The following is a 72,089-nucleotide window of genomic DNA, read 5'->3' on the forward strand; positions in this document are numbered from 1 at the left end:
GCGCATCAAGAGCCTGTCTAGGGAGGCATTTAAGTGGCAGCAGATTCTGCTTTAGGAAAGAATGAATCTGCCTACGGTTTTCACCATGGCAGAGTTTTGTTTTGACGAGGGAAACATAAAGCTGTGTCCGACTAACGTGAGCACTGGAGACAAATGTAAAGTGCAGTATGTGAACAGAAACCAATCTGCTGTTCATTTCAAGTGAATAATAGGCTAGTGCTCCCATTCAACAGTAACTAGCCAACATGTGTTTTCTCTTCATTATTCAGCCCCTCGGGATCAGCCTGTTATGCTGCCAAACTTTTGGCTTTTCTTGCCCAGAGTCTCCATCTTCTGAACCAAGGAGAGCTAAAATATTACCTCACCAAAATCTCTTGAAGACAGAAGAATGAAATAGTTAGCCGACAGAAAAAGACTTCAGTATATTGGATAGTTCATTCTGACTTTAAAAAGGTCATCTAAAATATGGGATATACTTGATTTTTGTTTCCTTTAAGCCAGCCTAGGTGATTATCTCATACCTTCAGAGATGGCTATCGAATCTACCCTGAAGAGATTGGATAGTCTAGACATGACATCCACCCAGAAAAGATGGATGGCTTAGTTATCATGAAGTCAATGCTGCCATAATGCAAGAGGGATAGACTAGAGGAGCTATTGAAATTCCCCAATTAAACCCAAATGATTCTGTGAAATGGAGCTTTTCCAATTTCTTATTAGCAATATTAATTCAGTGACAATATGTGTGGATATTATTTCTCTATGTCATGTTAAATGTGATTGGTCATGGCCAACCATCTGGACATCACATAAAATACATTTAATAGATGATTGCCTGAAGATCTTTGTTGCTTACGACATACACACACCTGAAGAAGAGCTCTGTGTGGCTCGAAAACTTGTCTCTCTCACCAACAGAAGTTGGTCCAATAAAAGATATGACCCCACCCACCTTCTCTCTCTAATACTCACAAAACAGTATTTAAATAACTGCTAACCTTATTCCTAACTAGGAAGTAGAAGGATAGTCTCATGGTTAAGGCACAGGACCAGGAGTTCAGGGAACTGGATTCTATTTTTGCCTTGGTCACAGCCTTCCTGTATGTCCTTGGGTCTAGTCTACCCTGTGTGCTTCCATTTTCCTCATCTGTAAAATAGGCACAACACTTCCTTATATCACAGGCGTGTTGCAAGAATTAGCATGTTAGTGCCTGCAAAGCACTTTGCACTTCTATAGCTAGTGCCCTACCAAATTCACAGTCCATTTTGGTCAATTTCACGGTCATAGGATTTTTATTAAAATTCTAAATGTCATGATTTCAGTTATTTAAATCTGAAATTTTGCAGCATTGTCAGCGTAGGGGTCCCGACCCAAAACATAGTTTTTGGGGGGGTCACAAGGTTATTGTAGGGAGGTTGCAGTATCGCCATACTTCTGCACTGCTGCTGGCGGGCTGCTGCCTTCAGAGCTGGGCTCTGTCTGGCAGAGCCAGCAGCAGCAGCGGAGAAGTAAGGACGGCCTGGTATGGTATCACCACCCGTACTTCTGCACTGCTGCTGGCGGGCTGCTGCCTTCAGAGCCAGCAGCAGCAGCGGAGAAGTAAGGACGGCCTGGTACGGTATCGCCACCCGTACTTCTGCACTGCTGCTGGCGGGCTGCTGCCTTCAGAGCTGGGCGCCCGGCCAACAGCCGCTGCTCTCCAGTGTGGAAGTATAACATTGTATAAGGGGACATGCTGGATACATTGTATATGAGAGGGCATGCCAAAACATGTTACAAAGTATCTGAGGGAGCACACGTAGGGACAGTTAGCTTTTGAATGGAGAAGCAATTAAGATAGAGCCAGCACGTCTAAAAAGCACGCATCAGAATGGAAGGTGTGAAGGGCAATTAGTTAACTGGAAGCTGTTAAAGGAGATTGTTAAGGGTGGCAGGTAATTGAAGATATGTGACTGGTCTCAGGGATCTCGAAGGGTGGTGACTAAAATCTTTTTCTTCTTTTGTCTGTAACTTCTTTGTAACTTGTTCTCCAAAAAACTGTATAAATTAAAAAACACAAGCCCCACTCAGGGGGCTCACTTCTAAATGTATTAGCAGAGCAGCTTTGCTAATAAAACAGAGTGGTCTGATAAATTGTGAGTCTGAGTCAAACTTTAACACCAGCCACCCAGCTCTGAGGCAGCGCAAAAGCGAGGGTGGCAATACTGTGACCAGGGACGGATTAACCCTTTCTGGGCCCTGGTGCCAAAGATATTGGTGGGCCCCTGTGTAGTCATTGCGGGCTCCGAGTGTGGGCCTGGTGTGGCAGGGCCATTGGAGCCATAGTATCCTTGGTGCTGAATCTGAGACGTTTTTCATTTTGATCACACACCTCTGCGTGACTATAGGCATTGCCATACGCAGCTCCCTCAGCCCCCAGTTCTTCTCATGGAGCTGTACAACCATGTGGGTTTACCAGTGTCCACAGTGAGTAGAACTTTCATCGTGATCATGGAAACTCCCCACAGATTTCTTTCTTTCCTCATTCAGCCCTTCTATAGCCACATCTCCAGTACCACCCTGTGTCACCTGTCACTGTACGTGGTCCTAGTCTCAGCTCAGAGTTCCAAAGCCAGAAGATACCTGATCAGTTCTGACAAATCCCTCCCTCAGCACCCATCCTGCCATTTGAGCAAGCCACTTGCAAACACCATTTCCCCAAAGTGAGGACTTAGCCCTTGGGAATCTGAAGACACCAGCCTTTCTCCCTCTGCTCCCAACTACATGCTAGTCTACTACCTGATCACCACCACCTCTCCCCATGTTTGTTTCCTTTCTACTTTGGACATGCTCCCCAACAGGCTGGGGCTACTCTCCCATTGCATGCCTGACCTGCTTCCTCTTTCCCTGCTTCCCTTGACATTCCTTTCCTACTGGTGACTTCTGTTCCTTCAGGTTAATTCAAGTTTCTTTATCTGCTCTAGCTTAATGGCCCCCAGTAGTCACAGAGCCACCTGCAGCTTCTTTGGCTATAGCCATGGAGCCAATTGCCAGAGGCCAGCCTTAGGTAGCTGCAGCTACTAGTCAAGGGAGGGGTAGCAATTCCAAGGCTGAGCATGCTTGAACCTTGCAATGGCGAAACTAGGGACTCTAAATCCTCAGTGCTGGCTGTAGGCAGCCGCAGACTCTGCAGTTAAGTGCTTCCCTCCTCTAGGCCATGGCTTTCAGTACCTGAAATGCCCATCACCTGCAGCAGAGGCCACCAATTCCCCCTCAGCTTGCACATAGTCAAGCAGAAAGTGCAGCCTGAATGATTTTGGAGGCTGGAGTTCCAGGGGGTTCCCATCCTTGAGCAGCAGCTCTGCAACAAGCTCACATGGCACCCCGCCGCTGTGGGACCAGGACCCTGTGAAGACAGTGGAGTTACCCTGTGTATAACCAGTTCTGTCCAAAGCCTGTTGAAGCAAGTGGGAGTCTTTTCATTATCTTTAATGGGCTGTGTATAGAAGCCAAGGACCCCATTCTCGACTCCAGGAGCAAAGTGCATTTTATGGTGCACTGGTTTACTATTGTAACAGGAAGGTCTCACATGACCCAGTGAATAAGCAACACCTCCTATATCACCTCACTTTTTCTGAGAGGCTTCCCACCCAATTACAGTCAAGCAAGTTACAAATCACACCAATGGATGCCTATGTTCTTCCTTTCCTCAATGTAACACCACTGAAGAACGAGAGATAGCTACTCCCAATCAAGTCTGATCTTCACTGTCGCAAGCAGCATCTGTTCAGTGTGCCACAAGAAAAAGATATGCATATCACATAAAGATGTCTAATCACCATATGTAGCAAGAGGATTTTTCCCACACACATCTTCAAACTCATTATGTTCTTGGTGTGCCTTGTAAAATATTTACTAGAACTAGAAATACTAGTGAACAGTCATACTTACAACATAATAGCATCGCAGAGACCTGATGAGATAATACACATGACTGGAATATTGATATAGAAGGCTGGCTCAGGAAGGATAGGCAGGGAAAAAAGGGTGGAAGTGTTGCCTTGTATATCAAAGATGTACACAATTGCACTAAAAAGAAAAGGAGTACTTGTGGCACCTTAGAGACTAACAGTTGCACTAAGGTAGAGATAGAAGTGAGAGGCAGACCCGTTGAAAATCTCTGGGTAGAATAAACAGGATAAAAAACAAGGGTGATGTCATGGTAGAGGTCTACTGTAGACCAGTGGTTCTCAACCGTTCCAGACTACTTTCAGGAGGCTGATTTGTCTTGCATATCCCAAGTTTCACCTCACTCAAAAACTACTTGCTTACAAAATCAGATGTAAAAAAAAATATCACAGCACACTATTACTGAAAAATTGCTGACTCTCATTTTCACCATATTTATAAATCAATTGAAAAATAGATATTGTACTTACATTTCAGTGGATAGTATATAGAGCAGTATAAACAAGTCATTGTCTGTATGAAATTTTAGTGTATGTGAAGCTGTGATTGTCTTTAATATGCCCCCAGGTGGAGTGGTACGGGATATTGCACCCATCCTTGATGCCATGTGGAATTTTTTGGGGGGAGGGGGTGTGGAGTTAGGGAGGTCCCGATATGGAGTTCTTTATGAAGGTGAATGAAGGCACATCCACATCTAGGTCCATGTAAGCTGCCTTGCATCGACCTAACTGTGTAGTGTAGATCAGGCCTAAGGGAAAAAGGAGTTCAGGAGAGTTTGCAGTTTTTAAAGACCCATTTTTAAGGGCACAAGAGCGAACTATCCCAAATGTGTAGGAAAGATAGGAAGTATGGTAAGAGACCAGCCTGGCTTAACCAGGAGATCTTCAATGACCTGAAATTCTAAAAAGAATCATGCAAGAAGTGAAAACTAGGTCAATTATGAATGAAGAATATTTAAAAAATCTACACAAACATGTAGGGGCAAAACTAGAAAGGCCAAGGCACAAAATGAGATTAAATTAGTTAGGGAAATAAAGGGTAACATTTTACAAATACATTGGAAGTAAGAGGAAGACCAAGGACAGAGGAGAGTCAATGAGGAGACAAAGAAAATAACAGAAAATACAGCAAGGGCAGAAATAGTCAATGCCTTTTTTTGTTTCAATTTTTACCAAAAACGTTAGCAGTGTTGTCATAAATATAAAGGGAAGGGTAACCACCTTTCTGTATACAGTGCTATAAAATCCTTCCCGACCAGAGGCAACATCCTGTTACCTGCAAAGGGTTAAGAAGCTCGGCTAACCTGGCTGGCACCTGACCCAAAGGACCAATAAGGGGATAAGATACTTTCAAATCTTGGGAGAAGGAAGGCTTTTGTTTTGTGCTCTTTGTTTACCTTGTGGTTCTCTCTTGGGACTGAGAGAGGCCAGACAGAAATCCATCTTCTCCAACCCATCCTAATCCAAGTCTCCAATATTGCAACCAGTATCGGTAAGCCAGGCAAGGCGGATTAGTTTCTCTTTTGTTTTATGTGAATTTTCCCTGTGTTAAGAGGGAGGTTTATTTCTGTTTTCTGTAACTTTAAGGTTTTACCCAGAGGGGGGATCCTCTGTGTTTTGAATCTGAATACCCTGTGAAGTATTTTCCATCCTGATTTTACAGAGATGATTTTTACCTCTCTTCTTTTAAGAACCTGACTGATTTTTCCATTGTTCCAAGATCCAGGGGTTTGGGTCTTTGATGATTTTGTAACCGATTGGTTAGGATATTATTCTCAAGCCTCCCCAGGAAAGGGGGTGTGTAGGGCTTGGGGGGATATTTGGGGGGGAAAGACGTCTCCAAGTGGTCTCTTTCCCTGTTCTTTGTTTACAACGCTTGGTGGTGGCAGCATACTGTTCAAGGACAAGGCAAAGTTTGTACCTTGGGGAAGTTTTTAACCTAAGCTGGTAAGAATAAGCTTAGGGGGTCTTTCATGCGGGTCCCCACATCTGTACCCTAGAGTTCAGAGTGGGGAAGGAACCCTCACAAGTGTTCAGTTGACTAATAGCAAACATCTGTGTAAATGGGGTAAGAACAAGTGAAGAATTGCTTTGACAAGTTAGATGTCTTCAAGGGCCTGATGAAATACATCCTAGAATTCATAAGGAACTGACTGAAGAGATCTCTGAGCCATTAGTGCTTATCTTTGAGAACCCATAGAGGACAGGAGAGAACCCAGAAGACTGGAAGAAGGCAAATATAGTGCCTATCTATAAAAAGGGGAATAAGGAAAACCCTGTGAATTAAGTCAGCTTAACTTTGGTGCTGGGAAAGATAATGGAGCAAACAATCAAACAAATTAATTTGCAAACACCTAGATGATAAGAAGATAAGTAATAGGCAAGGATTTGTCAAGAACAAATTATGTCAAACCAACCTAATAATTTTTTTTTTTTTTGGACAGGGTAACAAGCCTTGAGGCATGGAGGAAAAGAGGCAGATGTGATGTCTCTTTAGTTTAGTTTAGTAAGGCTTTTGATATTGTCTCACATGACCTTCTCTTTTTCTGCTTCCACAGGTATAAAAGGGGTGTGGTGCTCCATCCACCTCCAACCATTCAGTTCCTCCCTCCTTGACTTTAAGCACTTTTGGTAAGTATGACTCCGAGGTAGTGGAGAAGCTTGGTGAGTCCATCTCAGAGAACCTCAGTTACTGGCAAGTAACATTAATTTTGCCTTCAAACGTCCTCTCCATATTCCCACTCATGGCATAGATTAATAAGCAGTAGACTCACCCTGTATGGTCAGACTACAGAACTGCAGAATTGCTTTGCCAAATCTCGCATCAGATCTAGATTCTAAATCTAAATAGCCTTTAGTAATGCGTGAACAGAACTCCTTGTTGCAGCTCTACGTTTTTCTGCTAGTGTTTAGAAAAAGCCACGGAAGCTGCGTTCAGCCTGGTAGAATGTGTTCTAACTCTCTGGGGAAGGGACCACCCTTCCAATTCATAAGCTCTTTGAATACACAATTGTACAGAAATAGCTTTTCCCTGGTTCTTTCTTTCATAAGCAATAAACAATTGTTGGGATACTCTAAATTGTTTAGTCCTGTCTAAACATCCATGTTACGTAGCTTTGCCCTCACAAGCTGGGGAAAAAATTATAAAATTTTAAACTAGTTTATATGAGGTCTTGTAAAAACTTTGGGTGTGTGTGAGGAACTACCCCGTCTTTATGAAAAAGAGTAAAAAGCAGATCAGTCATTAGAAATGTAGTTAACTTACATATCTTGCAGAGATAATGGCTATTAAAACACTTCTAATAGACAGAGGAAATAAATTACAGGCTCAAAGGGAGGTCTTATCAATTGTGAGAGCACTACGTTTAAATCCCAAGATGTCATAGTGTATCTTATTGGACGGAATAAATGATTTTGGCCCTTAACGAACCCTCTAACTGCATCACTAGTGAACAATGATTCTCCTCCCCTCCCCCCAGGTACGTGACACGCTGATGTGACAGAGATGAACCTTTACTGAAGATAGTGAAAGATCTACTTTTTCAGGTACATCACTAATTGGTGCTGCGCATATATCATATTGTATACATGGAAATTCACAATAAAAATCTTTTCCACGTCTGGCTAGAACTGTCCCATGGACTCTTTCCTGGAATTCAATACATTCTGCACCTCCAAGGCACAACTGTTTTCTAACATCCCCAGACATGCTGCTAGATGGAGAGACTGATGAGCCGGGTGATAAACTATCCCCTGTTATAACAACATGTCCGGTGCCAGTGGCAGGGGCTACATTAGCTCTCCAAACAGGTGAATTAAGTCTGGATACCCTCATTGTCTGGGACATGCTGGCACCATTACAATGTCTTCGGCTTTGTCTGTCTTATCGTATCTATCACTTTCTGTGTGAGAGGAAACTGAGAGAAATCAAACATTAAGTTTCAGAGTAGCAGCCGTGTTAGTCTGTATCCCCAAAAAGAAAAGGAGGACTTGTGGCACTTTAGAGATTAACAAATTTATTGGAGCATAAGCTTTCGTGAGCTACAGCTCACTTCATCGGATGCATTCAGTGGAAAATACAGCGGGGAGATTTTATATACACAGAGAACATGAAACAATGGGTGTTACCGTACACACTGTAACCAGAGTGATCAGGTAAGGTGAGCTATTACCGGAGGCGGGGCGGGGGGGGGGGGGGAGAGAAAACCTCTTGTAGTGATAATCAAGGTGGGCCATTTCCAGCAGGTGACAAGAATGTCGGAGGAACCGGGGGTGGGGAGAGAAAAAACATGGGGAAAATAGTTTTTACTATGTGTAATGACACATCCTCTCCCAGTCTATATTCAAGCCTAAGTTAATTGTATCCAGTTTGCAAATTAATTCCAATTCAGCAGTCTCTCGTTGGAGTCTGGTTTTCAAATTTTTTTGTTGAAGAATTGCCACTTTTAGGTCTGTAATCGAGTGACCAAAGAGATTGAAGTGTTCTCCGACTGGTTTTTGAATGTTATAATTCTTGACGTCTGATTTGTGTCCATTTATTCTTTTACGTACAGACTGTCCAGTTTGGCCAATGTGCACGGCAGAGGGGCATTGCTGGCACTTGATGGCAAATATCACATTGGTAGATGTGCAGGTGAACGAGCCTCTGATAGTGTGGCTGATGTGATTAGGCCCTATGATGGTGTCCCCTGAATAGATATGTGGGCACAGTTGGCAATGGGCTTTGTTGCAAGGATAGGTTCCTGGGTTAGTGGTTCTGTTGTGTGGTTGCTGGTGAGTATTTGCTTCAGGTTGGGAGGCTGTCTGTAAGCAAGGACTGGCCTGTCTCCCAAGATCTGTGAGAGTGATGGGTTGTCCTTCAGGATAGGTTGTAGATCCTTGATGATGCATTGGAGAGGTTTTAGTTGGGGGCTGACGGTGATGGCTAGTGGCGTTATTTTCTTTGTTGGGCCTGTCCTGTAGTAGGTAACTTCTGGGTACTCTTCTGGCTTTGTCAATCTGTTTTTTCACTTCAACAGGTGGGTACTGTAGTTTTAGGAATGCTTGATAGAGATCTTGTAGGTGCTTGTCTCTGTCTGAGGGGTTGAAGTGAATGCGGCTGTATCTTAGAGCTTGGCTGTAGACAATGGATTGTGTGGTGTGGTCTGGATGAAAGCTGGAGGCATGTAGGTAAGCATAGCTGTCAGTAGGTTTCCGGTATAGGGTGGTGTTTATGTGACCATCGCTTATTAGCACCGTAGTGTCCAGGAAGTGGATGTCTTGTGTGGACTGGTCCAGGCTGAGGCTGAAACATTAAGTTGTGAGCCCCATGTGCTAGGAAGGCATCCAATATTGATTCCCCATTTCTGCCTGCTCTCAAGCAAAATTTCTAACACTTCCTCTTGCTGCTGGATACAAAGGGGTCTATTGTCAGAGTCCCCCATAAAGTGAAGAGGTATTTTTCTGTTTTATCCTTCAAAGGCCACTTGTGCATCTGACCTGCTCCAATAGTCTGCAAGCATGTTTCACTCCCCCGTTACATGGATTGCTATTAGATGAACATCTTGATCTAGTCATCAGTTCCAAAGGTCTTTGCCTCCACACAACTGTAAGGAATAAGCCCCCCTTGCTTGTTCAGATAATATAACACTGCCCTAGTGTCTGTAACCACCTGATCTACCTTGTGTTTGACCAGAGGTAGAAATGACTTTAAAGCTAAAGTGATTGGTCTCAGCTCTAACACTTTGATGTGAAAATCCTTTTCTTTTAGTGATCAATGAGATTTAACAGCCTATTGTACATATCCCCCTCCCCCAATGCCAGCGTAGATGTGTCCGAGGTAAGTATTACCGATGGAGAATGGTAATGGAAAGGCATACCCTTCATTACGTTTTGAACATTTGCCCAACATATTAATAATGTTAACACCTGCTGTGGAATTACTAGTTCGTGATACATGTTTTCTAAACCTGGTCCTAATTTATTGCTAACCAGAGTTGAAGATTTCTAATCTGAAGATGAACATAGAGCATCACTGATATGGCTGACACCAACAGACTCAGGAACAGCAGAAAAACAAAAATCAGTTATTGTGGAGAGTGAAAAAAGGATAATTATAAACATTTTTATCTTTATAAATCTCTTTGGGAAGGAAAGCTTTTGCCACAGTTGAATCTAGCATTGCCCCAATAAACAAGTTCCTTTGAAACGGGATTAAATGTGACTTCTCCCAATTTATTTGTAATCCCAGACTGGCAAAGAGGAAACATTTGTTTTCCATGCAGACAGACATCTTCCCTGGATGATGCTTTTATTAGCCAATCATTGAAAATGGATAAACAAACATCCCCTGCCTTCTGAGGAACACTGCTACTACAGATTGACTTTTTAAAAACACCTTGGCTACTGCAGACAAGCCAAAAGGGAGAACCTTACAATGAAAATGAACCTCTGCCACCATAAGCTTCAGGTATTTCGAGTGACAAGGTCTAAATATATGGAAATATTAAACTTTTAAATCTAGAGCTACAAACCAATCCTGAGAGGGAGAGAATGGATTACAGAAGTTAGAAATTCCGGCATGTTCTCTTTCTAGAGGTGCTTAATTTTCTTTGCCTTATTTTGGATTTAAGGCCCCCCATCCTTCTTTGAAATTAGAAAATGACTAAAAACCTTTTCCTCCCTGATCTAATGATACTACCTCTACCAAACCTAACTCCCCTACAGACTGAATCTCTACTCTTCATAAATATCTGAGGCCAACCCCTGGCCAGGGATGAAAGAGGTGGATTTTCTTTTCTTTTTTTTTTTTTGGGGGGGGGGGGGGGAGGGGCGGAGAGTGGAGGGGAAGGGAAAGGGAAAGGGAAAAGGAAAGTCTTGAACTGAATTGCCTAGCCACATACAATAACATGCAGGATCCACCTGTGTGATGTTAACTGCCATTTGTGGTAAACTGGGACAAACAGTACCCAAACTCTGGGTGAACCATGTCCAACTGGGCTGTTTTATAACTCCAAATCCTTATGTCAAATCTGAGACCTTGTAGGAATCACATATGACAAAAGTGATTCTTTCCATTATTATGGGCTTGTAAGACTACTTCTTCTGATATTAATATTGAGAGACATGATATTTGAGGCTGAGAATAATTCCTTCTTTGGCATTATTAAGGAATCAATGTACAAGACAACATACTATCTTTGGTATCTAAAGTTTGGAGCTGTGAACGATCTCTTATTCATAAAGACCAGAGATCTAGCTGTAGATCTCAGATTTTTCATCTTTTTAGTGCTCCATCTGTCCGTACACTAAATGGACCTTCCCCTTCAATCCTCATCTTCTTAGAGGTAGGCCTGCTGATCTGATCCATGTATGCCTTCTTAAAACGATGGCTGAAGCATCTGAATTGATATTTAGCAACATGCTACCATTCCAAGAGCAGAGCATTTGCTAATTTCTTATGTTCCTCAGATACTGATGAACAATATTTCCCCCCAGATACGATACTGTTACCTTGCCGTGACAACCTCAATTTGAAACATGCATGGCTGAAGTGGTGGTAGAAAACATTTTCCTATCAATGACGTCTAGTCTTTTCCCTTCTACATCAGGGGGAGTGGAGTGCAACTGAGCACCTTTGATCTTTGTAAAGCTGCTTCTACAACCAATGAACTGGGACTTGAGTGGGTGTGAAACATGGTGAAATCTTTCCAAGAAAACTGGTACAATTTGTCAGCCTTCTTTGATTGTTCCAGACTGCCTTTGCTAGTTGGAACAACCCTTCCAATAAGGGAAGAGTAATCCTTGGTCTAGTGGCTGCTCCCAATATATAAAAATGGAATGAGATAATTCCTCAACTGAAATAGAGGGAATATCCAATGTCTTCACCATATGATCCACTAACTCATGAATGCCACTGTATTGTCTGAAGCGCGAGGCTCACTTGCCCCTTACATTCTCATCTGGGGATGTCATTCTTCCAGAGTCTGGATCTGACTCACCACTCCATTAATTCCTCCTCTTCTGATAATTCTCTCCCTGATGTAGGAGACACAGCAAGGCTTATAGGTTTTACTGGATCAGTACCCTTCAGGTCCAGTAATTATACCTCCTCTTTGAAGCTAAGTGGAGAAATAGTCCCATACATAGCAAATTCTTAGTAAGGTGCTGGAGAAAGTCATTGTTACCATCAAATCCAAGGTGGTATTTGCTAGTCAGGCCAGAAACCCATAGTCAGATCTGATGGTATATATCTTTGCCCAGATGGATTCAAGGTATATAGGTATCTTTGTCTCTAATACATCCTCTACAGATCCTTTCCATGATCCATACTCTTCCTCCACTCTCAGGTTATTCTTAGTTCAGACATAACTGGAGACAGTAATACCCTTGGCTGAAGAAGGGAAATTGGAGAAAATATTTTCTCTGAAGAACCAAAAGGCATTTTAGGTGATAGCAAAAGAGGAGAAATTCTAAATTCCTCTACATGATCTCTGCTTTCTGGAGAAATACATATCTGAGTCTGTTGTGGTACATCATATTCTTGTTCCTTTACTGTAAATTGATCCTCTCTGGCCGAACAGAGGCTGGATCCAATCTATGAACCTGTGCCTTGACTACTATCTGCTGCAGTGCCACACTGCTACCAGCCTCCGGTGCCACAGTACCTTCTTGTTTCACCGGTGCCTCAAGCCTCGTTTTTTGGAATTGGCTCACCTGGATCCAAGAGCATTGGAAACATCTTTTGAAAACGTGTTTCTTCTTCAGTTCCACCCAATTAACTATATTACTACCCCTAATAAAGCTAACACTTAACTAAGATCTAAATTAGCCAGCTAATCATGGGATCTGGAAGGATTCCTGAGCTCCACACAAATCTGTTTAGCTGGTCGTGGTTAGACAGAACTGAGATAGCTGGAGAACCACACCTTGTTTATACCATTGCCTGAAACACTCGATGTTCACTGAAGGGTGGGGCAAAGGAGATGAGTGAGTGCTCCAACAGCTACTGCTATCTAGAATTCTACCATTCAAGACTGCACCAGTCAGAGCATCCCATGAGTGGGAATATGCACAGGGCACTTTATGCTATGTATAAATCTTCATTAAATAACCGCATAAGCATAATGTACAATATTAACCTTCATACAGCTTTACCATTCAAACTGATCAGCTAGCCATCAGATTTGAACATTTACTCTTTGAAGGAAATGAAATCAGGTACACAAGCTTAGTGTAAACATGTTTTAATATCACTGAAATTATATTTGCATCAATATTTATAGAGATCCAAGACTTGGAAGGGCTTCAAATAAATAATCTTTTGAACGTAAATGGTTACATGTAAAAGGGGGTCTAAAAGCAACAGCGCACAATTTAGAACCCCTTTCCCTCGGACCCAAAACAAAAGAATGTACAGTAGGTAGCACACACTGGGAGAATGTCACTACAGATAACAGGAACCTGCCATCTTCAAGTGACAAGCCACTGAATATGTTGACAACCAAATGAAAGGAGAGAGGAAGGTAAAGGCATGCACTGCCCTTTAAAGCACCACTATGTGCCCCGATTCCATTTTTTTAAACATTAGGATCAGGCAAGGGAATGTAAGTTGTTTCCTTTCCAATTCTGAAGTGCATTTTGAATTCAAGGATTCATACAGCAGTACAGGACGTATGCTACTCGAACTGATGGTGCAGCATACTCCAGCCCATCCTCCATAGATTTCTTTTATTCAAAGGCATCTAATTTTTAAATTCTTTTCCAATGAAAAGAGCAGTCCAGAAAGGTAAAAAGGCAGGCAAAAAACTCCTTCCGGTGAAGCCATCACCAGCCTATGACACAAGTAGATCCAGGCTTTAGAGTAGTATTGAGAATCACGGCATAACTTTCTAACAAGTTACAGGGCAAAATATTGGTCTGAGTGCCCTAAGAGTGGCTGCTTTTAAAAGTTAAGCCTTCCAAAACCAAATGCTTTTTCAGAGCAAGTGAAGTGAACATTTGCCTCCCCCAACTCCCACAGCAACTTTCTGAAATGTATTCTCTAGGTGCCCCAGGTATATTAAAAATATCAGTCTGCGGTAAAAAAAAAAAAAAAAATAAGTACACCAGCCTACAAATAGCTTTCATAGAGCACTCAAAACTAACCCTAGGGGAAATAAGACAACTCAAAAATAGGTAAGCAATGATGGATACAAGAGTAACCAGTTATAAAAATCTCACCATAAATGGAAGGAATCTTGCAGGAAAGTACAGTAATAGTTACTGTAACTTAATGTAACTTATAGTTCACAACCAAATATTTATTGTACTTTGCAAGGCTTCCCCTTTACAGATGCAGGTAGAATAACTTTCCCCTCTTTATACTTAATCCATTTGTGACTGATTTTCCTGGTAAGTATTCCACTGCCAGCAATGGAAGCATCAAAGCCACAAGTACAAAGGACTTAATGATTACGTTTATCTCCTTTGCTGATGGAAACTCTTCTTTCCTTCTGCTTGCTGCTTTGCAATAGACTATATCAGTACAGTTGGAGAGATATGTCTTTTCCCACTGAGAGTCATAAGAGAATAAAACTTAACATGTAATACTGTTGTGTACCTAATGGATAAATATTATTGGAGTTAAGGACTATTTCAACTACTAACTTTGCTTTGGCAAAACACATATAGGAACAAAATATATACTATATATATTTTATCAACATATTCCAGTAGTGGGAGGCTGCAACATTCAACAAAACAGGATAAAAAGTAAGTTTTAGATAGTAGAACTGCCAGTACACAGAATTTCCAGGTTCTGTCTTGAACACAGGATTGGGGTCATTAATTTTCAAGAAAAGCCACATAGTCAGTCAATCTGGCCAACTGTTGTTCATTAGGAATTGGTGGAACTGTAGCAGGTTCTATAAAGAACACAAACACACACAGCATTAATAAAATTAAGGAGGCAAACCAAAGCCCAACATCACCCATCCCAGCAACCTTGACATTAAAGAAAAATGCATACTAAATTCCTCAGATTGTTTCCTCATCAGTCCAAGAGTGACTCACACTCCTACTCGCGATCTCCTCATATATTCTTTGTTGTGTTGTGGAGAAGGAATTACTTATTTGGCCCATAACACACCACAACTGCAACAAAAGTTATGAATAGCTAGGATACATCTATCACTACTTCTAGACCTCTTCATTCCTCAAGAGCTATTGGCATACACTGAAGGACTGCCAAGTTTCCAGCACATCATGTCTGTTTGCGAACTCTGGAAATGACTCCTGCAGCATCTTCACCTACAGTAAAGTTCCTATAGGTCTGCTTGCATTCTGCCTTCCTCTAGAACAGGGGTGGCCAAACTTACTGACCCTCTCAGCCACATATAATAATCTTCAGAAGTTCGAGAGCCAGGCGTGCCAGCCAGGGCGTGGGGCTTCAGCCCTCCAGGGTGCACCAGCTGTGACTTCAGCTGAAGGCTTGAGACCAGTCTTCCCATAGGGCAGAAGCCCCTAGGCCCCACCACCCTGATGCAGGGCAGAAGCCCTGAGCAACCCCCAATCCCAGTCTGGTAGGTGGAGAAGGGAGTAAGGGAGGCGGGGCTCTGTGAGCCACAAACTGTAAAGTGCCGCCTCCGGCTTGTGAGCTGCGGTTTGGCCACCTCTGCTCTAGAAGCAGCAATAATGAGCATGTCTGCTGAGCTTTGTCTCTAAGGTAAAGTGAGACATACCTAATCAAGGCAGGGTGGAAAAAGCACTGGATGGCTGGCAAGAGAAGGCAGCCATAGTACATGTACCAACTCTACAAGAATGCTGAGTTATCTAGTGGTAAGGGTGAAGTGCAGGTTAGAGAGGAGGATAACTGAAAATGGAAGGGAAAATTAAGAGAAACAGAATGAAATTTAGGGGTAAGAGAAAAGAAGAGTAGAATGAGAATAAACTGAAGGGACCGTCAAGAATAGAGGCAAGAGATAATTAGGAGGAGAAATGAAAAATAGTGCGAAGAAAGGAAAACACCACAAGGAGTCAAAACTGAGGAAAGGGAAGGCAGAGAAACAATGTGTTATATAGAAGTGATTCCTCCTGTAAGGTCTTCTCTGAGGGAAAGTACACTGGGGAGATATTCACCTAGCCTTTGTATAAAAAAAATGAATCCTCAACCCCAAATATGCAAAGCACCCCACTTCCAGATGGGGGAAAACAGAAGGCTATTGCTTTTTGAAAGCATGTTTTTTTAAATGAGAGACTTCACACTCGCTTGGAAAGACAAACCTCCACTAAATGTAAGTTCACTTGGAATCTATAATACATGTATCAAACCATCAAATCAGATGTATTCTGAATATACTCAGTTGTATCATATGGAGAACAGAGTTTTAGGTGCCAGCATCACCAATGAAAATTGTACAGTTTAATCCATTATGAAGCCTTCAGTTTAATTAAAAAAAATAAAATGAGAGGAGGAAGCTGGAAGAGTCACTTCAAATTTTTTGTCTAAAGGAAAGTTTAAGATAATACATTCTTTGCATCATACAGAGGCTATAAAGCCATTTAAACACTTGGGACTTGCCTACTTGAGAGGTAACTCTCCTTATGACAATCACAACTGAGATGCTTGAGCTGGATCCTTCTCAATTTAAGAGAGGGGACTGGCAGTTCTCCGAGGGTGTTTCTATTCTGGAACCAGTTCTCTACTTGGTCTAAACTAGCCTGGGTTTTACTGGTTCCTGGGCATGCTACAGTGCTCACCCTCACTCAGACGTCTGTGGGAGAGAAAAGCTGAGGAGGGGGTTAATTTTGCCTGGTCAGTGAGTGATTTGCTGGAGGTTGTGCGTTTCATTTGACATTGCTGGGAAGGTGATGCTGAGTTAGCTACTTGTTTTGTTTACGTATGTAAAGGGCACATAAGAGTTTCATAAAGGCAAATTGTGTATTTATCTATATTACACTTTTTAAAATAAATCAAAATGAGCAAATACCTGGTAAAGGAATAAATCTGTTAAAGGAAGCTTCCAGTGCCCCTAAAGGAAAAATGCAATGGAAATGTTAATCCATTAAGGGACCCATTCTGCTAAAAATACAGTTCTAATGTAAAAAGAAAAGGAGTACTTGTGGCACCTTAGAGATTAACAAATTTATTTGAGCATAAGCTTTCGTGAGCTACAGCGCACTTCATCGGATGAGATGAAGTGCGCTGTAGCTCACGAAAGCTTATGCTCAAATAAATTTGTTAGTCTCTAAGGTGCCACAAGTACTCCTTTTCTTTTTGCAAATACAGACTAACACGGCTGCTACTCTGAAACCTGTCATTATGCAAAGTTCTAATGTACTAAGCCAAAATTGTCTAAAACTCCATAATCCATAGGGCTGGTCTTCACTATGGTGAGATCGATGCAGCAGGAAGCAGGACCTGCTAAATTGATGGCAGAGCACGCTCCGGTCAACCTGGTACTCCAGCTCTCTGAGAAGAGTAAGGGAAGTTGACCAGAGAGCGTCTCCTGTCGAAGCAGCACAGTGAAGACACCGGGATAAGTCGACCTAAGCTACGTCGATTCCAGCTGTTATTCACGTAGTTGGAGTAGCGTAACTCAGGTCAGCTTACCCCCGTAGTGAAGACAAGCCCTTAGAAACAAACCTATTACTTGTGGCACCTTAGAGACTAACCAATTTATTTGAGCATGAGCTTTCGTGAGCTACAGCTCACTTCATCAGATGCATACTGTGGAAACTGCAGCAGACTTTATATATACACAGAGAATATGAAACAATACCTCCTCCCACCCCACTGTCCTGCTGGTAATAGCTTATCTAAAGTAATCATCAGGTTAGGCCATTTCCAGCACAAATCCAGGTTTTCTCACCCTCCACCCCCCAACACAAATTCACTCTCCTGCTGGTGATAGCCCATCCAAAGTGACAACTCTTTACACAATGTGCATGATAATGAAGTTAGGCCATTTCCTGCACAAATCCAGGTTCTCTCACTCCCTCACCCCCCTCCAAAAACCCACCCCCATACACACACAGACTCACTCTCCTGCTGGTAATAGCTCATCCAAACTGACCACTCTCCAAGTTTAAATCCAAGTTAAACCAGAACATCGGGGGGGGGGGGGGGGTAGGAAAAAACAAGAGGAAATAGGCTACCTTGCATAATGACTTAGCCACTCCCAGTCTCTATTTAAGCCTAAATTAATAGTATCCAATTTGCAAATGAATTCCAACTCAGCAGTTTCTCGCTGGAGTCTGGATTTGAAGTTTTTTTGTTTTAAGATAGCGACCTTCATGTCTGTGATTGCGTGACCAGAGAGATTGAAGTGTTGTCCAACTGGTTTATGAATGTTATAATTCTTGACATCTGATTTGTGTCCATTTATTCTTTTACGTAGAGACTGTCCAGTTTGACCAATGTACATGGCAGAGGGGCATTGCTGGCACATGATGGCATAAATCACACTGGTGGATGTGCAGGTGAACGAGCCTCTGATAGTGTGGCTGATGTGATTAGGCCCTGTGATGGTGTCCCCTGAATAGATATGTGGGCACAATTGGCAACGGGCTTTGTTGCAAGGATAAGTTCCTGGGTTAGTGGTTCTGTTGTGTGGTATGTGGTTGTTGGTGAGTATTTGCTTCAGGTTGCGGGGCTGTCTGTAGGCAAGGACTGGCCTGTCTCCCAAGATTTGTGAGAGTGTTGGGTCATCCTTTAGGATAGGTTGTAGATCCTTAATAATGCGTTGGAGGGGTTTTAGGTGGGGGGTGAAGGTGAAGGAGGTATTGTTTCATATTCTCTGTGTATATATAAAGTCTGCTGCAGTTTCCACGGTATGCATCTGATGAAGTGAGCTGTAGCTCACGAAATCTCATGCTCAAATAAATTGGTTAGTCTCTAAGGTGCCACAAGTACTCCTTTTCTTTTTGCGAATACAGACTAACACGGCTGTTACTCTGAAACCTATTACTATTTTCTTTCATGGAAATTTTTATTGTATAGTATAATATCGGTCCATTTAAACTCCTAAGCATAGTGAATGACAGACTGAAAATGACGACTGGCCTCCTGCCGATTTCATTTGTCTCACAATGGAAGTTCAGCCCCACGCAGCACTTTTAGTTATATGCACTAGTTAGCACAGTGTGGGTTGCAAACTGTTTTGCTGTAAACATCATCATATCACAGGGGGAAAAAATGGAGGATACGCCTGTTCAGCTGAGTCAGGTGGTGTGTGTTCAAACCTCAGGTCAGTCAATACACCCAGGACTGTAAGTGAATTTCACCACCTTGTCTGGAACACATTAAATCATTATTTTTTGTTCGGGTGAGCAGGATTTTAATTGTTCAGGAGCCCAAGACAGTAGGATTTTTTCCTAGCTCATTAAATATAACAGTACATTTTAGGAGCAAGATATATTCTGGTAGATCTAATCACCTCTCTTCCTTGTTTTTACAGTGCTGTTTAAAACTAGTATTTAAGAAGTTTAGAACAGCACTCTCTGCTCTTTGCAAAATTTTACTCAAGTTTTTACATAAATAGAAATTAATTAGCATTACTTTTGTTAAAGACAAGCATTTCCCAGTGTGCTGTTTGCAAAAACTTGCTTTATCTTTTCAATACCGTATCACAATTACGATTTAAAAAAAGTAGTGGAGTGTATAATCTTGTCTCAAAACACAGACACATAAATACATGATCGTGCTGAACTACACCGTACCACTGTCTGCCTCCTTACACATTTGAAGGATCTGCACAAAGTGTTTGCTTTCTTTTTTTACACCCAGCACTGTTCATACTGAACACAGAATCTACTTTGTGTAAAATGAAGTAAGTATTAACTTTTGGTTAACAGCAACATTTTTTCAGGAACCAGTCCCGTCCCATTGAGTTTAATGTTAATGGGATTTGGATATTAGCAATGGCATGCCATTTATTCACAATATTTTTTGGAAGAGAGACCCCAGTTGCAGGCAGGTTTGCTAGGCTGCAGCCAGGAAGGGAGATGCTGGGATGGGTCTTTCCTGGCTACAGCCCTGCAAATGTTCCTGCAGCCTGTGCTCAGTACATCCCAGTGCTTCCTTCTGGGGCTGCAGCCCTGCAAACCTGCCTGTGCACCTGGACCGCACAGGAGGGGAGATGCTGCAGGCTGGGTGGGGAGGCTATGTGCAGAGCAGTAGCTAAAACTTGGATACTAGAGCTGCACAGTACCTCATCCTGTGCTCTCAGCATTGTACCCTGCCTGGGGGCTGCACCCAAGGAAGGAAGGTCTGGGACTGATGCCCAGAGAGCGCAGGAAGAGGTACTGTTCAGTTCCATGGGCTCCCAGTGTCCCTCCTCCTCGCAGAAAGCCTCAGCACCTGGGCTCCAGTGGCCCTTCCTGTGGGCTGCTCTGCCTGCAATGAGGTTTGCAGATCACATTGCACATCACAGTGCTTCCTTCCCTAGCTGCAGCCTCACAAACCTGCCTTCTGCTTATTGGCAACTGCCAAATATTGATAACTTTTAGGTGGCAACCAAGTAGAATCATAGAATATCAGGGTTGGAAGGGACCTCAGGAGGTCATCTAGTCCAACCCCCTGCTCAAAGCAGGGCCGATCCCCAACTAAATCATCCCAGCCAGGGCTTTGTCAAGCCTGACCTTAAAAACTTTTAAGGAAGGAGATTCCACCACCTCCCTAGGTAACGCATTCCAGTGTTTTACCACCCTCCTAGTGAAAAAGTTTTTCCTAATATCCAACCTAAATCTCCCCCACTGCAACTTGAGACCATTACTCCTTGTTCTGTCATCTGCTACCACTGAGAACAGTCTAGAGCCATCCTCTTTGGAACCCCCTTTCAGGTAGTTGAAACCAGCTATCAAATCTCATTCTTCCCTTCCGTAGACTAAACATCCCCAGTTCCCTCAGCCTCTCCTCATAACTCATGTGTTCCAATCCCCTAATAATTTTTGACGGGTTTCAGAGTAGCAGCCGTGTTAGTCTGTATTCGCAAAAAGAAAAGGAGTACTTGTGGCACCTTAGAGACTAACCAATTTATTTGAGCATATTCCAAGCTGACACCAACTTTCATGTCCTCCTTCAGCATTTCGAACCATCCTTTTCCAGGTCTTCCTTGTCATCTTTGTCCCACAATTACTAGCTCTTGCCCTCCCTGTCCAATGTAACCCACATCATCCCACAGGACTCGGCCATCTAAGTCGATACTCCCTCAGCTTTTCCATAATGGAGACTTTCTGCCTCCCAGCTTGTACCATTTCATTACGTAACGTACCAGCTCTGGTCTTACCCAAGTGTTCCCCTGATCATTCTCATTTCAGCAGCATGAAGCAGAAGTAGTTCTCTCGCCCTTATTGGCCAGAATTCCGACCCAGACACCGTGGCTGGCCTAATCATGATCTTACACACTTTGCTCTGTAGTTTACTTGGCATACTCTTATTGAGGAGAATTCCCTTCAACTCTCTTCATTTATACCAAACATCATTCAAGTCACATTCTCTGAATGGCTCAACAGTGAACCGAGGTACTTCAACTGTCGCACATACTAACTAATTTTACTGGCTTCTTGTTGTCCCTCTCAATTAAGTACTGCACGTGTTCCATCTTTTGTTGGCTGATCTGTATACCATTTTCTTACAATGCAGCCCTAGGTCTCTTTCCAGTTAGTATTTATCTTTACGGAACAGCATAATGTCATTGGCAAAAAGTAAGCTCTGTGAAGCCGCTCCCCTAATCTCCTGTGTCAAGATGCCCTTGCTATACAAAACAAACTCAAATTATATTAGGCATAATTTTAATTACACTAAAGGATACAATACTAGAAATATCAAGCCAGATCCAAAATGCATCATGGAATAACAGCTCCACCTACCTGGCTTTTTAGGCATTACCATACGAGTTGTTGAGTCTGCTTGCCATCCTTGTTCTAACACACCTGAAAATGCATTTTAAAAATTCATAAGAACGAAACAATTACTATTATTACAATTTATTATATGTATTACCATAGCACCTATGAGCCTCAGCCATGGACCAGCACCCCATTTGCTAGGCGCTGTATAAACACAACACAGACATGGTCCCTCCCCTGAAGAGCTTACAATCTAAACAGACAATACAGAGACAGTGTGAGGGAAAGGGTAGGAACACATAAGCAAAGTGAACAAAGTGATGACAGCAAGTGTCATGTTAGATCCACTTTTTGGGGAGGTTGGGGGGCGGGGGGGGAAGACGCTAGGTTTATTTAGGCGGTGATCAGCTAAAGGGAAACAGGTAGGCAGGTTGAAGGGAAAGGGGTGAGGGAGAAATGATATCCTGTGTGTTTGACTCCAGTATCAAATAATCCAAAGTTCCCACTTACTGGAAAATGTTTGAATACACTTTTACTCTGCAATCCAACTTTTTAAAGATTTATTTCTCAGAAGAGCTTACGACAAGATGCACTGCTGGAGACATTTAGTTGTACAAATGCATGACCTTTGTAGAAGTGATAGTATCCTGAGACTTATTCAGTCAGGCCTGATGCAAAGCTTTACTTTCATTTCTTGTCCTGCAGCGTGGGCTTCTCACACTCTTACGAAAAATGGAATTCCTCCGCTATTTCAAAGGAGGAAGGTTTATTGTGGATCCTAACCTAGTAAATGGTGGTAACTGGAGAACTCAAATACATTTCCCATCCTAAAAATTAAGCAATTTGCTTTTACTGTTTCCCTTCTCAGTAATCATCTGCTTTCATAATAATCTCAACCTTATGTATATTTTTGGATCCTCCTCCCACTTTATTTTGCTGTACCCCTCTACTCCCCATCCCTTTGCCTTAAAAGGAGTTACAAGAGCAGCAGCGGCAGAAGTGGGACCTCATTGAGCAGAGAACTGAGCAGGGTGAAACCTACTCCACACGATGTACTTCACATGTTACAGATATTCCTAGATTATTAAAATGGAAATTTTTTTGAAATGTTATTTAATATATACGTTTATGTTTTAATTTTACTTTATTTTAATCTGACAAGATGAGTGAAATACAGACTAGGAAATGTCACTATGGTTTCTAACCAGTATCACTTTCCGATTCTCTGGTACAAGCAGTTGTTGGCAATATTCACATTGTAACACTGCTTTGAAATATTTAAATTCCAAGAACAGATTTACATTAATGGAAACCCTATTACTTAGGTTTTGTAAAGGTTTTCTTTTACAGACAAGACTTCAGACCCAAGCTGTCGAACAGCACTCCATTAAAAATCAGGAACGTACAAGAATCCATTATTAAAATTTCATAAAGGTCAACTTTATCTCCAGTTTTCCTTCAATTTATTTGAAACATTTTCACCAAAATCTGTTAGGCCTACAATGATGAATTTTCTAAATACAGAGGGCCCTCTGGCCTTTTCTTGACTTGGTGTAAGGAAGGGAAAGTGTTCTTAACCCCTTTTATTTTATAATGGGATTCTTTAGTTGGTCAATTTAATTCTGGTCTCAGCCTCAAAACAAAATTGTCTGTTCAAAGATAATCTAGAAAGTAAAACAGTAAGCTTACCTTTCACAGCTTCTTCTACAGGAAGTCCAACAAAGGCTGCAAAATCATCTGCAATTATTGAGGTATATGCCTGAGAAACCAGTCCAAAAGCTCGTCTCCTAGTTGCATCTATTATGGGGAACACATTTTTAAAAGATACAATTGTCTCAGTCTTCAAAACACACAGCAAGTCTGAAAATGCTTTGTGTCTCCTCACATAACAGTGGAGAGCCACATTTCTGCAAATCTTGTGCTTAATACTAATAGTTTATATTTACACAGTATGTTCCATTGAGTGCAAGCTTAAAAGAGGCTTTGTAAATATTAGTGGAGCTTCAACACACCTGAGGCAAGCAGTAAGTATCATGACTTACAGATAGAGACATTGAGGCAAAGAGATTAAAAGAACTTGCCCAAGTCTGTGGTAGAGCTAGGAACAGAACCTAGATCACCTAACTCCCAACCCTGTGCCTTAACAGTTAACATTTAAGCACAAAGGGCATGAGGTACAGTCTAGTCACTTTGCTCTTGAACCCAGGACTAGGCTCATTCAGAATGACAGGATCTGGATAACATGTTCTGAAAATCATCTTAGTATTTTAAAACATTTTGGTGTAACTCCAGAAAGTGCTAAAATGCTTCCAATTTTACTGTAAGTAAAACTGAAATGTTCATAGCTAATTAGCTATACAATTTTATTTCTGCAAAATTCTAAAAAGTCAATTACTAATTTCAGTTTAAATATAATTATTCAATAATTAAAAATAAATAATAAATGTTTAAATAAATGACAGATTCATGTCTTAAATGATGCTTTAATCCCAATATGGCTCCAAAGTAACACTACATCAAATTGTTTCCTTATTAGCCCAAAGAATGAACTGGAATTCATGTTTTGAGAGGGGATAGTGAAATAGCCGGCAAAAAAATATTTTCACAGACTCTAGTGCCCTCTTGCAGTGAAAAGCTATTAGTACATTAGTGTTAAACAAGATGTTACCACTCAGAAACATCTGCACTAAGTGTCTTTAATTTTCAAAAAAGAAAAAGTAGAATCTTTGCCCATAACTGCTTACGTTAGGCAAACTCCAAGTAAGATTCCTTAGAATCCTGCTAGCTGCAAGACTAATTTTAAAGAGACATTGTCAAGCTTGTGGAATCCAATAAGAGGGACTTATTTTGAAAGGTGTGTCATATCAGAAGCTTGATCATCAGCATTCCAGATATGCAATTAAAACTAGACTATAATGTGAAAGCAAAAGAGGCCCATCATTCTATTTATGGTACATCACCGTGTTTATTAGAAGAAATCATTTAAATCTAATGTTGAAACTGATGCGTTCCTGTAAAGGTTTTATATTGGAGCTTCATATTTGAAATCCGTCAGTTAAGATCTCTGAAGGCTATGGGACAATCTTCAAGGTTGATTTTTATTCTTAAATAGTTGGAACTATCCCTTCAACACAATGTGGTTGTGATACCCTCTGTATAAATTTCAATTATTCAGTTAGATCACGGGTGGCCAACCTGTGGCTCCAGATCCACATGCGACTCTTCAGAAGTCAATGTGCGGCTCCTTGCATAGGCACCAACTCCAGGGCTGGAGCTACAGCCGACAACTTTCCAGTGTGCCTGGGGGGGTGTGTGTGCACGCGCTCACTGCTCAACCCCTGACTCTGCCACAGGCCTTGCACCTACTTCACCCCTTCCCCCAAGGCCCCCCCACTCCTTCCTGCCCCCGTCCCTGAGCCTACTATACCCTCGCTCCTCCCCTCTCCCCAGAGCCTCCTGCATGCCGCAGGAGGCATGGGGAAGGAGGGAGAGGTACTGATCAGCAGGGCTGCTGGCAGGTGCAGAGGAGCTGATGGGGGGCTGCTGACATATTACTGTGGCTCTTTGGCAATGTACCTAGGTAAATTCTGGTTTCAGAGTAACAGCCGTGTTAGTCTGTATTCGCAAAAAGAAAAGGAGTACTTGTGGCACCTTAGAGACTAACCAATTTATTTGAGCATAAGCTTTCGTGAGCTACAGCTCACTTCATCGGATGCATACTGTGGAAACTGCAGAAGACATTATATACACAGAGACCATGAAACAATACCTCCTCCCATCCCACCCTCCTGCTGGTAATAGCTTATCCAAAGTGACCACTCTCCTTACAATGTGTATGAAAATCAAGGTGGGCCATTTCCAGCACAAATCCAGGTTCTCTCACCCCCCACCCCCATACACACACAAACTCACTCTCCTGCTGGTAATAGCTCATCCAAACTGACCACTCTCCTTACAATGTGTATGATTATCAAGGTGGGCCATTTCCAGCATAAATTCCAGTTTAACCAGTTATAACATTCATGAACCAGTCAGAGAACACTTCAATCTCTCTGGTCACGCAATTACAGACATGAAGGTCGCTATCTTACAACAAAAAAACTTCAAATCCAGACTCCAGCGAGGAACTGCTGAATTGGAATTCATTTGCAAATTGGATACTATTAATTCTGGCTTAAATAGATACTGGGAGTGTCTAAGTCATTATGCAAGATAGCCTATTTCCCCTTGTTTTTTCCTACCCCCCCAGACATTCTGGTTAAACTTGGATTTATGCTGGAAATGGCCCACCTTGATAATCATACACATTGTAAGGAGAGTGGTCAGTTTGGATGAGCTATTACCAGCATGAGAGCGAGTTTGTGTGTGGGGGGGGGGAGGGGGGGACCTGGATTTGTGCTGTAAATGGCCCACCTTGATAATCATACACATTGTAAGGAGAGTGGTCAGTTTGGATGAGCTATTACCAGCAGGAGAGTGAGTTTGTGTGTGGGTTTTTTTTTTTTTTTTTTGTGGGGGGGGTGGTGGTGAGAAAACCTGGATTTGTGCTGGAAATGGCCCACCTTGATTTTCATACACATTGTAAGGAGAGTGGTCACTTTAGATAAGCTATTACCAGCAGGAGAGTGGGATGGGAAGAGGTATTGTTTCATGGTCTCTGTGTATATGTCTTCTGCAGTTTCCACAGTATGCATCCGATGAAGTCAGCTGTAGCTCACGAAAGCTTATGCTCAAATAAATTGGTTAGTCTCTAAGGTGCCACAAGTACTCCTTTTCTTTTTAGGTAAATTCTGGCTCCTTTGGCCACCCCCGAGTGAGAGGGATATTCAAGAAGTAATAAGAAAAGGAGTACTTGTGGCACCTTGGAGACTAACAAATTTTGAGATTTTTTGAACCAGAAGCACAGATTTTAAAAGGAAATTTTTTTTCCCTTGGGCTGCTGGAAAGCAGGTTTTAAGCTGAAAGCAGTTAAGAGGTTTTTTTGTGTGTGCTTGGGGGCCAGAGCAGAGACAAAAGGGAATTGTCTTTTGTGAGCGGGAGTTTTCTCTACCTAAAGGCAGGGTAGTTAACCTCCTGCAGGGAAATTCACAGGTCTTCATAGACCTGAAGAAGGTTTTTTGTTTTTTTTTAACCTGAGAGCAACTAGAGGGGTTTTCTGTCTATTTGCCTGGAAACAAAGGGTTCTCTCTGTCTATGTGTTGCTTTTGCCGGGACCAGAGCAGGAATACAGGTCAGAACTCCTGTAAAGGGCTAATAAGCAATCTAGTTAGATATGCGTTAGATTCTGTTTTGTTTAAATGGCTGATAAAATAAGTTGTGCTGAATGGAATGAATATTCCTGTTTTTGTGTCTTTTTGCAACCTAAGGTTTTTCCTAGAGGGAGTCTCTATGTTTTGAATCTAATTACCCTGTAAGGTATTTACCATCCTGATTTTACAGAGGTGATTCATTTACTTTTTCTTCTATTAAAATTCTTCTTTTAAGAACCGGATTACTTTTTCATTGTTCTTAAGATCCAAGGGTTTGGGTCTGTGTTCACCTATGCAAATTGGTGAGGATTTTTATCAAGCCTTCCCCAGGAAAGGGGATGTAGGGTTTGGGAGGATTTTGGGGGGGAAAACGTCTCCAAGAGGGCTCTTTCCGTTATATATTTGTTAGACACTTGGTAGTGGCAGCAATAAATCCAGGGGCAAAAGGTAAAATAGTTTGTACCTTGGGGAAGTTTTAACCTAAGCCGGTAAAAATAAGCTTGGGGGTTTTTCATGCAGGTCTCTAAGGTGCCACAAGTACTCCTTTTCTTTTTGGGAATACAGACTAACACGGCTGCTACTCTGAAACCTGTCAAGAATAGTATATTCCCAAAACAATGAAGCCCACAGACTTATTGAATCTTGAACATTTTGAAGACATTTCTTTCCACAAGTGAGTTATTTATGAAACCAGTAGCTTTTGTACACTCAAAATATTCTATCCATCTGTTTACAGTACTAATTAATATTTCATTTGTAAACAAAATTTGGCCCAGCACTGCAATGAGTTCTACATGAGCAAAGGTTTTACTTGCACAGCACACACTGCAGGATCAGGGCCTAATTTTGTTTTCAAATGAAATTTTAAATCAGTAGTATAAACAGATCGATAGAATATTTTGAGAGTACAAAACATATTGGTTTCATAAATAACTTATATGGGTAAAGAAATTTCTTCAAAATGTTCAAGATTCAGATTTTTCAATATTTACTGCTCTACTTAAACAAAAACAAAAACACCTGGGTATTTGCTCAGTTACTCCAGAAAGCATATTTCTATTTATCAAGAACTGTCAAAGTGCCTGGCTGAATGTCCTTGCGCCAAGGAATACACAATCTAAGCAAAATTGTTCTGACAGCAAGTTAGCATACACTAAAAATCCAAGCCAAAATACAACCTCCTAGAACTGCATAGTGAGTCTTGAGCAAGGGTTAATGGTAGCATATAGTCCGATATGGCCAACAAAACAAATTCAAATTAAACTTCTCTGCCCTTAATCTGTGTTTAAAAAATTAACAAGTATTTTTGTACCTCTAAGTGCTTCCATGATTGGCTGAATAGTCTCAGACCACTGATGTGCGCCGATTGTTGTGTAGATTCCTGGAAAGTCTCTCTGCCAAATTCTTTGTCCTACTGACCAAATTCCACCAAGTTCAGAATTTGCCTACAGTGACAAAGCAACCAAGCAATCAAAACAGAACATAGGTATTATTCTCTGCCATGACCACTCCACTACTAATTGCATTTTGCTGGAAGTATATTTTTTCCCTCTCTGAATAAGTAGGCATCACAACAACAATTAGAATGAAATACCACAGTAATCCTGATATTAAGAGTCAGACAGTATGGTACCACATATGTCACTGATACCGGTATAAGAGTGATGATCCAGTTCAAACAATTCCAATTTTTTTTTAACACTGACAAAGCAGGTAACGCTTCAAAAGACAAGCACCACACAGTAAAGTGTGTTATTTGCTTATTCCATCTTTCTACACCCCCGTCACCATCCAAAAAATGTGGTGCAGAAGGGAGCAAGAAACACACACATCACAATTATACTACACTTTTTAAAAGTGGACTAATTTTGGATGATTAAGGGTACAAACAGATAAATATGCTAACAAATATAGACAGAAAGCAATCAGGTGGACAAGTTAGAAACCAGCTGTATAAATACAAGAAGCAATTAATAGAGATTCTTCTACGTAGCCAAGAAAGTGGATCTTGCTAACTAGTCTCCAGAGCAACATGTCACTAATAATTACATATTAGAATAGAAATAGGCAGCAGTCTGGGTGATAAGAAGAGGAAAGACCTCCAGCATGAAAGGTGAATCTGATTCTCATTCCTGTTGGATAGGTCAATTCTGTTTCAAACCACAAAAGGGCATGAGGATCATGGAAATCACCTCCCATGAGTTTTGTCAGAGGATGCAAAAGCTGCTGTGACAATTACTGTTAATGAGGAGTTACTAAGTGTGGCAAGTTATATCGCAAGTGTGATACAAAAAAAGGTTTGACCCAGCAATATTACTTGTGGCACCTTAGAGACTAACCAATTTATTTGAGCATGAGCTTTCATGAGCTACAGCTCACTTCATCAGATGCATCTGATGAAGTGAGCTGTAGCTCACGAAAGCTCATGCTCAAATAAATTGGTTAGTCTCTAAGGTGCCACAAGGACTCCTTTTCTTTTTGCGAATACAGACTAACACGGCTGTTACTCTGAAACCTAGCAATATTACTGAGACCACTAGTTGACTTTTATTATCAAATGGCTGAGCCTGATTGACCTTTCCTTCACTACTAGGAAATTGGTTTTCAGAGGTATCTAAGGATTTATTACCCAGTCTCAGACCTCAAGGACTTCTTGGCAGAGGACTGCAGTGCCACTTCCTCCTTATTTCCTCATGTAAAGCTTTCTGTCCCCAACTGTCTCTTTAGAAACCCAAATCCTAAAGAAAAATCCTACAAACAGGCAAGCACTTTTGGTATCAGAGACCTGACTTCTCAAAAGGTGGTTCTAATTCAAGCAGGGCATTACAGTAAACCTACACTATGGATTCAGTGTGGCAGCCGTGTTAGTCTGTATCTGCAAAAAGAACAGGAGTACTTGTGACACCCTAGAGACTAACAAATTTATTAGAGCATAAGCTCTCATGGGCTACAGCCCACTTCATCGGAGGCATAGAATGGAACATATAGTAAGAAGATATATAGATATATATACACACACACAGAAGGTGGTGAACACCTTCTCTCTCTGTGTGTGTGTGTGTGTGTGTGTGTATGTATATATCTATCTATCTATCTATCTTACTGTATGTTCCATTCTATGCCTCTGAGGAAGTTGGCTGTCGCCCATGGAAGCTTATGCTCTAATAAATTTGTTAGTCTCTAGGGTGCCACAAGTACTCCTGTTCTTGTTATGGATTCAGTAGTTCAACACAAAGCTTTCAGTATTCACTTGTAATCTGTAAACCCAGCCACTGGAATTCATTAAATCATACTTTGGAATGATGGATTAGTCTGGCTTGTGGCCACATATCTCAGATATCTTGGAGAGTGCCTCATATGGAAGCATTCTATTGTTTCTGGTAGTTAGACATCACTGTAGCTATGAGACACAAAATGTGGAGTCTGGTTCCTGCTATACCTGTTGGCTGTTTTATTTTCAGTCCTCTATCCATTATACCAAGAGGTGCAAGGAGGAAGAAAAAAAGCTTTCTTCTGAGATGCGTCTTTTAGGATTCTACTGCATTCCAGTGTATCATAGGGAGAATAGTAATTTACACTGAACACTGTAGTGTCTCCTAAAGCCCAGGTGGAGAGTCAGACAGAACCTTCTGAAATTCATGCCAATAAGGGGATACATTCACATGTAAATATAACTATAAATAAGATCCAGTGACGTTATCAGCCTCCTCTTTCCAACAGTGACAGAAGTGTTCCCAGACACCATTTTGACCTTCTGAAAAGTTGGCTGAGGTTGTGAATCAACTGCAGGATGTATCTGCCTGACTTTTGGTATCTGGAAGTACTCAGAATGGGTCCTTTGCCTTCTTTCTGCTGACGGCCATTTTTGTCGTGAGGAACTAGGTTTCCAGCAACAACTATTGCTGATTTGCTGAACTCCAATGTATTTTGAGGAGGTGGCCTGAAAGGCTCATTATTTTGTGTAGCAAAAGAGACAGAATAAGAGAACATTTTGCAGAAGCAGACAGATGCAGATGATACCTATCAGTAAAGGGAACAGGCTGGCATGCCTGGTCAGTGCCATCTGCTGGCAAAGTGGTTGAAGAGCTCAAAACTTTGAACCTGGGCCAGTCATCAACCACATAGCTCCGACTAAAAGTGAAGATTTATTTTAAATGCCACATATTGGAAAAACCCTTATCTCTAAACATGTAGAATAGAGCACAGTACCATCTCCAGTCTTAAACTGTACTGAAAGGAGTACTTACAGATTTAATAGCAGGAGGAATTCTTTTCCAAAGATATCGTGCATTATTCCTAATAAACAAAATAAAGATCAGTTAAAAATATTTTTAACAATTATATTCATCAGATAATTACTGCTAGAAACCTACGAAAAGACAGTGATATTAAAGATGTCTTCTGATGTAAGTGCTACACTTAATGGGGTGAACAAATCAAGCATTTAATAGCATCACACACCGATTTATGCTATACACGTCATCTTAATGCTTAAAAATCTGCAGTAAAATGGCTTTATATCAAGGGAGATACAAAAATTCAACTATGCAAGTAATTTTGAAATAGATGCAATAAGAGGACATCTTGCAAGCCTGTGTTCAGACGTCGTGACATTGAAGTTTAATGAAAACATTCCCCTGCAATATTGTGAACATAAACAGCAGCACGTGATAACACCAAAGAGAAACTGAAGTCTATGTTCATTATTCAGCCTAGTGAAATGCAAGTAGCAAGAAGTAAATAAGAGGTAAAATGCTCAGCCTAAATAATCCAAGATGCTATTTAGCAATATAGGAAAAGGTTGTTCCTTATCTTTAGAGTGCCCACTTAAAACTGACAAGACCGTTAACCGGAAAGTTTGTGCCGATCCCTCCTCTCCTATGAGCAGCCAAAATACCAATATCACCATTTAGCCACATAGTAAACACAATGGCTGGATATTTCTCTGACCTTCCATTGTAAGTAAAGAGAAATATTGCGATTTCTGATATCACTCTGTGGTATCCATGGGTAGATGCTGACTTCTTAAAACGCTAAAAACTGCATATGTGACCCATGCTTTCAGAAGCCTGAAAGCAGAATTATTCCTGATAGTTCTTATACACCCTCAAGAACAATGCATATCAATATAGTGACACAGCATATGCACATACTGTAAGGCTGAGAAGCAAAGACTTCTGGATTTTATCTATATTGTGGCTCATTTGAAAAAGCTTACAGGATTTTACAGCAGCAGTAAGAAAGTGTTAAATATGATTGAAATGTAACCAATCTCAATAGGTCCAATCTCAATACGGTCTTTTAAATTTCAGACTACGATTAAGCAATTTACCCGGTGTTTACCAGATTGAGACTTGAATTAGGGAGAGCTGGTTGGCATTACAGACAAGATTAAAAGTAACTGATGATTGTTTTGATGCCCAATCAGAAGAACTAGTTAGAAGTTTTCAGCTTCTGTGATTGTCTACCAGTTGCAATACAGCTTTGCAATCTGTGGGGGAATCTCATTTGCTTCAATGGCCTCTAATATTTAGGTAGCCAATAGTGGCCAAAAATGTTTCTTCCATCCATGGTTGTCTAGAACAGTGCTTCTCAAGCTATCCGATGTGGGGGACCGGCAATTTTTTTTTTCCCCAGTGTGTGCACGGACTGGCAGCTGATGGCTCGTGGACCGGCACCAGTCCACGGACCACCACTCTGAGTAGCGCTGGTCTAGAAGGTTGAGACCTTTTCTTCATTACGTGGACCGTGCCAGTTTCCCACCACCATCTCCAGAACAGATCACAGTATTCACACTACATTGGGCTACGCTGGAAGACTATTTGGAAGCTTCAGCTAGTGTTGAATACAGTCTCTCCCAGAAGGAGGTAAATTACAAGCTGTGCTTTCTGATCTGCACCTGCTGGCAAAGTAACTGGATTGGATAATGTCTGCTTGAAAAACTGACACTCTCCTTGCATGAAACCCTGGCTATGGTACTTGAGAAGATAAGCCCCCTGGTTTAATTGCAAAGAATATGAAGACAAGACATTTCAGCAGAGACGTGGCCACTGACTCTGGAAAGCTACCAGCCATGAGCCACCAGAGCTGAGTAAGCTGAACACTGTAAGACCCATCTGTTTTCCCAGGCTTTCAAGAAGGGGCAGGTGAGAGAAGAAAAAGACTTTACAGGGAAATAGCATTTATTATTCTTGACAAGCTGGAAAGGAAGAAGAAAATCATAAGATCATTAGTTTATCTGTACATTTGCTGCTGTTTTCACATACTTGTGCCCAGTGCACTGGATAATTAACACACAACAGTTTTTAAACAGTTCTATCAAGTTTAGGTCAAGTTCTAATTATGATACTGAATTCCTGTACATATTTTAAATTTTTAGGGTGACAGTAACAGCTACTTACATGTCATTGTGTAGCAGGTATAGCGCTAGAAGCTGACCATAAACTGGGGGTGTTGCAATTCCTCCAGGGGCCTTAAAAAACAAATCCAACTCACTTAATTGGATTATACATCTTAAACAGTTAAGAAGGGAAACTGAAGTAATTTTTTTTACTAAATATCTCTGATTCCAACAGGAGAGAACCCATAATTTAACATTTCACACAAGATTAGCTAGTTTCCACACCAGAGAGCGTGCACATCTGTTCACAGACAGTTTGGCTTTATTATAAATTATATAAAAGATTACATCAATATTAAGGTCAAAATTTTAATTCCAACAAGTCAGAAACCTTAATCCTGTTCCCCAGCATATACAATAAGGTATATATACAATAAGGTCTTTCGTTACATGAGCATCAATTAGAACGCTGACATTAGCAGCAGCCACTATACTTCAGGATCCAGACAGTTCCCACCCAAGCCCCATCTCCAGGTGTTCATTCATGACATTCCAAGTCCTTTAGTTTCTAGGCAGAACTTTACTATACTTGGTCTCTGCATGAAAGTTTTGTTTGTTTTTTAAACAAAGGCTAAGCAAAATTCCTTTGGCCATTTTGGAGATGAATGTACATTCCCCCCCCCCGATTACGAACTGAGAACAAGAACATAAAAACAGCCATACTGAATCAGACCAAAGGTCCATCTAGCCCAGTAGCCTATCTTCCAACAGTGGCCAATGCCAGGTGCCCCAGAGGGAATGAACAGAACAGGTAATCATCCAGTGATCCATCGCCTGTCACCCATTCCAAGCTTCTGACAAACAGAGGTTCGGGACACCATGCCTACCCATCCTGGCTAATAGCCATTGATGGACTTATCCTCCATGAACTTATCTAGTTCTTTTTTGAACCTTGTTACAGTCTTGGCCTTCACAACATCCTCTGGCAAGGAGTTCCAGAGGCTGACTGTGCATTGTGTGACAAATACTTCCTTTTGTTTTAAACCTGCTGCCTATTAATTTCATTTGGTGACCCCACTTCTTGTGTTATGAGGAGAAAATAACACTTCCTTATTTACTGACTCCACACCAGTCAAGCTTTGCAACTTCAAACTTGACATGTACTATATAAGCAGCACACACTATGCTGAGTTTGAAAAAAAGAAAAAGGTTTTAAAACAAAGTTACAAATTTGAAAATATAGAACTCATTACACATGAAAATTCTGTTAGACTTTCAGTTGTGCTGTGCATATAAGGACAATGCAGCAAGCACATGTATGCAGATAGTTGCACAGCTACTTGATTTGGTTAAAGGGCTTTAACCAACTCATCTACTGAAATACACTGAGACTGAGAACTAGTTGCAGTGTTCTGCTCAAAGTGCAGGAGGAAAGTGGTATGTCCCTAAATCTGATGCTGAGATAACTTACAGCTGCCTTGAGGTTCCTCTAAAATTTATGCTGACTTGTAACAGCTCCCAAGAGCTCACTAAGCTCCAGCAATTCCCTGCTCCCAACATCAGGGAGCTTGGAGGAGATGCCACAGAGCTTTCTCAAGGTGCAGTAGAACTAAGTTGGCCAGCCTTCTCCAGCGTCCACTGCTGCTATTCAGAAGGTTATTGTGCAGAAGTGAAATTGACAAGATACTCATATGGCTGCAGACAGGCACAAAACAGGTACTGAGTAGGACCCCAAAAAACAGGCGGGGGGGGGGGGGGGATATTAGTGGAGACCACTTTGCTGTAGCCAGTGGGCTCTGGGATGTGAGGAAAAAGAAAAGAGAATATTCCTTCTTCTAAGCAGCCAGTTTAGGAGAAAGCTTCAAGTTTATTAGAGGCTTTCTAGCAGAAAGCTACAGAAGATTTCTCCTCTAAGGGCCCAGGTATTAAACCCTGGGAGGAACTACTATTGTTCGCAGGATTATGGTAATGGAGAGAAGGCCCAGCTGAGACAGTGCCTAGGATGATGGGGCACCAATGTGGGTGCGCACACACGCGCGCGTAGCCAGGGACAGTCGGGGCTCTGACAAGGTCCACACTAAAGAGGCGAGACAGGGGGCACCAGGAGGGAACGGCAGAGAGGGAACGCGAGTCGCGCGAGGTCCCTCAGCGGGCCGGCGGCAGCCCCCGCTCCCGCGAGTCCCAGCGCGGGCAGAAGCGGGCTGAGCGGCTCCCCGGGAGGCGGTGGCCCCCGGGCTGAGCCGCGGGGGCGGGGGTTCAGCAGCAGCAGCAGCGCCGACCTCTTCAGGCGGCCACTGGTCACCGTCACCCCGCCGCGCCCTCTTCCCGCCCCTGCGGCCACCGGTCTCTCGCGGCGGCGGCGGCTGCTGCTGCCGCCCCTGCCCGCGTGCGGCGAGCCCCAGCGCCCGCCCCGCTACCTCCAGCTCCTGGGTCTCGCACTGCTCCAGCAGCTTCTTGAAGCTGAAGGAGGTGTCCGCCATCACCGCCACTGGCATCTTCCCCCGCGGCCCCGGCCCCGAGCCGCCCCGCTCCGCTCGGTGCCCGCAGCGGCCCCTCCGCGCGCGCCACCCACCACTTCCGGGCCCGGCTCGGCGGGCTACGCACTTCCGCCCGCCAGCTGCCGCGGGCCGGAGCTGTAGCCGCTCTGTCTCGCCCGTCTCGTATGCACTGGAGGACTCGGGGGACTGCTGGGCGGGGCGCGGTGGGAGGTGTTTGGGGACGTTGCTGTGTGGGAGAGGTGTATTATTGGGGGTTGCTGTGAGGGAGGGGGATGTTGCAGGAGGGGGATAGTGGGGGTTGCTGTGGGGGAGGGGGATGTTGCGGGGGGATATTGGGGGTTGCTGTGGGGGCTTATTGGGGGTTGCTGTGGGGGAGGGGGATATTGGGGGGTTGCTGTGGGGGGAGGGGGATGTTGCAGGAGGGGGATATTGGGGGGTTGCTGTGGGGCTTATTGGGGGGTTGCTGTGGGGGAGGGGGATATTGGGGTTGCTGTGGGGGGAAAGGGATGTTGCAGGAGGGGGATATTGGGGGTTGCTGTGGGGGAATATTGGGTGGTTGCTGTGGGGGGAAGGGGATGTTGCGGGGGGATATTGGGGGTTGCTGTGGGGGGAGGAGGATGTTGCAGGAGGGGGATATTGGGGGGTTGCCATGGGGGGAGGGGATGTTGAAGGGATTGGGGGAGGCCGGGTGGTGGGGGTACTGTGGGGGAGGGGCAGAAGGGATGTTTTGGTGGAAGGATACAATGCTATACTTAGACAATCCCAGCATTTCACAAACATATTTAACACTAAAGTCTCTAGCACCCAGATCTCCATTTTTCTATACTGAAAAACTCAATATGCAAAGTCGAGATCCTCTCACTAACTGCCTCCCACTCCACCCTAGAGTCCCTATCACCCCATAGCTCTATCGGCTAATTCCACCACAGCATGTATATTTTTATTCTGATTTGTTCCTTTATGATTTATAAAGAAAAGGCCTGCATTTTGTTAAGGATTCCTCCCACCCCCACACGCCGTCTTGTTTGTAATCATGTTGGAAATTCATGTCTTGTCTACCCTGGGACTCTTTCAGCAACAAGAATGAGAGACATTACGACATCTCGAGAGACTGAAAGCTTTATCTTTACACTCCCTTGTATTAAGGGCTTGTGCTAACTCCACAGTCTGCCCCACACAGATAGACCTTACACCGTACATAGTCCTAGTGAAGTCACTGGGGCTCCATCCTGCACAGGAACCTGCCTGGATCAGATTTCTGGATAGGAGAAGATGGGTCATAAGATGCTAGGAACCATATTCCACTGTGTTTCATACTATCACCCTCTGCTGGGAGTATATTCACAGCTCCATTGTGCCAGGCTTATTTGCTCACCTCCTTCCTGTCCTTCCTAATGTCTTGCTTCTTTCAACTACTGTTCACTTCTCTCCTGATCCATTGCCAAGGAAACAAATATAAAATACAATGCACCCAAGTCATAGAATCATAGAATATCAGGGTTGGAAGGGACATCAGGAGGTCATCTAGTCCAACCCCCTGCTCAAAGCAGGACCAATCCCCAATTAAATCATCCCAGCCAGGGCTTTGTCAAGCCTGACCTTAAAAACTTCTAAGGAAGGAGATTCTACCACCTCCCTAGGTAACACATTCCAGTGTTTCACCACCCTCCTAGTGAAAAAGTTTTTCCTAATATCCAACCTAAACCTCCCCCACTGCAACTTGAGACCATTACTCCTTGTCCTGTCCTCTTCTACCACTGAGAATAGTCTAGAACCATCCTCTCTGGAACCACCTCTCAGGTAGTTGAAAGCAGCTATCAAATCCCCCCTCATTCTTCTCTTCTGCAGACTAAACAATCCCAGTTCCCTCAGCCTCTCCTCATAAGTCATGTGTTCCAGACCCCTAATCATTTTTGTTGCCCTTCGCTGGACTCTCTCCAATTTATCCACATCCTTCTTGTAGTGTGGGGCCCAAAACTGGACACAGTACTCCAGATGAGGCCTCACCAAAGTCACTAACTTTGGGCTTGATACTGAGAGGTACTGTGTTCTGAATTCTCATCAGTTTCCACATGGTATGGCCCTGGGTCCTTAGATCCTGATCCTACCAAGACATAGGCACGTTTGCAAGATTGGAGCTTATGACTGTAACTTTTGCAGGGGTTACACCTAGAATATCAGGGTTGGAAGGGACCTCAGGAGGTCATTTAGTACAACCCCCCTGCTCAAAGTAGGACCAATCCCTAATTTTTGCCCCAGATCCCTAAATGGCCCTCTCAAGGATTGAATTTATAACCCTGGGTTTAGCAGGCCAATGCTCAAACCACTGAGCTATCCCTCCCCTCAACGTCCTGTGTCAAAGCACCATGCAGCATTGTAGTGCTGTATAAAGAACAGTAATAGAATATAAAACACTGGAGAGAGGTGATTTATGGCTGCTGCTTTGTCCGTGTCTTTAATATATTATGCATAATACTTTTACATCAGTAGTCTCTATGCAATATGCAATATTAGGAATGAAGAACAGTCGAGGGGGCGATTTTCTTTAGGAGAGCTGTCTGCATTGGAGGGTTATTTGAATTTCTACCCATCAGTTGCTGCATTTGCTTAGTGAGAAAATTAGAACCTACACTGGGATTTCTGCTTAGAATTTTAATTGACTGGCTTCTCCTTCTCATCTTTCCTTCAGGTGGTGGCGCTGTGCTCTGTGTATTACCATCTGTCCCGGCTTGTGTACCACTCCACAGTATTCCTAAATAAATGCTGACCTTGCCTTCATGCTCTGCATCCCCAGCATCCATATTGATCTGGCTTTCTCTTTGTTTTCTTCAGCTCAGTGCACTTCGTGCCACCCCTACAGAAGCTGCTTTGAAATTCAAACATATGGACACAAGTTCTTCTAGTATCTCTTGTTAAATTTCCAGTAATGCACCAGTTTGTCAGGTCAGCTTATCTAGAGCCTGATCTCATTCCCATTTAAGTCAGTGGGAATCTCTGTTAACGTCAGTGCAGTATGGATCAGAGGCTTACTTTCTGCCTCATGACTCCTAAACTGTTCCTTCTCGCCCTGATTCTGGAAAGCATATAAGCATATGCTTGGATCCCATTGATTTCATGTGCTTAAATACTTTCCTGAATTTACTGAATCAGGGACTCTGACAATATGCTATTATTTCACCAGGATAGATTATGAATTCTCTGTTGGTGTAAATCAACACAGCGCCTTTTATATCAGTGCAGATTAGATGAGATCTGTGTGTCTGGATGAGATAGGCAGGGGTTGGTCCAGCAGAGGAATAAATAGGCCACCTGCAGCTATAAACTGTATTACATTTCCATAGCTGCCCTCCTCAGGGGGATTCTGTGTTAAGGTGGTCCTCAGGGTATCCGCTGGCTGCAGGGCCCCTACCACCATGGCTTTGTTGGAGCCTAATCACCAGTGTGGTGCTTGGAGTTTTAGAATCACCATAGATGCCTAATGTCCTCATATGGAAAAGTTTGGCCTAGAATCACAGGGGACCTCAGGAGGTCATCTAGTCCAATCCGCAGCTCAAAGCAGAACCAATCCCCAATTTCTGCCCCAGAACCCTAAATGGCCCCCTCAAGGATTGAACTGACAACCCTGGGTTTAGGAGGCCAATGCTCAAACCACTGAGTTATCCCTCCCTAACTGATGTCCAGCTGGCCACACCCCTACCATCCCTCCAGCAGAATGATCAGTGCTAAATCTCCGCAATGAACACTTCATGGCAACTTCTTCCTCTTTACCCCTCCACCCACCGTGGGAGGGTGTGGTCTGACCAAGTATTATTAAAGAGCAGCTAGGGTAGCCATATGAGGCAGTTTCTCCGTAACTGTGTTAGAATAGACTGACTCTCCACAATACATTTATATACCAGGGGTAACGTTTTTGAATGTCAGGGTGGTTGATAAACTAGTCAATATGAGACAGTTGATCCATAATGCTATATGACCATGCCCCTTGATTGCTGCCATGTGGTTTAAATGGACCCAATTGCTTAGGGAAGGCCACAGACCATGGTGGAATTATGCACACCACATTATTGGGTGATGATATTTTTGCTCATCTGTGAAATCCTCTTTCTGGATACAGAATTGAAATATATGAGTCTACTGCATGAAAGGTTTCTCATTTACCCAAGTGCATGTCACTGTATGAGGAGATCTACTGTACAGCAGCTATATCTGCTCATTTAAACTCACCACTTGTCATACACATCTCTAAACCCACTGTAATTGTGGAAGTCAGAGAAGTGCAGAACATGATCACTTTTCACCATAAATGTTGATTCATGTATTATATTATGGAGCAATAAAGTTTGCTAGAGAGTTTGCTGTGTCGAGTGATGGAGAGACTTGGGGGAATTATGAGCAGCACACGTTGGGGAGTCGTCATGTTGCTAGTCTTTAAAATTCTCACTGCATAAAATGAATGGAGGGAATGAGACCCACATTTTCAAACTGTCCACTGGTTTTGCGTGCCCAGCTTCAGATACTTTGGAGCTTGGTTTCAGAGGTACTGCAGCACCCCCCACTCCAGTTGCAGTCAATTGGAACAGCAGGTGCTCAGCTCTTGGGCTGAGGATGTCTGATGGGGGACACCCAAAATAGATGGGCACTTTTATAAATATTGACGCAAAGCATTGTGAACAAGTGTCACCCATTCTGCCTTGGGCTCTGCATGACTCATTTGTCCATAAAGATGATCTTTCCCAGATTGGGAAGGATTCACTCAACACACTGGTTGCAAAGTGATCTTCCATTATGGCCCTGAATTTTGGAGGGGCTGAGCTTGAGCACCCATACTGCTCACTGACTTCAAGTGGAGTTTGGTGTTAGTTGACTATTAGCCAAATGCAGACAGCGTGCTCTGCTTTGTACACAGTGTTAATATAGGCAGGGAGGCTTACCAGCTGCTACTGTTGAATCTCCAAAATCAGTCAACAGAGATGTCCACAAGATTTCTCATAGCATGCTTTGCACGTGTAGCTAACACGTGCATTCACATCCACATGGTTTCCTTACAGGACCGTATTAACTCTGCTGACTAGTGTGTTTCCCCAGAGCTGGTTCTTTTGGGAGACATATCAAACCACGATGCCTTATGAGCCTGACCCAAAACCCACTGAAGTCAAAGAGAGTCTTTTCATTGACTTCTGTGGGGTTTGGATCAGGCCCTGGGTTCTGAACAGTACGTATCACCGAATGGGATAAGAATTCTGCCTTCTTATACCAGCTGTGTATTAAGTCGTGGAGGTTAGGGGGAATACCTTCTCATACTGGGCACCTGTTCATACAAAGAGAAGGGGACCATATATCCTTTTAAAAAATCAATAAAATACCAGTAATTCCTTTCTCAATTGGAACAATAAAGGTCAGAACGAGTTCCTGGGTGTCTGTAGCATGTATTTATGCTGTATTTATCTCTGTTATTCACTTTAAAATAAGAAAGTGGACAAAATTAACTTGGAGCAGTGATGAAAACTCACCACAAGAGGGTAGTGGTTGCAAGAGAATTTTACAAAGTAGATTTAAAAAAATAAGGGATCTGATTCTCATCTGATGTATGCCAGATTTACACTAGCATAACTCGCTTGAGTTGGTCCTCCTCTACACTACTGTGAAAGGAGAATCAAGCCCAAGGGCTACTTTGTGTCCTTATTGGAACCTAATATTAAATTTGTATTGCCCCTGCAATGCTTGAAGAAAGAGGTTCTCTGTCTCTTTCTCTCTCTCTCTCACATGCATTGTCCTTTTTTCAGAGTAACCTGGAAAGTAGGGATCTGACTTTGGATGGGCTCATTTCCAAGGCATTGGCTGAATACTGGCTCTGGTCATTCCAAATAATAAGAAAAAGGCCCTGTCTAACTCAGTGGAAAGCTACCAATCCTCTCTGTTAATAATGGTCCTGAGCTGCCTCGTTTGGGTCTAGATCTGAACCTCCCCAGAGTTTAGGTGTGTTTGGTTCTAGGATTTGGGTTCTCCTTATTTTACAGATATGTAACCCTTCTGCCCGTCAGAGTTGGCAGCAACAAGGGCCAGGTTCAATATCTAGGGGATCCATTCCAATAACACAATGCAAACCGGCTCGAGCCCCCACCCAGTGACCTGGGACAAATATATACCACCCCCGCTGGGCGCCTCCAAGAGGCAATACTTCCCCTCTCGCAAGCACATAGTCTGAGTGTAGCAAAAGCCTTTTAATAACAGAGAGAAACAATGTGGCATTATGTTGGGGAAACACCACCAACAGGATTCATAACACAACCCATGAGCAAAAAAACCCACCCCAAGCAAATTGGGGCATGCCCCTTTCCCTTTGGTTCTTGAGTCCAGCAACCCCAAATCACCCAAAGTCCCAAAAGTCCAATGACCCAAAAGTCTCTGTCCCTGGTCAGGGCAGCCCCAGAGTTTGAAAGTTTATCTGCGGAGCTTTACCTCCCAACCTGGGTGGAGATGGGACGGGGGTAAGAGGCACCTTACATGATCTGAAGCTGACCGCCCCACAGCTCCATAGGCCTTCACTCCGCTCCGCCAGCCGCCCCACAAACTCCTTCGCTCAGCTCAGCGGCCCACAAGCAGCTCCTGCCATCCCACGAACTGCTCCACCAGCTGGTCCACAAACTGCTCCGCGTCCCACCAGCAGCTCCCGCCGTCCTACGAACTGCTCCACCAGCCTGTCCACAAGGCACTCCAGCCCTTCCGCAAACTGCTCCACACTATATCTTCAGGCTCCCCCACTACTTAACACAATGCTCAGTGATTTCAGCTCTTTGGTGAATTCAGCTTGTAGTAGGGGGAGCCTCAGTGCTGGTGCACTGTTAGCCCGAAGTGAGCTCAGCAGCCTGTAACTAGACTTCTAACGAAATCAAAATTAGCTCTGATATTCCACAGTGGAGAGAGGAGGAAGTGCAATTAGCATGGAAGGCCCTCACCAAGGGGCCCATGCCACCAAGTATTAATACTTGTCCCTAGCCTCTCTCAATTCACAGAGTTTTGGAACCCATGACCCTTGCCTAGCGAGTGCCACTTAGTTGATGGTGAGTCCCTCCATCATAACAAAAGGCCAAGTACAGTTCCAAGCACAGTTCCCATAATCAGGGTAATAACAATTTATTCTTTCTGCCCCAATAACAGAGACACTGGGGATCCCACAGCAGCCAAAGTGACCATTTGGGCAGCTATGGCCTCATTCTAGGCGGGGTGGGTGTGCCTATGCAAATGTGATTGGCCCCTGAAGTTCTTTTCCACAACTTGCCACACCTCACCACCAGATATCAGGGTGGAGCTCATCTTGACACTGCTTACAGATAGAAGAGGCAACCTGGTAACTATGGATCTAAACTTCAAAGACTAGGAGCCTTTGGGCCTGGGGTTTTGGTCTAGGCCCATCTCCAACCTATATGGAATTAGATGATATTGATCATATTGGTAATTAAATGTCCACCTGATTATGTCAGTTATGGAATCCAGCTTTAAAATAGAACTTAGAAACTGATTATGGAACAAAGTGTGCAATAATATTAACAAATCAGCAATGCAATAGCTCAGAAGGCCATTGATGCTGGCTCTGCAACATAACCACCTACCCAGGGGAAAGATCAGCAAACCACATAAACCAAAACTAAACAAGCATACCGCGGTTCCATAGCAGGGAGTTCCCAAACTGAACTGGTCAGGGGAAGGGAGTTTAAGCAAATGATCTCACTGCTTCCCTGCCTTTGTGCAACTCCTGGCTGTTGGGATTGCATGTCTCTTCACTCATGACTTGCAGCCCGTGGGGGCATAGCAAACTTAGGGCAGTGGGAACACCCTATGTTACACCCAGTGAGGAGATGGATGAACTGCTCTGGCTATGATCATGTTTTTATTGAGAGGGTTGACAGTCCCTTACCACTCATTTCTGAGGAAGATTTTTCCATACTGGTGGCACTCTTGCAATACCGTTTGCATCAAGGGCTAAGGAAGTAATCACAGCACCAGAATGGAACTCTCAGCCAAAGAGAGCCTGCTTTGGGCGATACCTCCTTCAAATTTCTTTCCTGGCTGACTGCCAGTCAGTCAGCTGGAGAAAAATCTGCTCCCCTGTAGGACATCAAGGACTGATAGGACATCTCAGTCTCACAAATGTCATTCCTATCTGGTACCTGAGCTAGATACTCAGCAAAAGGGAGTCAATGAATGTCTAATGTGGCACTTCCCCCATGGAACCTAAACTAGCTTGTGCCACCCCACAGCTCATGAAGGTCACTGACCTTATTAGAGTCAGGTGGTATGGGCACTCATTCCTGCTAGATAGAGCCAGAAAATATAGGAATAAAAAAAGGATATAAAATGTTGGAACCATGGAAAAGCGAATGGAAGTTGGAAGTCCATATGATTTGGAGTAGTCTCATCGTATATCTTGATTGTAGTAAGGCTTTTGACACAATCCCACATAACCGTCTCGTAAGAAAACTAGGGAAACGTGGTCTAAATTAAACTACTATAAGGTGGGTGGGTACACAACTGGTTGAAAGACAAAACTCAAGGAGTAGTTAGCAATGGTTTGCTGTCAAACTGGAGGGTGTATCTAGTGGAGTCCTGCAGGGGCAGGTTCTGGGTCCAGTACTATTCAATATTTTCATTAACGACTTAGATAATGGAATGGACAGTACGCTTACCAAATTTGCAGATATCACCAAACTGGGAGGGGTCACTAGCACTTTGGAGGACAGGATTAGAATTCAAAGTGACCTGGACAGATTGGAGAATTGGTCTGAAATAACAAGATGAAATTCAATGAAGACAAGTGCAAATTACTATGCTTCAGAAGGAACAATCAAATGCACAACTACAAAACGGGAACTAGCCGGCGAGGCGGTAGCACTGCTGAAAAGGCTCTGGGGGTGATAGTGGATCACAAATGGATAATGAATCAACAATGGGATGCAGTTTCAAAAAAGGCTGTATTAACAGGAATGTGATCTATAAGACATGGGAGGTAACTGTCCTGCTCTATTTGGCACTGGCAGGGCCTCCGATGGAGCACTGTGTCCAGTTCTGGGTGCCACACTTTAGAAAAGACGTGGACAAATTGAAGAGAGTCCAAGCACAGCAACAAAAATGAGAAAAGGGTTTAGAAAACCTGACTTATGAGGAAAGGTATTAAAAACTGGGCATGTTTGGACTTGAGAAAAGAAGACCGAAGGGGGACCTGATAAAGACCTTTAAATATGCGAAGGGCTGTTATAAAGAGGACAGGGATCAATTTTTTCCCATGTCCACTCAAGGTAGGACTAAAAGTAATGGGCTTAATCTGCAGCAAGGGAAATATAGGTAAGATATTAGGAAAGACTTACTAACTATTAAGGCAGTTGCGGAATTGGAGACTTTTGAGAACTGATTGGCAGGGATGGTCTAGGCTATGTCCTGTCTCTGCACAGAGGGTTGGACTTGATGACTTCTTGAGGTCTCTTCTAGCCCTACATTTCTATGATTCTGTATTCCTTTAGGATGGAAATTTGCAGAGTTCATTGAAATCTGCACTAAAGGCCATTGCTACCTCCCTGTCTTAATCAACAACTATTTCCACACTGTTTCCAGTATGATTTTATTCAGCCTTTGGGTAGGGACTGCAGCTCTTGGTAGTAGATAAAACCATGTTCTGTTAGAATGAGATATTAAAATAATGATATTACAAAGGATCCAAAATATTTAGTTTGGGGGAGTGGGACAATGCTGGGAGCTGGCAGGTGAACCAGCTTTCTGGTCACTTAGGGTACGTCCACATAGCAATTAAACACCCACAGCTGGCCCAGGTCAGCTGCCTTGGTCTCGTGGGCTCAGGCTTGACTCCAAGTGCTGGGACCCTGGGGGGGGTGGGGGGGGGGGTGTCTCAGATCCCAGGCTCCAGCCGGTGCCTGAATGTCTGCACAGCAATTTTTAGCTCTGCAGCTCTAGCTCCCAGCTGGCTGACGGGCCTTTTGTTCCAGTGCAGATGTGCCCTTAGGAATCAATCAGCTCTCCTGGAGAAGGCTGAATGGGAATGTTCAAGCTAATTGGGTGGTCAGGCTGGGAGGTTGGATGAGCTAATTGGTCCATCAGCTGAAGGGTATAAGGAGGACAGAAAGGAAGCACCAATGGGGAACTCGGAGCTAGTTGAACCCAGTTTGTGCTTATCTCTGTTTGTCCCCAGCCCTGTGGGAAAGGGCTAAAGGAAGAGAAGCCCTGTATATAATACTGCTGCATGGGACTGTGTTGGTGCTGGTGATGGGAATGTAGATAAATCACACAAAGTTCCCACTCATAAGAATGGCCATATTGGGTAAGACCAACGGTCCATCTAACCCCGTGTCCTGTTTGCCGACAGTGGCCAGTACCAGATGCTTCAGAGGGAATGAACAGAATGGAGCAATTTTTAAGTGATCCATCCCATCATCCAGTCCCAGCTTCTGGAAGTCAGAGGTTTAGGGACACCCAGAGCATGGGGTTGTTTCCCTGACCATCTTGGCTAATAGCCATTGATGGAACTATCCTCCATGAACTTATCTAATTCTTTTATGAACCCAGTTACACTTCTGGCCTTCACAACATCCCCTGGCAATGAGTTCCCCTGGCAACATCCCCTGGCAACAACTGTGTGTTGTGTGAAGAAGTAGTTCCTTATGTTTGTTTTAAACCTGATGCCTTTAATTTCATTGGATGACCCCTGGTTCTTGCGTTATGTGAAGGGGTAAATAACACTTCCCCATTCTCTTTCACCATATCATTCCTGATTTTATAAACCGAGATCATATCCCCTTGAGCAGTCTCTTTTCTCAGCTGAACAGCCCCAGTCTTTTGAATCTCTCCTTGTGTGTAACTGTTCCATACCCGTAATCATTGCCCTACTCTGTACTGTTTCCAGTTCAAATATATCTATTTTGAGATGGGGCAACAAGAATGGCACACAGTATTCAAGGGTGTGTCATGGATTTATATAGTTGTGTTATGATATTTTCTGTCTTATTATCTAACCCTTTCCTAATGGTTCCTAATATTCCGTTAGCTTTTTTGAATGCCAATATATTAAGTGGATATTTTTGGAGAACTATCCATGATGACTCCAAGATTTTTTTCCTGAGTCATAAGGGCTAATTTAGATCCCATCACTTTGTTTGTATAGTTGGCATTTTGTTTTCCAATGTGCATTACTTTATCAACATTGAATTTCCTCTGCCATTTTGTTGCCCAGAAATCCGGTTTGCTGAGAGCTCTTTGTAACTCTTTGCAGTCAGCTTTGGTCATATCTATCCTGAATAATTTTGTATTATCTGCAAGGTTTGGCTTTTCACCATTTACCCCTTTTCCAAATCGTTTATCAATATCTTGAACAGTACAGGTCCCAGTACAGATACTTGGAGACCCTGCTATATATTTCTCTCCACTGTGAAAACTGACCATTTATTCCTACCCTTTGTATCCTATCTTTTAACCAGTTACTAATCCATGACAGGACCTTCTCTCTGATCCCATGATGGTTTATTTTGCTTAAGAGCCTTTGGCATAGGACCTCGTCAAAGGCTTTCTGGAAGTCCAACTACACTATATCAACTGGATCCCCCTTGTCCACATGCTGATTGACACCCTCAAAGAATACTAATATATTGGTGAGGCATTATTTCCATTTACATAAACTGCGTTGACTCTTTTCCAATATATTATGTTCATCTATGTGTCTGATAATTCTGTTCTTTACTGTATTTCAACCAGTTTGCCTGATAGTGAAGTTAGGCTTACCAGCCTGTAATTGCCCAGATTGCCTCTGGAACCCTTTTTTAAAGGTCCGCATTACATTAGCTGTCCTCCAGTCATCTGGTACAAAGGCAGATTTTAGCAATAGGTTACATACCACTGTTAATATTTCTGCAATTTCATATTTGAGTTCCTTCAGAACTCTTGGGTGAATACCGTCTGGTATTTGTACTGTTTAATTTATCAACTTGTTCTGTCGACACCTCATTCTGGGACAGTCCCTCAGATCTGTCACCTAAAAAGAATGGCTCAGGTGTGGGAATCTCCCTCACATCCTTTGCACTACAGACCAATGCAAAGAATTCATTTAGCTTCTCTGCAATGTCCTTCTCTTCCATGAGTGCTCCCTTAGCACCTCAATCATGCAGTGGCCTCACTGGTTGTTTGTTGAAGTGAGCGTGGGAGGTTCCTAGGGCACATAAGGGTGGGGTGAAGAGTGTCCCATAATCATGGCTAATAGAACGACAATGGGCCAGATCCTCCTCTGGTGTAATTTGGCATAACTCCACTGATGTTAATAAAGTTACAGGGGTTTGGCCCAATAGCCCCAGTCTGTCTTTTGTTGCTAAAGGCTAAATTCAGTGAACAGACAAATGATGCTGCACAAATGGAAACCAGAAACAAGAGATCCTAATCTTGCAATCCTTTTTCATTCTGAAATACAGCTGGTTGGAAGTTTATTTAAAAAAAAATAGATTTAATTTTTTCACCAGCTCTGTTATGATCTATGCAGTGAATGAGGCATTTTGCCCAAATAGGGACTGCCGGATTGGATTGGTCTGAATGTTGTGGAACGATGAGCTGATAAATGAGCTTATTAAGGAAAACTGCATTCTAACCAAATGAAAATGCAAAAAAGTTTCAGGAACTGTGCATTCTATAAAGTAATACCATAGGTCAGTAAGGGGCCAGATGTTCCACTTCTGTATGCCAAGACAACGCCATTGACTTCAGTGGAGCTCTGAGTCAGACCAGCTGAGGATCTGGCCTATGTGTTTGTGACAGTGCTTTTGAGAGCTTGTATTTTGGATGTCGATAAAGGGCCAGAGCTTCAGCTCGTGCAAATTGATGTAATTCATTGAAGTCACCAGCTGAGGATTTGACCCATAATTTACTATCGTATTAAATGTTGGTGTGATTATTTTTGTCAGCTTAGAAAATAAAAAAATAATGGGGACTGACGTTTGTTGTACAAACAATTTAAATGTATCCCACATCCAGCTGTATTCCAGAAAGGACAGTACATCCTGGGATGGATGGGATACCTGGCACTGGTTAGGAATACGTAGTTGAGCAGTTACCTTGCCAGAGTCTCAGCATCATTCAGTTTAATGAGTCCAATGGCCTTTCCTTTTTGTCCTTATGTGTCATGCATCACTTCTGACTCATATTCATTTGCTAGCTTTTGGCTTGATCCAATGATTCTAGGAGTCTATGGATGTCTTTCCATTGACTTCTATGTGTTTTGGATCAGGCTCTTTTTCAGTTTTAGCCCAAGGTGCAAAGTTTAAGGGGTGATCGGATCAGTTTATTTTGTTTTTTTCCCCCCAGCCTATGTTTGGAGCAACATCCAGAGGCAAATTTCCCCCAAGTTTGGGGATGTCTCTATTCGGGGCACTTGTTTAGATCCTTCCCCACTTTTAACTGTTGGCTTTTAAGTGGGATGAAGAATATGTCCTTTCTTTATCAAGTGTACATCCTGAATGTAAGAGTTATATTGGCCCCCTATGACCAGCAGGGGAAGTCAGGGAGACTAGGTTACTCCATTCCAGGAACTGTAGAGTAGATGAGGGCTTAAGGAATGGCAAAAGCAGTGCTGGGTGGCAGGAATGCTTCCAGAATGCTAGTGGGTGTCTGGAAAAAAAAACAGGCTACTCTTTCTTTAAGGGCCTGGGATCAGGAACCTTGTATTGTAGGATGAGACTAGGGTCCCTTCTCTCTTAGCCAACCAGGATAAGTTCTGGGAAAGAGCAGCATATAAGCTGCCTCTTCCCTCATGATGGGAGGGATGGTAGCATGGGAAAGATGGCTGACCTATCCCTGCCGAGGGGAGAAAGGACTGAGGTGATGTGATCTGGCCTCCAACTCATAGACAAAGGCTACAGGGATGCCTTCCTTCCCCCGCCAGCACCCTGGGAAAGCCCAAGGCCCTCTGGCCCAGGGTGCTGGCCAGGAGGAGCCGAGCCCTGCGTGGGCCAAAGTCCCACACAGTGCTGGCATGGGGAAGCCTCTCCACCCCTCAGCTAAGCTCTGCAGTGGTGGTGGGGAAGTGATTTCCAGCCTGTTCATGCCCCAAACCTGCAGGCTCCACAGCAGCCCCCCAGGCAGGGGCTTAGCACTCTCCTCCCTGCCCTGGGTCCTGCCCCCAGGGAGTGTGGGGCTGCTCCATCCCCCCTCCCTGCTGAGCCACCTCTCTGGCCGGGTTTGCTGAAGCCCCTGCAGTCAGGTTCCCTGGGCCCAGAGGCACAATGCATCCTTAGGGCTTAACCCCTTCCTGCCCATGCTGTAGCAGGGGGACAGAAGGTGGCAAAATAAGTCAGTTTCTAGCTGATCCTTATGAGTTACCCCTTAATGCCATTGAGACTGAAGGATAGTATGGCCGGGAAGGGTTACAAATTCCACCTGACACAAGGCCAGATTTGATAAAATGTCACATAACTGTAGGCCATATCGCAGCCTGCCCCACATTGGAAAAAGCAGGAGAAAGGGCTCAAGGGAGGAGACACCTGTGAGAGTTTCTTTGTGAAGCGCTCTTTCCAACCGTCCCATCAGAAGGGTGGGATTTGCTTCCCTGCAGAGCAGGTTGTGGGATTGGCTTACAAAATGTTTGGCTGTCCTGAGAGAACTCTGAGGGACACCAGGGCACCTGTGTTGAGGCCTTGTGCCTTTATGTCCTTTCCTAGCAGGCTTTCCATAATACGGGTCTGTCTGCTTCCTCAACCACATACAGAGAGCTGCAAAAAGATGATGTAACTTGGGGGGTTGTGTTTAGGGAGGAATTTAGCAGGCCTCTCTTCCCAGGCCAAACAGCTGCCCAGGACTTACCCAGTGTGGATTCCTGGACCCACAACAAGCCTTCCATGAGGCATCCCCTCCTGGTATGGACCTTGAGGAAACAGTCTCAGGTAACACTGTGGTATCTGTTGGCAAATGTAGATTCTTTAATACCAACTGTTTTAGTGGCTCCCTGCAACTTTTAGGGTTAGATTCTCTAAAAAGCTCAGTTCCCATTTAGGCACCAAGATTAGTAGCCAGACTTTCAAAGAGCCGAGCACATTCTCTGCTGAGCGCTTTGGAAAATGCAGTGCTCTCTATGGCGCTGAGCTCATGAAAATAGGCCCCAAAATCCAAAATCAACAGCAAAACTCCCATTGACTTGAATGGAGCCAGGATTATACCTTTGGTCCATAATGCTTGTGAAACACTTGCAGATGACATATTTTATGTGGCATTTATTCTATTCATATTAAGTGCTGACTTCCGTTAGGGCAGTCACCATATGAGAATCTTGCAAACTCAGTTATGCCATGTGTGTATTATATTTTACTATAACAATAGAAATGGAATCTACCACTGCAATAGTGAACAAATAAGACATCCCGTTCTTTGTTTTCAAAGTCATATCAAATCATTGTTCTTGGGAAAGATTGCCAAAGGGGTGGGGAGGTGTTCTGTTTTAGTGCACTGTCCAGGATTTGAATTTATTTTCTGGAAAGTTGATTACAAGAAGTTTTTCACTTTCATCTCTTTCTAAAGGGAACTAAAATCAATACAGAGGAAAAAATGATTTAGTTCAATGATAATAGTGGGGAAGTTAACTTAACATAAAAATTAAACAGACTGTTGCTTTTAAGCCAAGGTTAAGGCTCCCCACACCCTGTCCTATCTCCTGGGTATCCTGTTTTATATTAGTTGTGTCTGTCCTGCATCAAAGGTATAAATACATGATTTCCTTCCACTGCATCAAAGCTTGTTTCACATAAGCCACTGCAATCAAAGTGGACAAATGCCAATTTTTTTTTATTGGTTGTATACAACAGAAAAAGAAACGATGTGACTCTAACATGAATGCAGTACAAGCAAAACAAAGAAAAACAACTATCTTCCTGCCTATCCTTTCCCAAGGGTTTGAAGTAAGTTGTGGAATGTAATGGATTTCCTTTGCCAGTACTATTGTGATGTTATACAAAGAGCTTAAGTTCATTAGTCAGACCCTCAATATCCAAATCAACAAGAGTTAGGCCCTGGGTGCAGCAACATACTTAACTATGAGCCTAATATTAAGCATGTGAGTTGTTCAATTGATTACAAATAGGTGACTCGTCTGTTTAAAGGTTTAGGCATGTGCTCAGGTATCTTGTCTGTCATTATGTAGCCACACTATAGAAACGCACAAGGTAGACTTTGAAATTAGAGGTGGTTGGGAGGTTATTTTTTGCAAACATGAACATTTTTTCATGGAAGGATTTCTTTGAAAAAATTCCATTTTTTTAAAAAATAAACAAAATCCACAAATGAGAACTTTGGTTTGGATTTTTTTTCAATAAAACCCCAAACATTTTCAACAAGTAGAATTTCACCAGGATTTCACCCCGCCCCTCTCAGTTTTGTCAAAGCTTGTTCTAATTAAAAAATGCTTGACTGAACACTTTTGAACAGCTCTATTACGAATGCATTTGAAGTACAGGAGATCATATTATTGTAAGAATATTCTGCCTCTCCTTGTGATTTGGCCCTCGAGCTAGGTTGCCTTACAGTCTCTCCATTTCCAGAGTCGTCAATGGATGGAGACAAGGGGAATTAACACAAATAATCTGAGTTCACAGGTAATAGAGGGGAATGGTTCCTGCTTGAGGTCCATCAGTATCCGGTACTCCCTTTCCTCAGGAAGGAGTCAGGAGCAGCAGCCAAGCACTGAAAGCCTGCTTTCCTCCCTGCGCTACCATTAACTGAACTGGGGATCTCCTTCTTAAGTTCCTCTCCCTCCAATCCTCACGCTTCTCACAGGTGTGATGGGGCAGAGCCACCTGAGCCCACATTAGCTCATATTGCCCAGTGTGGGGTTTGTATATCCAATCACACATCCTTATCAGGCATTTCTGTGTAGATGTTCGTGCCTCCTCATATGCCATCTTGAATAGCAGAGATCAGAACTGCTAGCTCGTTTTGTCTAAATATGCCCTCTATTTATCTGAAGTCTGCTGTCAGGCCTGGATTTGGCAGAGTGCTGGGCATAGACCATTATTTCCATCCAGAATTCTGGATAACCTTGTGAAAGACACATCACAGTAGTGGCTTCTAGGAGCCAAGGAGTGAATCTGTGTGAAGGGTTCCACCACCGTGATAATCCACCAAGGCAGGTTGCAGTTAACTGGCTTGGTTTTAGTCAGTAGAAGGAGAAGGAGGAGTAAAAGAGGCAGGAATGCTGAAGTGGAAATTGTAGCATGGAAGATCTTTGACCAGACTCAGACCTGAGGTAAGAAGGTAATTCCACAGAGTCAGAGCCACTGACACCAGATTTGATTCTGACCTCTCTTTGCCAGTCAGGAGGGGCAGTGTGGTCCAGTGGATTGGGTGCTGTGGGGAGAGTCAGAAGACCTGGGATACTGCTGAGCCTGCCTGAGTTACCTATGAGCCTGAGCCTGCTTAAACCTGATGAGCTCTCACAGAGCCAGAGAGTGTGATGAGGCATCAGAGGCAATTCCCTGCAGGTCTCATAATAGGCTCCATGCCATTCAACTAGGATTCAGCCAATCCACAGGTGAGGACCCACCCAGGTGATCCCAAGGCAGGTATATAGGCTCCTAAGTGAGCAGACTGGTGAGACTGCTTCTGTGTCAGTACCTGGCTGGGAGTATTCCCATTGCCAGTTGTTTCAACAGACTGCATCCCTGGGTAGCCCTGGCTTCTGCTCCAGCCTGTGTCTGTTTCCATGCTAGCCAGCCCCTACTCCTCCAGTCCACATCTGCTCCGGTCTCAGTGGCTACCCAGTGTCTCTTGTCTCTGGTCCATTAACTCAAAACTGAGTTAGCTATGTGGACAGACAGGTGGACCATCTTCCCAAGCAACAGGAAGGAGAAGGAGCAGCCTATTAGTCCAAGACTGGAAGGTCCTCATGCAAGATAAAGTTTCCTTTTCAGGAAAAAACATACCACTTCTGAATGGGAATATAATGCATAGCTCATGTCTCAAGGGACTCATTTTAAAATCTGTTAATCTCGTGTAATTGCATGCATGTTATAAACACCTGCCCATCCAACAAAGCCACAAGGATATTATGTGCATGTTTGAGTGGGTGTAACAATAGATGGAATTAGAAAGGCAGGCTTTGATCCATAGATGGTAAGAAGTTCAGACAGCTGCATGTAAACCTCTCGTATGCTATTTTTTTTTTTTTTTTACTTGGGCAACATCAAAACAGTGAAGATTTTATATTTGTATCATCTTGTTATGGAATTCTCTGCCAATGATATACCACGTGTCTGTCCACATAGCTAACTCAGTTTTGAGTTAATGGTAAATGTCACATTACTACTACCAGAGGTGGGAGAATCAAATTTCATGCTGCTGCTTTATTCTCAATTACTTGAATATTTTGGAGCAATGGCTTCTTTGTCCTTACACCTTTTCCGGCAAACAGCTGGCTTTTCCATTCAGCTTTGTTTTGGAAAAGCCACTCCTTGCTTTGTCATGTACAGAAGAGACTGTAATTCCTTCTAGAGGCCAGGGATAATCCAGAGCCCATGATACAGAAGAATCTTTTCAAAACAACTTGAGCCAGATCCTCACCTGGTATACATGGGTACATGCCTATTTATTATTTCTATCATGGTAGCAGCTAGGGATCCCAACAGAGATCAGGTATCCATTGTGCTAGGAGCTGTACAGAAATAACAGTCTATACCCTTATGAATAGGGCTCCACCAAATTCACAGTCCATTTTGGTCAATTTCACTGTCATGGTAAAATGGTAAATTTCATGATTTCAGTTATTTAAATCGGAAATTTCATGGTGTTGTAAGTGTTGGGGTCCTGACAGAAAAAGGAATTGTGTGTGTGTGGGAGGGGGGTCGCAAGGTTACTGTAGGGGGGTTGTGGTACTGCTACCCTTACTTATGTGCTACTGCTGGCGGTGCTGCCTTCAGAGCCGGGCAGCTGGAAAGCGGCGGCTGCTGGCCGGGATCCCAGCTCTGAAGGCAGAGCTGCTACCACTAGCAGCGCAGAAGTAAGGGTGGCCTGGTACGGTATCACCACCCTGACTTCTGCACTGCTGCTGGCAGGGCACTGCCTTCAGAGCTGGGCACCCGGCCAACAGCTGTCACTCTCTAGTCGCCCAGCTCTGAAGGCAGCACAGAAGTAAGGATGGCAATACTGTGACCCGCCCCCCCAAATAACCTTGTGACCCCTCAACCCCCTGTCCACATGACTCCCTTTTGGGTCAGGACTCCCACTTCGAGAAATGCTGGTCTCCGTCTTGAAATCTGCATAGTATAGTATAGGGTAAAATAACACTAAAGACCAGATTTCACAGGGGGAGACCAGATTTCATGGTCCATTTTTCATGGCCCTGAATTTGGTAGGACCCTACTTATGAATGTACAGTCTAAAAAACATTTACACCAGCTGAAGATCTGATCCATGGAAGTTCTAACATTTAGGCCTTGTTATATCGAGTTGAGTTGTGTGTTCTATTTACAAATGTGATGGAAACATTTTCACTGTGACTAAAGCCCAGTGGATATTTCTTAAGTTACACTGGTTTTCCAGGCCCAGAAAGTTTTTGGGTTCATTCTGCTCTATTCTAAAGCCCACTAGCTGAACCAAAACCTCATAACATGTGCACCATGGGCCTGCTCTAGCTATAGGTCCAGATTCTGCTGGTGCAGCTGGGCCAAACCTGAGTGGTACTGTGGCCCTATCCATCAGGATGCAATGCCACTCACTCAGATTTGGCATGGCCATCCCTGTCATGACGGAGGGGCGGCCAGATCAAACCTGAATGAGTGGTGCTGTGACCTGGCACTTAGCCTTCCGACTTCTACCTAACCATTGAACAGAAGACTCGCCATGCTCCTCAGAAGGTCTTTCACAGCCCCCAGGGGGTGCACGTCTCCTTCCCTGCTGGAGAACCTCTGTTCTAAGGGAAGCTGGAGCAGTGCCTACGGCAGCAGATTGTCTTAAGCGGCCTCACTGCAGGCTAACGAAAGCAATTGCTGAGCTGTACACGGGGTCTGACCCAATGTTCACTGAAGTCAATGAGAGTCCTTTCATTGAGTTCCATAGGCATGGATCAAGCCCTGGAGCTTGTAATGAGGGCAAGAATGAGCCCTGGGCTGTTTGGCTTAATAAGCAATTGATGCCTTTGTCCATATTAAGCTGTTGTGTTTTTTCCTTTGCTGTAATCCCTTTCCCCCATGTTCACTAGAGCACCCCTGAAGGGGTGAAGTGACTAAGGAGTACAGGATTGCGCCCAAAGTTTGCGAGCACTTGTGGACTGCGCTGGCTACCAGTGCGAGTGAAATACTTTCCAGGGCAGGGCCAGTGTGTTCATCCCCTGGCTTGGGGAGCAGTGCCGAACGCCCCTCCGATCAACTGAAGAATCCAGCTGGGGGACTCTGGTGGCAGTCACAGCTTTGTAATGTAGGGTTTCAAGTAGGCCCAATGATAGCAAAATGTAGCAGTGGAGGGAGGGGAGAGAGGAAGGATACCAGAGGCGCCTCCCCTTCCTCTCTCCTTCAGACATCTATTGTAATAGAATTGTCCAACTTTTCGCCCGTTCAAAGTACAATATTTACCAGGCATCTGTTTTCTCTGGGTTACAAAACCAGCCAAGTCATAACTTCAGTGGCGGCTGCCAATCTTTTTCATGTCAGTTCAGTGCTGCGTGCAGAGTTGGGTGACACATGAGGTAAATATTTGGAGTAAATGCTGGCCCCGAGATCCTGTGTTTCCCTCCTTGGACATCCACAAAAGGCTGGGGTCAGCGAAGAACACACTGGCAGTGGAAACAAGCTGAGCACGCATGGAGCTGAAACAAAGAAGAAGGGAAATGTGAAGAAAACCCTGAGCTCTGATAATGGGCAAAGGGGAGTTCCTGCTTACTGAGGGTAGGTTGTGGCAGATGGAGCTGTCAGGATATAGATATTCAGGCCTGTCTGTAAAGGCCTATACTCTAAGAATTTAGGTGTATTCTTATCACTTAGCTAGTTATAGAGGTATAAAAGAAAGAATCAAAATCACTATCTGCTGGTGTAAGGGCCTTCTCTTACTGCGACAGTCTGAGGCCCTGTTCTTAGGCTAAGGCCTTTGGCTAAGCAACAGAGGCAGCCATAAGCTGGGAAGCGACCGGTCACATCCTTACATTCAAAACTAGTCACATTGAAATAAGGTGCTATTGGGCTGTTAGGAATACAGTCCTGTCCTGATAATGCCCATCGCCTCCAGAGAAAGGGAAGTGCCTAGAAAATGTAAAAGGAAACTTAGTTTGATAGCATCCTGTCTGGCAAGAACTCACTTATCAATAGCTGGGATGTGAAATCCTCACTTCTGTATTGTTTTGTCATTATAGTTCCCACTTTGCTATTGTTTGTCTGTATAATCTCTGTCTGGTTCTGTGATTGTTCCTGTCTGCTGTATAATTAATTTTGCTGGGTGTAAACTAATTAAGGTGGTGGGATATTCTTGGTTACATAATCATGTTACAATATGTTAGGATTGGTTAGTTAAATTTCAGGAAAATGATTGGTTAAGGTATAGCTAAGCAGAACTCAAGTTTTACTATATAGTCTGCAGTCAATCAGGAAGTGGGTGGGTGGGGGAAATGGGAACAGGGAATGGGGGAGAATTGGAATCCTGTTTTGCTAAGGGGGGGAATGGGAACAGGGACACGGGTGTAAGGCTCTGTGGTATCAGAGCTGGGAAGGGGGACACTAAGGAAGGAAACTAAGGAATCATGCTTGCTGGAAGTTCACCCCAATAAACATTGAATTGTTTGCACCTTTGGACTTTGGGTATTGTTGCTCTCTGTTCATGCAAGAAGGACCAGGGAAGTAAGTGGGTGAAGGAATAAGTCCCCTAACAGGAGCCATGACAACTTACTTGGCGTTGACTTCAATGGAGCTCTGACAATTCACACTAACTGAAGATCTGCTCATGTGACTGGGGACCAGCCACTGAAGTTCCTCCATAGTTACTTATTTATAATTATTTATATTGCCCACAGGCCCCAGTCAGGGATCAGGGCCCCACTAGATTAGCTGCTGCATGCACATATAACACTAAGATATTGCCTGCCGAAGAGAGCTTACGTCCTAATCAGTTAATTAAATGTAGGGGATTACTGAACCAACTCAGATCTAAAGTGAACCCGAGTCTCCCTCTAGAACTTGAACTAAATTAGACCAGAACCTAGCTAAATGCTCAAATGTTCAACTAACATTAAAATATTCTCACCCCTTTGCACTTCCTGGTATTTAACTAGCAGTGGAAGCACCAAAGGAATTATTCCCATGATATTTCTAGGCTTGTGTCAAGGAAGCCTTGGATTTTTCCCCTGTAAAGCTCTTCTGCTTGAGGCATATGTCTAGGGAAGGGTCTATGGATGTTCACAGATCCCAATTAGAATTGTGATCAATGTTCTTAGTGGGCTTTGAAGTCTCTGGGCCAGAGCCTCAGCTGGTGTAAATTAGCAGAGCTCTATTGACTGCTGATCTACACAAGCTGAGGACTTGGTCGGTTGTGTTTTGTGGACCTGGCAGAAGGAGGTTCATACAGCACCAACTAGCTGGTAGACCAACCTCTCTGCCCACTGATGGCCATCCTTTGAGTTCCCCTTCTGCTGCCTCCTAACGGTTCCCTCTAGGGTGCTCAAGGGTCACCATCTCTGCCTTACATTCCTCCTCTCGAACTGCAGCCAGCTCTGCTCTGAGCCTCAGAGACAGGGAGCACACCAAAAGGCTTAGCATGGTCGTCATGCAACCTTCCCTAAGAGCGGCTTCCTCAGGATTGTGGGGCTTTGCTTACTAGGGCAGGCTTGTACTGCTAGGGAACCATTGCGAGCTCTGCATTGGTCTAGTCACTTTTATTCCATGCCTAATAATAGTTTGTTTATTTATCACCTGGTAATTTGGCATTGTAATGGGAAGAGTTGGACCCGTCTGCACTGGCCCTGACACAGGGTATATGGCCGATCAAAGATGCCTTTGCTTCCATTGAGAGAGAGGATCCAGCTACACCAGTGTAAATCCACAGTTAGTCCGTTATTGTTATTGTTAATTTGTACTGCAGTAGCAATACAGGGATCAGAGCCCCATTTTGCCAGGCGCTGTACACTCTTTGTCCCAAGCAGCTTATAGTCTTAGCCTTTGACGAGGAAGAACAGATAGAAAGAACAAAGAGCAGGATGGGAGGAGGGCAAGGTAAGGGCAAGGAGAATAATTGTTTGGTGTAACAAGCAATAGTCTCAGCATGCCAATTGCCTCACCGTTGCCGAGTGTTCTATCAGATATGAGTCTTAAAAGGGATTGAGGAGGACAAAGTTGTGGTTTTATGGATATTTTCGGGCCACTCCTGCCATGCAAAGTCAATGATGGTACTCTGGATTTACACCAGTGTAAATGAAAGCAGAATTTAGCCCTATATGAGGGTCCGGGGCTTTTTACCCACACCTTTTCAGCCCCATTATGGCCCCGCTGGTGGCACAGTTGGTTCAAGGGGACCTGAGTACTTAGAAAGAAGGCTATGCATAGCCCCACATAGATCACAGATTGCTCTTTGTGACTCTGCTGCTCCCTGCTAACTAAAGGTGTGATAGTCCAAAATCATTTCTGAAGCCAGATTTCTGATTTGGTCCAGAAGGAACATGTGTCTCAAAAGTTGCTTCTATAATTCCATGTGAACAGCGTTGCTTTTCACTCTTGATGATCTGGTTCTATAAAACTGAAACTGCTTGTCTGGAACAGCAGTGTACTCGGGGCACTTAAAACTGGAATAGCCAAACCTCTTGAGATTACATTGTAGGGGAAAATCTTGCTTTAGTCGGGGCACGGAAAAATAACCGAACAGGTCCTCTCAATCTCTAATTTCCATGGGCCACGGTAGACAGGATTGTGAAAGGAAGTATGATGTAAAAAAAAGAAAAGCTTCTGGCCTGTTGCTTCATAGTTTCCATAAGTACTAGAATAAGGTGGGTCTGAAAAGCAAGTGAGGTGGACATAGGACAAGAGAAACATGGGGAAAGAAATTTAACTTAGCCAAGCACACCACGTGGAATAAATATTCCAGAGAGAAGACAGGCACAGCTCATAGTATTCTATTAACAAAAACGAGGAGTCCGTTGGTACCTTAAAAACGAACAGATTTATTTGAGCATAAGCTTTCATGGGTAAAAAACACACTTCTTCAGATGAATGGAGTGAAAATTACAGATGCAGGCATTATCATACTGACACATGAAGAGAAGGGAGTTATTGCATCTGAAGAAGTGGGTTTTTTACCCACGAAAGCTATTGCCCAAATAAATCTGTTAGTCTTCAAGGTGCCACCGGACTCCTCGTTGTTTTTGTGGATACAGACTAACACGGCTACTCTTCTGATACTATTCTATTAACAGTCCCTGTTATAACTGTTGAGCCTTCACCTCCTATCTCTTGATCACTTCCTGTGTTAGGACATAAAGCTGTCCCATGCACACCCTTCCCATCATAATCAGGACATGACCCTGGCAACCAGGACTTCATAGATTGACCTTCAGTGAAATATTGACTCCGCCAAAGGGGAAGGATTCAAAATTCCAGAGGAAACACCTTACAGCAGCTGGCTCAGGGTCAAATTTCCACTGAGAAGCAGGATTTAAAAACCATGAAATTGCCATATCCCTTAGGGATCCCCAACTCTTTGAACAGGGTTAAACCAACAGACGGCCTGATTCTCCACTGCCCTTCACTTTGTGTGCTCAATTTCACCACTGCAAAATAGATGCAAAACTCTATCAATATTAGAGTGGCAGGGTCTTATGTCCACTGTGCACAGCTGTCAGTGACTGCAGAAAGTGCAGGGCAATGCAGAATCAAGCCCATGATATTTAGAACAGCAAGTGGCTGATGAAACTTGAAGATCTGATAACCTTGCTGAACTTTTATAATGGTAAATAGAGGTAAACAAACACACAGGAAGCCAATACAGAGTTTTATCATTTGTTAAAACAGTTAAAATGATTTCCCTTAGGTACAGTTCATTTTTTTTCTTCAGGGCAGATTGAGCTGTCCTCTGTATATCTATGCAAAAGCTTTCCAAGCCACTGTGTACAATTCCTTTTATTAGCTTGTTTGCAATAATGTGCTTCCCACTGGAATATCCCAGATCCCACTTACAGTATTAAATAAGCCACGGCTGAGCATCAGACTTCATCCACAAATGGAAAAATGTGCAAGGTTTCTGAAGGTCCCACGCTTCTGGTGAGATAAGAATAACGACCGGCACATCTGCTGGCCTCAGCTACAGGAAGGAATTGCTGAGCACTCGAGTACATGGTAGGTATGTTTGGTTCTTTTCCTGCCTTGCCTTGACTGCGAGCAAGTCACAACCCCTCATTTCCTCTCGTTTGCCAATAGGGATAGGGGGTGGAGCAGGGTCAAATTGTTTTTATCAAAACGAACTCTCCATTGGATTTTTTTTTAGTCAGCATTTCCTGTTTTGTTTTTTAATGTAATTTAATTTTTTAAAATTTAATTGAAAAAAAAAGTGAGGAAATCCCAATAATAGATTGGTTAGGATCTGCTCCTGTGACAGCAGCTGGCACTTCTTAGGGGAGTTTAGGTGTGAATCGCTTTGTTTAAAATGAGTCCGTAAAAGACACAAAGGTGGAACATTGGCGCTACTTCCATGATGCTGCCGTGAGCAGAGTTAGTTGGAAATGTAGGTGAAAGCAAAACCAGTTCCTTTTTATTGACACTCGGTGGAAAATTTTGACTTTTCATCAAAAAATTGAAAAAGTTTTTAGCTTTTTTGAAAAAAAAGTGAATTTTTTTCAAGGAAAGCAGACACTTTCTGCAACATTCATTTAGTTGGCAATCCAATTTTCCATCAAAAACAAGTTTCAGTGGAAAGCTTTTGACCAGTCATATTGGTGATGTCTGGAGCTGGAGATGGACCGGAAGGTCATGGGGAAGGAGCACAGACACTCCCCTCAAGTTATCTGTTCCCTTTGTCCTTTTTCTGTGAGACTGAGTTTCCTTTCACTGCCTCCTTCATTTTTTGAATCAGTGTATTGTTAATAAACTTTCGTGTGGAACAGTGAGAAATTAATAAGGGCTCGATTCATAGCCCACTGAAGTCAGTGGAAGTCTTTCCATTGGTATGAATGAACTTTGGATCAGATCTTAAGCACAGGACTTGGCTCCTACTGGACAAAGATACCAGACAGAGTTCAGTTTCTCCTCCTAACTCTTGCTAAAACCCTCCAAGAGTTTAATGAAATGTCCCTCTTGGTTCCTTTAACATATACTTTGTCTTATTCTTGTGCTAGTCTCCCAGGCCAGCAGTGGGTGTAGACACTTAACTGACAAGACTATTGACTTGTACGGGAACTCCTTAACTGCAACACGATCTTCTTTTAGTCTTGGTTAATTTCTCCAGGGAGGAATAGGCCCGCCAGCTATAGGGGAGGGATAGCTCAGTGGTTTGAGCATTGGCCTGCTAAACCCAGGGTTGTGAGTTCAATCCTTGAGGGGGCCATTTAGGGATCTGGGGCAAAAGTTGGGGATTGGTCCTGCTTTGAGCAGGGGTTGGACTAGATGACCTCCTGAGGTCCCTTCCAACCTTGATATTCTATGATTTCTATGATTTCCTATTCAGGATGCTGAATAAGATCTTGACTCTGTGTAAAGTGAAATTCTGTGGAGCAGATTCTTCAGATCACTGGATCCCATCCCGCATTGTGCTCAATGCCCTCAACTCCCACTGAAATCTGGCATTTCAAAACCATTGTCATAATTGACTTGAGAAGATTAAGTCCAGCAAAGCTTCCTGCTCAAGTCAGGAGCATGGTACAGAAACTTGCACTCCGAAAGTATCTTTGGCTGCTTAAACTATTTCACCTCAAATTTGTGAGTCTGAACTCATGGACATGTCACCTGATGTGGCCTTGCGCTTTAGAGCCCGAGTGAGTGGGTCTGGTCAGGTCCGTGTTGAGTCTGAAGCCATTGAGGAGAAGTGCTGGGGGGGCCTCAGCTGAGACCAGAGTTCATTTCTCTTGGAACCTATCTGGAGTCTGGAGTCAAGACTTGCAGCGGAGAGAGGCAACCTGTTAAACGAACGCACTGTGACACTTAGCCAGTGCAGGGTACATTATATTATGGAGTTTAAATATCAAGATAATTGACCTCTTAGAAATACCAGCGATAGAAAGGTAAATATGACAGATTTGGGTGCCTAAAATTAAATACCTAATTCCATATTTAGACAAAGACCTGACTTTTCCACAGGTCCTCAGCACCTACAATTCCCACTGAAATCTGTCTATTCATTCCAGCTTTACGCTAGTGTAAATGGGAACAGAATCTGGTTAAGTGTGTGCTAAATATCTGCAAATATGTTGTTCTATTTAATTGATTTAAAAGATTCTAAAGTTTGACCTTACAAGGACCAGACATTTTCCTGTTCTTCATTTATGTATGACTGAGCTAGTGAATGGATGAAGCTGAGCAAAAGAAAATATAGACTGAATAGCGGACAAACTACAGTCCCCATAAGGTTTACAAGACTGCAAGATAGTTTCCCAGTTAGGCCATTTGAAGTCTACATTGGCAAGGGTTGGACAGATGACCTAATAGGTCCTTTTAATCTGTAATATGTGTAACCCTTCTGCCCGTCAGAGTTGGCAGCAACAAGGGCCGGGTTCAATATCTAGGGGATCCATTCCAATAACACAATGCAAACCGGCTCGAGCCCCCACCCAGTGACCTGGGACAAATATATACCACCCCCGCTGGGCGCCTCCAAGAGGCAATACTTCCCCTCTCGCAAGCACATAGTCTGAGTGTAGCAAAAGCCTTTTAATAACAGAGAGAAACAATGTGGCATTATGTTGGGGAAACACCACCAACAGGATTCATAACACAACCCATGAGCAAAAAAAACCCACCCCAAGCAAATTGGGGCATGCCCTTTTCCCTTTGGTTCTTGAGTCCAGCAACCCCAAATCACCCAAAGTCCCAAAAGTCCAATGCCCCAAAAAGTCTCTGTCCCTGGTCAGGGCAGCCCCAGAGTTCGAAAGTTTATCTGCGGAGCTTTACCTCCCAACCTGGGTGGAAATGGGACGGGGTTAAGAGGCACCTTATATGATCCGAAGCTGACCGTCCCATAGCTCCATAGCGGCACTCCACTCCACCAGCCGCCCCACGAACTCCTTCGCTCAGCTGCTCTCCACTCCACCAGCCGCCCCACGAACTCCTTCGCTCAGCTGCGCTCCGCTCCACCAGCTGCCCCACAAACTCCTTCGCTCAGCTCCACAGCCCGCAAGCAGCTCCTGCCATCCACAAACTGCTCCGCGTCGAACTGATTCACCAGCCGGTCCACAAACTGCTCCACAATATATCTTCAGGCTCCCCCACTACTTAACACAACACTCAGTGATTTCAGCTCTTAGGTAAATTCAGCTTGTAGTAGGGGAGCCCCAGTGCTGGTGCACTGTCAGCCCAAAGTGAGCTCAGCAGCCTATAACTAGACTTCTAATGAAATCAAAATTAGCTCTGATATTCCACAGTGGAGAGAGGAGGAAGTGCAATTAGCATGGAAGGCCCTCAACAAGAGGCCCATGCCACCAAGTATTAATACTTGTCCCCAGCCTCTCTCCCTTCACACAGTTTTGGGACCCATGACCCTTGCCTAGCGAGTGCTACTTAGTTGATGGTGAATCCCTCCATCATAACAAAAGGCCACGTACAGTTCCAAGCACAGTTCCCATAATCAGGGTAATAACAATTTATTCTTCCTGACCCAATAACAGAGACACTGGGGATCCCACAGCAGCCAAAGTGACCATTTGGGCAGCTATGGTCTCATTCTAGGCGTGGTGGGTGTGCCTATGCAAATGAGATCAGCCCCTGAAGTTCTTTTCCACAACTTGCCACACCTCACCACCAGATGTCAGGGTGGAGCTCATCCTGACACTGCTTACATATGATATAGCGAGGTCACTTAAATAGCTTACAGTGCAAGAACCACCCAAAAATATCCAATAGGTCAGACTCCTGTAAACACATAGGCAGCTATTCCTGTGCTTAAGTGTTTGTAGAATTGGGGCCATATTAAACATGCTTCATGTTAAAGGGTGGGGATTCTCAAAGGAAGCCAAGGAACCCAAATCCTCTTGAGCTAACTCTTAAAATTTTGTATTGATTGTATAAACTTTGGATGGTATCTTGAGAGTCCACTAGTCTGTGCTAACTATTGTTCCAGCTACAGCTGTTTGCTGAGTTAATTATTGTTTCCCTGAGATAATGCAATATTAGTATGGCACAGTACTGCAGCCAAAACAATTACTCACAAGAGTGTAACCCCTTGAGAAGATATTACTGCCTTGAACAGGGTGAAGCAAAGGACAAGCATGATGATAGCAGGTATCAGGAATCTAAGGCCTTGTCTACACTAGAAAGAATTTGCTGATATAGCTAAACCAGTGTAGCTATGCTGGCAAACCCACCTAGCAGATGTAGCTTATACCAGCAAGAGTTCCCAGAGAAAAATAAGCTATATTGCCAGTATAACTGTGCCTACGCTAGGAATTTTGCCGGCCCAGCTATATCAGTTAGGGAGGTGGGTTTTTTTTTCCGCATTCCTGACTGACACAGTTTGCTGGCAAACATTTTTAGAAGCGTAGAGCAGCCCTTAGTTTATGAAGGAAGAAAAAGAGACAGCTCTAAAGCGACAGTGACTGAAGTTATGGTTTGTGTAACTCAGAAGGGGAGTACGAACATAGATTTGATTGCTGTTCTGTGGGTGGCAGTGTGGCCTAGTGACTAGAGAACTGGCATATGAGACCTGGATTCTTGTCCCAGCTCTGTCATTGGTGTGCTGGGTGACCTTTGGCAAGTTATGTCAGCGACCCGGGCCTCAGTTTCCCCATCTGTAAAATGATACTGACCTCCTTTGTAAAATGCTTTGAGATCTATAGATCTTCTGGCATATGGCTTCTGATGGCACAAGCCATGTATTAGGTGGAGGGTAAGCGATATAGCCACTCTATCATGGTACCATCATCTGGAGACGTCAAGCTTGTCCATCCGCCACCAAGATGATACAGAGGGCAGTCCATAATCAGATGGCAGGCTGCTTGTTTGTGAGCTCCACAGGGGCAGGATGGGATGCTCAAGAAGCCACAACAGTAAAGATGTAAGTTAAATCACCCATGACCACCATGTATCCTGTTGTAATGAGGAAGAATTTTTTGGTTCATTTCATTATCCTGAGGGGCATGAGAGCTGATTTAGAGAGGCCAGGGAATGCAGGTCTGAATTGTCTAACCACCAAGAAATGCACCATTGGTCAATAATATAGTCCCGCACTGCCTGCTGCTGCTGGTCCTTAGAAAGGCCACATCTGAGAGGCTCCACTCTGTCAGAGAAGGAGCATCTTGACTTGAGCCAGCATTTTTCATGTGGCTTTGGGATGAAATTGTGAAGTAAGCCATCATGATAGGTGGCTGCGTGTAGTAATGAGACCAGGGCCCTGCTTTCATGCCTAATTGCCAGGGAAGCAATGTCAGCCGGGACAGGAAGGTTATGGACTGGAGTTGTCTGGGTTGTACCGGTGATGATACGAAGGGCAGAGTGGATCACCGAGTCCCACTTCCCACAACAGCTGGCGCCCCATGCTCCTGCACAGAAGTCAGCCGGTGCAATAACTAGGGCATTGGTAGGTGTCTGTAAAGCTGCAGCACCAGTACCCCATGAATCACTGGCAAGCCTGTGGAAGGGTACAACTCAACTGGACTGTAACAAGTGTCTTCCTGATGTGTTCTCAAAAAGACAGAGCGATCAAGCTTCTTCCTCGCGTAAGGTGGTACGGTTCAAAACCGATTGGCTGATGGTTCAGCAGGGTCTGCAGCTGTCAATGAGCTAACCAGATGGTGAGATGGAAACAAGCTAAGGCTGTTTTTAGTCTGGTTAGTTTAAGTCACTACTTCAGAAAGTACTTTCCCAAGGTATCACGGTCAGACTCCAGCTCCTCAGAGCTATTGGCTGGCAAATGTCATCAGCATCCATGAACATAGCTGCTGAGGTGGATGGCCGGTCAACTACTGGCGTGGGCAAGGGCATGTGCGTGGGTGTGTGTGTGTGCATATGGGGGGACTCGAAATCTCTCCTCACTTGACGATCACTGTTCTGTTAGCAATCATCTGCTTAATAAACTTTGCAAGTTTCTTGTTTGGTACCATGCATGGGTGGCAGGGAACCAGTCCAGACAACTTGGCCACTGACACTTCCAACAGTCCTATAGATCTATTTATAAGAGAGAGAGAGCTCATGCTGATGAAGGAGGGAAATGTTATTTTTAAAAACCCATAGGTCTAAATACAAAATGTAGACAGAGCAATTAGAATTAATATTTAGAACAAGAAACCAGAGACGGCTGATCAGGCAAAAAGGGTTAAAGACAGTTTTATTTGTTTCTGGATAAACATATTTTTTAAAATAGTCTAAATCCTGGAAGGTGGGACTGAGATTATCACCAAACCATGCACAAATTTTGGGCCATGTGGCTTTTTCTGGGATCTATGACTTTGTCAGGAGTGGCAAAATTGATATACCTAAAAATAAATAAATTCTCCTATAGTTTTTTTTTAAAGGCAAAATGATCAATATGGATCATAACGCTTCACATTTATACAGACTCTTATGTGTTCAAAGTGATGTTCAGTGACTTGCCCAAGGTCAAATAGTGAGTCGAGGCAGAGGTGGATTAAAATGCAGGAGTGCTTCACTTCTAACCCTTTGTTTATTAATTGAAAAGATGCTGCTGTCCATATCAATTTATTTCTATCAAGGAGAGCTCGTAACTTTTTAATAATTTTCCAAGCAGCCTGTTAGAAAGAAATGCCTAAAGGACTTTGGAAATACAGATAAGATTTTATAGGATCAGATGCCATGCTCAGCATTTTATTGGATGCCATCGATTTTGAATTGGTAATATGACATCAGTATGAGAGAAGGGAGAAGGGCTTTTATCACAGGCTGTACTACAAACCTAAATGGAATAAAATATTTTATTCAATAAAAAAAAGTTGGGGATTTTCCCCCTTCATGTTAAATGTTTGAAGCAATAGCATTTGGCATTAAAATAATACTCAGGTTGCGTCATGCTTCCACCACAAATCAGCATGATCCATAAGAACGTATATAACAGTCAGAGGTTGGAAGTAATAATAGCTTGACCACATTTTCCTCTACAATTTCTAGATTAGTGGTTAGAGAGGAAGATTGAGAGAGGATCCCTACATTCTAGTTTCAGTTCTGTCATTGACATGGATTACTTAGGGTGACATTTTCAGAGTTCTACGGGAGAGTCACTGAGAGTCTGCTGTTTATCATTCTTTGAAAATCCAAGCATTTGTTTGAGTTTTTCCACCTGCAAAATGGAGATGATAATTCCTCACATTGCTGGTTGAAAAACTGGATATTTTTCCTCTGAAAAATTTCAAACAAAATGACTTTATATGGGTATCTTGCAAAACATTGTCCTTTTTATATTAACACCTTGTGATATGAAAATATTTTGATTTTGTCTATAATTAACATTTCCTTCTTGTTTTGGGTTTCAAAAATCAAAATTAAACAAAAATGTCAATTCCAAATGAAACAATGTTATCTTGTTGCATTTTAAATTGTTTTTATGGAAAATTCCATCAAAATTGACCTGTCTTTTGCAAAGCACTTAGATTTTGAAGAAACTAAGTTTTATCCTTTAAAAAAAATTGTTGAAAAATGTTGACCACTAATTATTATCTACTTTAGTGTTCCTGTGTAAAATTAATGTTCCTAAAAGGCTTTGAAACCTTTAGATGAAAAATGAACACAAAAGTAGAATTTTAGTTTAATTGTGATGAGGTGGACCAGGCCCAGAGGTCCCCTGCTAAAGGCCTCAGGGTCCTACCACATCTCATCCCAGAAAGGAACAGTAGAGAGATCCTCCAAGCAGCCTAGAATGTCTGCTGGGGAGCAGCCAATTAGGGCCCAGCAGGGCCATATAAAAGTTGTTGCAGAGCCAGTATTAGCCAGTTGCTGCCTGGAGCTGGAGGAGTGAAGCTGGTTCTTCTGGCTGGTTAAGGGAGCTACAAGACAGTGGACAGAGCAGATGCTGACAGGGACCTGGGGAGCAAGAAGGAGCTCCTGGCTGGTTGCTCAGACTGAGTATAAGACTTCAGCCCTATGGTAAGGGTGAAGCGTTTGTGAAGGAGCTCGGATTGTGGGGAAGTGACCCATGGAACTGAGCAGTATAATGAAGAGTTAAAGGGGATGCAGTGGCATGTGGCTGCTGTCCATAGGGTCCCTGGGCTGAGACTCCAGTAGTAGATGGGCTGTGGCCCTGCCCCCCACTAGCCACTGGGGAAGTGCCCTGAATATTGAAGTGGGAAGTGAACTGTTAAGTGGCCCAGCTGAAGAAAGGCCCAAAGAGGGTGAAGAGTCTCCAGGGAGGAAGCCTTGGGGGCATGGCCCCATACCAGGGCCAGACTCTTTAAAGACTGAGGCCGGGGAGGGCCACAGAGATATTAATGGAAGTAATGGGCTAGGCCCCTGTTGGACTGTACACCCCAGAAGGGGTCTTTGTTTCACATACAGACTGTGTGTGTGATTTGGCCGGAGGGCTGAGTCACTGAAACCTGCCTGAGAAATCACCCATAGGGGTGCCTGCAGACTAAAAGAGTGCAGGGAGATGCACCTGGAGAGGGGGCACTTGAGAGAGGTGGGTGCCACCATGCTACATTAATGAATTAAAAATTATCCTCTCACTTTCTTTGAATTTGACTCACTAGCAAAAGTCTCCTTCATTCCAATTGTCTCTGTCCCCCGCATATCTTGCTTCATGTCTAAGACCGCAGTAAAACAGCCACAGTCAGTGATGACATTGACCCTTACATAGGGTGGTCTCTCAGTTGTCTTTATGCTGCTGTCCTAATGCCTAGGTAACTTCTAATGACTTCAATGGCTGCAGGATCTGGCCCAGACTGGAGTTTGGAAAGTGTGTCTTGGTTGTGTCCTGCTTTCGTCTGTGGCTGGATATTTGGAAGGGCTGTGCCCGCCAAGCAGTACCTATCTCATGTCCGCTAGCGATGACCATAGGGCCCAAATGTTCCAATATGATCTGTAAACTGACTTGGGGGGGAAATCCCAATCTTTGCACACAAATGAGACCCCACAACCTGATTTACTTCTGTAAACTGGCTTTTTTTAATGTGCAAGTTATTAAATTACAAAACTGAGGCAGTAAAGGCAGGTTTGAGTCACTGGCGCAATGTCAGTTTTCCTCAGCTGAAAATGTGACCCTACGTGAACAGACCATTGTGGCTGAGATTTAAACCTAAAAAAATTCACAGCAACCATACATGTACCATGGCACACATAGATGATATTTGAAGTCAGTAAAGATATAGGTACAAGCCTGAGTGGCTACTTGAGCAGGAGCCTCATGGGTCCTTTAGAGATCTGATGTCAGAGACACACTTGGGTTGTGTAGAGCCTTTATATGTTTTGTCAGCTGTTCATTTAAAATGACTTCAGTGTCTTATTTAGTCCATGTAACTGTTTATTCCTGTAACAACCTATTCCTTTCACCGTTATTTATTTACGGTAACTGAGCTACTCCCATAAACATACATGCTCATAAACATGTAAGGAAGGTAATTATAATGGAGTTTAGTACAGTGGGGAGTCCAAAATGCACTAACCATGGCTCAGGGACCTATAAAGAGATTGGCACATCTGATACAGTAGTGCTATATTTAAGGCTTTGACAACATTGCTATTATAACTCCCTATTTGTAGATTTTTTTCCCCCATAAAAGTTCACTCGGGTGGAACTTGGCACAAGAGGGGGGAGTCTAGGAGCAAGTTGGAGCTTTTTATGTGACGTGCACAAACAAAGACATGTTTACTAGAATTAATATGTTTTTGTGCGTGCCTTAGCACAGCATTATTTTATGAAGGCGGTTTTACAAGCCGCTAGTCTCTTTGTATTTATAAAATAGATACAGGCTGCTACTTTTAAAGGTAGCTGTGGAATGTAGGCACCTACCTCCCATCGACCTTCAATGGAAATTGGGCTCCCTTAGGTATACAGTAGAACCCCCGAGTTACACAAACATCAGGAATGAAGGTTGTTCGTAACTCCGAACAAAACATTGGCTGTTCTTTCAAAAGTTTACAACTGAATATTGACTTAATAAAGCTTTGAAACTTTACTATGCAGAATAAAAATGCTGCTTTCTCTTTTTATAGTAGTTTGTTTAACATGGTACTGTTCTGCATTTGCTTTTTTTTTGTCTCTGTTACCTGCCTGATTGAATAACTCCAGTTCCAAATGAGGTGTGTCGTTGACTGGTCCATTCATAACTCTGAGGTTCTATTGTACTTGCTACAATAGAGAGGTTTAGAAAGCAGTTGATACGCACATGCAGTGATTCCATGTGGGTTTTTACTATAAGCCAGACCTTGGGCCTCATTCCGGCCTTTTTGCATTACTCTAGTGGTGGAAAGATGATGGAATGGCCACCTAGGATACCCTGAGCTGGGGGAATCCCTTGGCTGGTAGACAACTGGCATAGTTGTGTCTTGTAGGGGGCACAGTTGGGATGAAAGGGGTGTGACCAGATTATCACTGCATTCAGGTGAACTCCAGATTGTGGACTGGCCCCTTGGGGCCACAGCCAACCAGAGTAGTTTAGCGCAGCCTCAGGGTTCCCATAAACCTACCCTGAGATCTAGGCCACTGTAGAATTGGCTCCAAGACCAGAAAACAACATATGGCTCCCCGCTCAGCAACATTCAGCATTTACTTGGCACAGCTAAGGATTAAACCCTTATGTTTTTTGTATCACACAAATTCATTATTCTGCAATCTGCAGTTATGTACCTAACCCACATCTGAATTCCCACCAGGCAGAGGGAAGGATCCATTAGACCTTTTTTAGAGGTGCACAAAATGGTTGCGATGACATCCAACACCAAGCCCACCGCTGAAGTGAGTAGTCAAAAATCCAAAACTGGCGCAAGGTTATTTATTTTTTCCACACAACTTTTGACTTTCAGGCAAAGTTTTCTGGGCTGATTTTCTGGTTTGGGACAGAAAGAGAAGTGCAAGCAGTGCAACCTGGAGCTGTGCAAAATGTTGACAGAAGACCTTTAAATCATTTGACAAGGGCCTCCCAACAGGCGATGGTTAAACACTCAATGCGTT

General features: G+C 43.5%; 1 protein-coding gene across 1 annotated transcript; it reads right to left on the reverse strand.

Annotated features, from left to right (window-relative positions):
* Positions 1–13,156: 13,156 nt before the first annotated feature.
* COPS8 (COP9 signalosome subunit 8) lies at positions 13,157–35,925 on the reverse strand. The gene is made up of 8 exons (XM_077829858.1): positions 35,763–35,925; positions 33,407–33,477; positions 31,253–31,301; positions 28,318–28,450; positions 23,446–23,553; positions 21,778–21,840; positions 16,896–16,937; positions 13,157–14,831 (listed from the first exon to the last, which is right to left on the reverse strand). Exons 1-8 carry the CDS (start codon positions 35,838–35,840, stop codon positions 14,752–14,754), a joined length of 624 nt encoding a protein of 207 aa, XP_077685984.1. The 5' UTR covers positions 35,841–35,925; the 3' UTR covers positions 13,157–14,751.
* Between the last annotated feature and the right edge of the window lie 36,164 nt (positions 35,926–72,089).

Source organism: Eretmochelys imbricata, chromosome 11 (assembly GCF_965152235.1).
Source record: "Eretmochelys imbricata isolate rEreImb1 chromosome 11, rEreImb1.hap1, whole genome shotgun sequence".
NCBI lineage: Eukaryota > Metazoa > Chordata > Testudines > Cheloniidae > Eretmochelys > Eretmochelys imbricata.

Coding starts and splice junctions, on each gene's coding strand:
- COPS8 (XM_077829858.1), bottom strand. CDS start 35,840: ATGCCAGTGGCGGTGATGGCGGACACCTCCTTCAGCTTCAAGAAGCTG. Junction 31,302..33,406: donor TACCTGCTACACAATGACAT/GTAAGTAGCTGT, acceptor TTTGTTTATTAG/GAATAATGCACGATATCTTT. Junction 16,938..21,777: donor GGTAATGCCTAAAAAGCCAG/GTAGGTGGAGCT, acceptor TTTTTCCTTTAG/GGGCACTGGAAGCTTCCTTT.